This window comes from Malus domestica, chromosome 13, assembly GCF_042453785.1.
Source record: "Malus domestica chromosome 13, GDT2T_hap1".
NCBI lineage: Eukaryota > Viridiplantae > Streptophyta > Magnoliopsida > Rosales > Rosaceae > Malus > Malus domestica.
In genome coordinates this window covers 14807006-14877349 of record NC_091673.1, presented here as the reverse complement: position 1 = coordinate 14877349, position 70344 = coordinate 14807006, and the positions used below count along the sequence as shown (strand labels likewise).

General features: G+C 39.2%; 7 protein-coding genes and 1 long non-coding RNA gene across 9 annotated transcripts; 3 read left to right on the top strand and 5 right to left on the bottom strand.

The window, feature by feature from the left end:
* Positions 1-2214: 2214 nt before the first annotated feature.
* LOC139190811 (uncharacterized) lies at positions 2215-4311 on the top strand (the record flags this gene model as incomplete). The annotated part of the gene is made up of 2 exons (XM_070811298.1): positions 2215-2706; positions 3622-4311. Coding segments are annotated over 2 exons (1182 nt in total), but the record flags the coding sequence as incomplete, so codon positions are not given.
* Positions 4312-24906: 20595 nt separating this feature from the next.
* On the bottom strand, positions 24907-25566 carry LOC139190810 (GDSL esterase/lipase 3-like). The gene is made up of 2 exons (XM_070811297.1): positions 25536-25566; positions 24907-25445 (listed from the first exon to the last, which is right to left on the bottom strand). Exons 1-2 carry the CDS (start codon positions 25564-25566, stop codon positions 24907-24909), a joined length of 570 nt encoding a protein of 189 aa, XP_070667398.1.
* Positions 25567-30440: 4874 nt separating this feature from the next.
* On the top strand, positions 30441-38950 carry LOC103453061 (pentatricopeptide repeat-containing protein At5g19020, mitochondrial). The gene is made up of 2 exons (XM_070811296.1): positions 30441-31242; positions 33648-38950. The coding sequence occupies exons 1-2, from the start codon at positions 30572-30574 to the stop codon at positions 35917-35919; spliced, it is 2943 nt and encodes a 980-aa protein (XP_070667397.1). The 5' UTR covers positions 30441-30571; the 3' UTR covers positions 35920-38950.
* Positions 33732-42648, bottom strand: LOC103453182 (mediator of RNA polymerase II transcription subunit 33A-like). Its single transcript, XM_070810757.1, has 12 exons — positions 42276-42648; positions 41774-41884; positions 41160-41507; positions 40763-41064; positions 40602-40693; positions 40144-40504; positions 39860-40073; positions 38847-38961; positions 38592-38759; positions 37867-38512; positions 37408-37617; positions 33732-37226 (listed from the first exon to the last, which is right to left on the bottom strand). The coding sequence occupies exons 1-12, from the start codon at positions 42548-42550 to the stop codon at positions 36112-36114; spliced, it is 3957 nt and encodes a 1318-aa protein (XP_070666858.1). The 5' UTR covers positions 42551-42648; the 3' UTR covers positions 33732-36111.
* A 548-nt stretch (positions 42649-43196) lies between these two features.
* Positions 43197-51885, bottom strand: LOC103453060 (mediator of RNA polymerase II transcription subunit 33A-like). 2 transcript variants are annotated; one of them, XM_008392593.4, is made up of 12 exons: positions 51426-51885; positions 50063-50173; positions 49619-49966; positions 48967-49283; positions 48771-48862; positions 47703-48063; positions 46992-47202; positions 46307-46421; positions 45977-46138; positions 45161-45821; positions 44616-44822; positions 43197-44478 (listed from the first exon to the last, which is right to left on the bottom strand). In XM_008392593.4, the coding sequence occupies exons 1-12, from the start codon at positions 51698-51700 to the stop codon at positions 43361-43363; spliced, it is 3978 nt and encodes a 1325-aa protein (XP_008390815.3). In that variant the 5' UTR covers positions 51701-51885; the 3' UTR covers positions 43197-43360. The 2 variants fall into 2 exon arrangements, with proteins under 2 accessions (XP_008390815.3, XP_070666785.1); XM_070810684.1 differs by having other exon boundaries at positions 49619-49838; positions 51426-51785.
* Positions 51886-58578: 6693 nt separating this feature from the next.
* On the bottom strand, positions 58579-62778 carry LOC103453059 (ribonucleoside-diphosphate reductase small chain A-like). Its single transcript, XM_008392592.4, has 9 exons — positions 62429-62778; positions 61106-61266; positions 60888-60936; positions 60654-60780; positions 60037-60102; positions 59788-59904; positions 59396-59558; positions 59192-59262; positions 58579-59095 (listed from the first exon to the last, which is right to left on the bottom strand). The coding sequence occupies exons 1-9, from the start codon at positions 62595-62597 to the stop codon at positions 58981-58983; spliced, it is 1038 nt and encodes a 345-aa protein (XP_008390814.1). The 5' UTR covers positions 62598-62778; the 3' UTR covers positions 58579-58980.
* A 2208-nt stretch (positions 62779-64986) lies between these two features.
* LOC103414642 (endo-1,3;1,4-beta-D-glucanase-like) lies at positions 64987-67226 on the top strand. The gene is made up of 7 exons (XM_070810847.1): positions 64987-65184; positions 65293-65314; positions 65581-65707; positions 65827-65917; positions 66014-66103; positions 66186-66286; positions 66896-67226. The coding sequence occupies exons 1-7, from the start codon at positions 65034-65036 to the stop codon at positions 67037-67039; spliced, it is 726 nt and encodes a 241-aa protein (XP_070666948.1). The 5' UTR covers positions 64987-65033; the 3' UTR covers positions 67040-67226.
* A 1339-nt stretch (positions 67227-68565) lies between these two features.
* LOC139190663 (uncharacterized) lies at positions 68566-69581 on the bottom strand. The gene is made up of 4 exons (XR_011575004.1): positions 69559-69581; positions 69371-69430; positions 69035-69159; positions 68566-68943 (listed from the first exon to the last, which is right to left on the bottom strand). It is a non-coding gene; the product is annotated as an uncharacterized lncRNA (long non-coding RNA).
* Positions 69582-70344: the final 763 nt, after the last annotated feature.

Sequence of the window (70344 nt, the reverse complement as noted above, 5' to 3'; positions counted from 1 at the left end):
GCCTTGCATTTGAGCAACATTAGAAGGTTCCGAAGCGTTGGAAGACACAAAGAAAGGTGTTAGAATATTTTCTCATCCTTGTCGTGGGTTAGGGCTTAATTTCTCTTGGTTTTGGGCTTTTTAGAAGCCCTATCCACATTCCCACTAACCAGCCGCACCTTTCCCCTTCTAGAACACATATTTCCTTGCCTTGCAAGGCTTTCTAGAAGCCCTAACCCTAGCCCACTTAATTGCCGCACCCTAGGCCCTTTTCTCACCAAATTTCTGATTGTTTAACCTATTTTTCTGGTGGATTTGGGTTTCTAGAAACCCTAATCTGATTTGTTAGGGTTTTTAAGTGCCTATATATATATTTCTACACCTAGCCGCACAGATCACCTCTACACAATTCAGAAATTCATCCAACCCTACATTCCCATTCCTTGCCGCAGCCACCATCATCCTTATACCCTTAGCCGCCACTCCTCCATCCATTCCAGCCATTTCCCACACCTTGCCGCAACCCTTCTCCACAACCATACACCATCCATACACCTTGCCGCACCACCATACTATCCTAACTCCCTTCCAAACCCAAAATCACATCCAAAAATCCCCTAAACCCTCTCTGCCGCAGCAAGGAGAAGAAGAAAGAGGAGCTTGACGTGCAGAATTCAAAGTAGAATTGTTGGGCGTTTTAGGTGTAATCTTTCTTATGTCTTTGATGTTTCAATTCAATAAACTTTGTGTTGTGAGTATGAGAAACTAAACCCCCTTAGTTGGGGGGTAATTCGAAACCATGTACATGCTTGCAATATGATTTGATTACATTCAGTTGTTATTTCATAAGTTGTGGATTCAATTCGTTCATCTATTTGATTGATAATTTATTTGTGTATGTTGATTGAGATTGCACGCTTAGTTTTCATGCATGAATATGATGCTAGATTATGAGGGAGTTTCACCTAATAGTTACAATCTTATAATCACAAGTAGTGAAGGTCGCTTGAAAACGATCGCGTTGAATGAATTCTTAGCATAAGTTTCATGCAATTCATAGTAACAAATGCTTCGTCAATGCTTATGTTTTTCATAGAACGTAATGATTCGTGCTTGTATCTCTATTATGCAATTCATGTAGGGAACTTGTAGGGAATGTTTTGGGTTGTCGTATGCAATCATCCAACCTAATAACTTGTGGAAAAACTGAGGGTTAATTAGTGCAATTCACGGTTAATTTGGGGCGTTGAGTATTTATAATTTATTGGAAGAACAACTGAAAATCATTTCGTTTGCAAGTGTGACATGTGTGGAGAAGAACCTCCTAACTAGCCTTTTATCCATCCTTTTCATCCAAAAACGTTTTACAATCTGTTTAGTTTTAAGTTTCTGTTTTGTTTTCAATTTTCGTCCAAAACAAATCCCCCTTTATTTTGAAGTCTTAGATTAGTTAGAAAGTGTTTTGATTTGTGTTTCTAAGTGTTTTGATTCAAGTTTTCACCCAATTTCGTCCAAGTTCTTGTTAGGTTCTCAAAACTGCCCAGAAAGTGGTTTTTAGCCAGTTTTGAGTCATTAGGTTGCTGTTTTGAGTTTTAGGTTTGTTTAAGTGTTTTAACCTTTAGTTTTGCATTCTTTGAGTCTAGTTTAGTGTTTTAAACTTTGTTTTTGAGTTTTTAAGTCAGTTTCCAAGTGTTTAGCAATCCCTCCTAATCCCCGGTCTAGAACGATCCCTACTTACATCTTTGCTACAATTTGACAAAAAGAGGGTTTAATTTGTGTGCTTATCTATTTCGCATCAAATTTTTGGCGCCGTTGCCGGGGATTAGCAATTTTACTAATCCCTTGGATTGTTTTTGTTTCTTTTATTTCACTTTGTTTCTGACTTTGTTTAAGTTTCTGACCTCATTTTGTTTTTTGTTTCTTAGGTACTAATGTATGACTAGAAGCTCTCAACCGATTCGTGCGAACGTCTTGGATTTTGACGACGATTTTGAGAGGAAATTGAGAAGAGCTAGAAATCAGCAAGAACACCATCCACCCAATTTCGAATATGACCTTGAAGAAAACGTACAAGAAGATGAGGAGGCCACGGCAGGGATATTTGAAGAAGTCCAAGGCATGGCGGTGGACAACCGTACACTCAAAGAGCTTTCCGCCTCAGGTTTGGATAATGCCGCACCCTTGTGCATCCAATACCCCATGGCTGCCCAAGGTAAGACAGACGAGTTTGAATTAAAGTCAAGTTTGCTTCATCATATTCCTAAATACCATGGCTTGTCCATGGAAGATCCTAACAAACATTTGAAAGAATTTGAAGTAGTTTGCTCTAGTATGACTCCCATCAATGTTGACGGAAGTATCTTGAAGATGAAGGCTTTTCCATTCTCTTTGATGGATAAAGCCAATGATTGGTTATACGAGTTAGCTCCCGGCACTGTCACTTCTTGGGAGAGTATGAAGAGAGCATACTTGGAGAAGTTCTTTCCAACTTCTCGCATCATCCTCCTACGCAAAAAGATAAGCGGAATTCAGCAAGAAGAAGGTGAGTCTTTTCCTACATATTATGAACGATTTAAATCACTTGTTGCTTCTTGTCCACAGCATCAGATGAAGGAGGAGTTGCTTTTGCAATACTTCTACGAGGGTCTCCTACCTCTAGAACGTCAAATGCTTGATGCTTCGGCGGGGGGAGCATTGGTGGACAAAACACCCATGGCTGCCAAGGTCTTGATTGCTAATAGAGCGTTGAACGCTCAACAGTACGAGAGTGTAGGCCAAAGAGGACCCCCACGGTACCAAGTACATGAGGTAAGTTCAACTTCCGATCTTCACTCACAATTGGCTAATCTTACTTCTATTGTTTCACAGATGGCCGAGGGAATGAAGATGTAAGGACCTGTGATATGTGGCGTATGTTCTATCCAAGGACATGTCTCCGAAAAATGTCCTCAACTCATCGAGAATGGCGGATGGGAGAATGCGAATGCCATTGGGTTTCAAAGCCAAAATCAGTCAAGACATGATCCATACTCCAACACGTATAATCCGGGGTGGCGAGACCACCCAAATTTCAAGTGGAGGGATCCCCAACAACCTCAAAACCAAGGAGGCTTTAGGCAACAACCCCCGGGATTCTTTCCCAAAACCTACGGCCCACCCCAAAATCAAGCCAAATCCGGCCCAAGTGCCTCAGGTACGTCTCTTGACAATGATGCACTTCTTAAGATACTAATTAAGTTGTCTAATGGGCAGGAAGATCAAGCTAAGGCTATGCAAAACCAAGATAAAAGGGTGGATCAACTTGAGAAACAAATTGGGCAGATTGCCGAGTTTGTAGGTAAGTTTCGAGATCCCGGACAACTCCCTAGTTCCACCATTCCAAATCCAAAAGGAGGGTTTGAATCAGCCAAAGCAATCACCCTAAGAAGTGGTAAGGAAGTTGGGGCAGGTCCTACATCAAAAACAGGTCATAACGAGGATGAAATTTTGCAAATGGAAGAGGAGGAATCAAGGTTGCCCACGGCAAAGGTGGTTCCACCTTTGCCGCAAGCTCCTAGTATCCCAAATCTGCCCAATTCGTCCCACAAAGGTAAGAATGTGTCCAATTCAGTTCATACTAATGTTTTCCCTTCAAATGTGCCTTTTCCTAGTAGGTTCATGCAAACGAAGAAAGAAGAGGCAGAAAAGGATATCCTTGAAACCTTTAGGAAAGTTCAAGTTAACATACCTTTGTTAGATGCAATCAAGCAAGTTCCGAGGTATGCTAAGTTCTTGAAAGAGTTGTGTACCACTAGGAAGAGGATGTCGACTAAGGAAGTGGTAAAGGTAGGTGAGAATGTGTCCGCCATCTTGCAACGCAAACTACCTCCCAAATGCAAAGATCCAGGTAGCTTTACCATTCCTTGTGTCATTGGGAACACTAGATTTGAATCTGCCATGCTTGATTTAGGTGCTTCTATAAATGTTATGCCATATTCCATTTATGCATCTATGAACTTAGGAGCATTGAAAAATGATGGGGTAATAATACAATTGGCCGATAGATCTAACGCTTATCCAAAGGGAGTTTTGGAAGATGTTCTTGTGCAGGTTAATCATTTAGTTTTCCCGGCGGATTTCTATGTCCTCGAAATGGATGAATCGGACCATGCTCATTCGCTGCCCATTCTACTTGGAAGGCCATTCATGAAGACGGCCCGGACGAAGATTGACGTGTATAGTGGAACTTTGTCCATGGAATTCGATGGGGAAGTTGTTAATTTTAATCTTTCTGATTCCATTAAATACCCTAGTGAGGACCATTCATGCTTTTCTATTGATATAATTGACTCTTTGGCGCAGGGATATCTCGACGATTTGAATGACGATGCGCTTGAGAAAGTCATTACACGAGGCATGGAAATTACAACCAAGGGGGCAGATTCTAGTGTAACCCACGGCATACATGGACTAGGCCATGCCGTGCCCCCTAATGAGGAAATAATTGAAGTTGTGGCTGCCCTTGAGTCCTCACCTAAGCTTGATGGTAAGTATACTACCCGTGAGTCCATTCCCATTTCGACTAACAAATTGCTTCCATCCATAACTCAGGCACCTATCCTTGAACTCAAGCCTTTGCCAAGCCATTTGAAGTACATTTTCTTGGGAGAAAATGAAACACTACCTGCCATTATTTCCTCCTCCCTCACGGCACAAGAGGAGGAGAAATTGCTTCGAGTTTTGAAGGAGTTCAAATCTGCCCTAGGTTGGACATTGGCCGATATTAAAGGTATAAGCCCTACAACTTGTATGCATCACATATTTCTTGAGGAGTGGGCCAAACCAACTAGAGAGGCTCAACGCCGTCTTAACCCTCATATGATGGAAGTTGTGAAAAAGGAGATCATAAAGCTTCTAGATTGTGGGGTTATCTATCCAATCTCGGATAGTAAGTGGGTTTCGCCCGTTCAATGCGTACCAAAGAAATCCGGAGTGACGGTGGTAGCTAATGCCGAGAATGAGCTTGTCCCTCAACGTATTCAAACCGGTTGGAGGGTGTGCATTGACTATAGGAAGCTAAACACCACCACGAGGAATTACCACTTCCCATTGCCGTTCATTGACCAAATGCTTGAGAGGTTAGCGGGTTATGCTTTCTATTGTTTTCTTGATGGTTATTCTGGTTATAATCAAATTGTCATTTCACCCGAGGACCAAGAAAATACCACTTTTACATGCCCGTTTGGTACATTTGCATATCGTCGCATGCCTTTTGGTTTATGTAATGCACCTGCTACATTTCAAAGATGCATGATGAGCATATTTTCTGATTATGTAGAGAAGATAATTGAAGTGTTTATGGATGATTTTAGCGTCTTTGGTGATTCGTTTGATAGTTGCTTGCATAATCTAAGCTTGATCTTAAAACGTTGCGTTGAAACTAACCTTGTTCTTAATTGGGAAAAGTGTCATTTTATGGTTAAACAAGGCATCGTTTTAGGTCATATAATCTCTGAAAAGGGTATTGAGGTTGATAAGTCGAAAATAGATCTTGTACGTCACTTACCCTCTCCGACTTCGGTTAGAGAGGTTCGTTCGTTTCTTGGCCATGCAGGATTTTATCGTAGGTTCATCAAAGATTTCTCGAAGATAGCACAACCTCTTTGCCGACTCCTACAAAAAGAAGTGGCGTTTGAATTCACCAAGGAGTGCACGGCATCATTCAACCAACTCAAGGAGTTGTTGACCACGGCACCCATCATTGTTCCACCGGATTGGAGTCTACCTTTCGAGCTCATGTGTGATGCGTCCGACTATGCTTTAGGAGCTGTTTTAGGACAAAGAAAGGACAAGAGGCCGCATGTCATTTACTACGCCTCACGGACGTTGAACGATGCACAATTGAACTACTCCACTACGGAAAAAGAACTCATTGCCGTTGTCTTTGCTTTAGATAAATTTCGATCATATTTAATTGGAACTAAAGTAATTGTTTTCACTGATCATGCAGCTCTGAAGTACTTGCTCACCAAAAAGGAGGCCAAGCCACGGCTAATTCGATGGATATTGCTACTTCAAGAGTTCGACATAGAGATTCGGGACAAGAAGGGAAGTGAAAACGTGGTGGCTGACCACCTAAGCCGAATGGTGCATAATGAGGAGTCTTTGCCGATTTTGGAGACATTCCCCGATGAACAATTGCTGTCCATTAAGGTTAGTGCACCTTGGTATGCCGATATTGTTAATTTTTTGGTGTCAAAACGTATTCCAAGTGAGTTCACTAGGCACCAACGTGATAAACTTAGGCATGATGCACGGTTTTATGTGTGGGATGATCCGTACTTATGGAAATTTTGCCCCGATCAGATTATACGTCGTTGTGTGCACGATTCTGAATGTTATTCAATTTTGAGTTTTTGTCACACATATGCATGTGGAGGGCACTTTGGCACACAACGCACAGCCCTCAAGGTGTTACAATGTGGATTCTATTGGCCTAGTATTTTTAAAGATGCTAAAACTTTTTGCTTAACATGTGATAAATGCCAACGAATGGGTGGTATTAGTGCAAAGGACCAAATGCCACAGGTTTCTATCCTAAATGTTGAAATTTTTTATGTTTGGGGTATTGATTTTATGGGTCATTTTCCTTCGTCGTATGGTTTTACATATATTTTGCTTGCGGTTGATTATGTGTCGAAGTGGGTGGAAGCCAAGGCCACCCGGACTAATGATTCTAAGGTGGTTGCAGATTTTATTAGAACTAACATTTTTGCAAGGTTCGGAATGCCACGAGTGGTCATTAGTGACGGAGGGTCACACTTTTGCAATCGGACCATTGAAGCGTTACTGAGGAAATGCAGTGTCACCCATAAGGTTTCTACACCTTACCATCCTCAAACTAATGGGCAAGTCGAGGTTTCCAACCGTGAGATCAAGCAAATCCTAGAGAAGACCGTTGGGCCAATGAGGAAGGATTGGAGCTTACGGTTAGATGATGCACTTTGGGCGTATCGTACGGCGTACAAAACACCCATTGGGATGTCCCCCTTCCGACTTGTCTATGGCAAGGCGTGCCATCTTCCTGTTGAATTGGAGCACAAAGCACTTTGGGCCATCAAGAAGTTTAACATGAACCTCGAGGAAGCAGGAAGTCAAAGGAGATTGCAATTGAATGAGCTTGATGAGATACGGCGCGAGGCGTACGATAATGCAAGCATTTACAAGCAAAAGACCAAAGCTTTCCATGACAACATGATCCGTGGGAAATCATTCTCAATTGGGCAGAAAGTGCTATTGTTCAATTCCCGTTTACGTTTGTTTCTCGGTAAGTTACGTTCTAAGTGGATTGGACCGTTTGTTATTACTAACATATCTTCTTATGGTGCCATCCAGATTCAAAGTCTCAAAACAGGTCATGAATTCCAAGTGAACGGACACCGTTTGAAGCCATATTTTGAGAACTTTGTTGAACAAACCGTGGATGATATTTCTTTGGGTGCCGTGGGCACAAATGGAGAATGAATGGGCTTTTCGTCCGGCTGTACGACGTTAAAGAAAGCGCTACTTGGGAGGCAACCCATGCAATTCAACAAAGGAAGACCAATGAATTACTCCAATTCCAGATTTGCGTTCCTAAACTCTTCCCTTTGTTGTTTATTTCGAATCTGCCTATTTAGTTGTTTTAGTTGCTGTTTGTGTGTTTCTTTTTGTTTAGTGTGATTTTATGCTTGAAACATTGAGGACAATGTTGGATTTAAGTGTGGGGGGGTAACTAAGTGTTTTAGATGCAAATTCGTGGGAGTTTATCACCCTTAACTTGGAGACTTGTTCCTTGCTGTTTTTAAGTGTTTTTGAGCAGTTTTGATGTGTTTTAGTGTGTTTTGAAGTAAAAATCCGAAAATCACATAAAAATTTGAAAAATTTGTTTTAAAAACCCAAAAAGAGTTGTTTTTGTGTGTTTGTTTGTGTCTTAGGGTACCTTCAAACATAATGATGAGGATTTGGTTTGTAATCACATGGCTGTTAAAGAGAGTGATTAACATGGATGAAAGTTTGATTTACTCTTTGTTATGCTTAGTTGTGGTTATAACTTATGAATTCACATGCAATCATAAAAGAAAAAAAATCAGTTTTTGTAACATGCTTGAAGGAAGGAACTCAAACTAACGCTACAACCATGTGAGACTTGAGCATAAACGTTTATTTGGAGAGTTAAAATCTGTGCATTCTTTGTTTTCTAAGTCGTTGCATGATCTCATTATTCTTTGCTTGGTTACTACTTAGAAGGCGTTTCATCATTTAGTTCCAAATGCTAGAACTCATGCCCATTTCATTCAAAGCATGTTATTGATGTGCATAACACACATTCAAGATGAAGTTGTGTAGTGACCACCACCTTAGCCAAACTGCCGTGTATCCCATATCATTTTATGTTTAAGTTTAACCCCGTTGAGCCTTGTTTAGCCTTTGTTGTTTGTTAACCCACATTATCCTCACCTAGCCTAGATTAGGACCATCCATACCTTGTTCTTAAAGCATAGTAAAGCATGATTCAAATTGAATTCCTTTTGATTTATGTTGGCAGAAAACAAGTGTGGGGGAATTTTTCTTTTGTGATTTTGTGTGCCATAGGCACGTGTGGAAAGAAAAGAAAAAAAAAAGAACAAAAAAATTCGTGGAAAAAGAAAAAAATGAAGAAAAAAATATGAGAAGTATGAAAAAAAAAAAAAGTTGAAAAGTTGAGACAAAGACTTCCAAAGTATTGTTTGTTGAAGTAAGGGTCCAAAACAATGAATTCGGCCCTAAGGAGTTGTTCAAGTCTCCCCCTTGTGTGTTAAAGTTAACTTCTGCACTCTAAGTGAATTCTAAGTCTCAATTTCATTGCTTTGCTTACTATCGCTTGAAGAACGTTTGTTTTCCCTATCCTTTCTTTGTTAACCAATACCCCAAGCCCCGTTACAACCCTTAACTTCTATCTTGAGTGTTGTGTATTTCAATTTGTGGAGTCTGAATTTGGTATGAGCATATGGTGTCACTGGTTCTCGCATCTAAGTAGTAGCATTCCATTCATGAGATCATATCTAAACATGCTTCTTAACTCTAGAAATTGTGTTCTTTGTGATACATATACGTGAGCATTCGTTTTCATATCTACATCAATCTTCTCACATATGACTAGTGTAGGGTGTGTAGTTAGAAAATCTGAGTGAAAATAGAGTGTATATCTTGTAAGGAATTGAGGGAATTCTCTAAGGCATGTTACTACATTCAAAGCATTGTTTTAATTGATTACTTGTGAACTAGTGAGTTGTGGCTTTAATTAAGTATGTGCTTGTGTAAAGATGACTCAAATCTGTGGGGATAACAATCTTTAACATGTCATGTGCATTGGAAATCCCTGAGGCAAACGTTGGAAGGTTTAGGTTTTGTTTTGGTTAGTTTGTTTCGTTTTGTTTTCTTTCTTTTGTTTGTTTTGCTCGAGGACTAGCAAAAGCTAAGTGTGGGGGAATTTGATAGGAGCATATTTATGCGCCTTAGTTAGCTAGTTCTTATGCATTTTCGTTATGTTTTCTTTGTTAAAGTAGTCTTTTAAGCTACTTTCATGTGTTTTTAGGTTTAAAGGATATATTACATGAAATGATGCAATTTGGAGCTTTTGGAGCAAAAAAGTGAGCTTGGATTGAAAAGGACATGCTTGGAACACAAGGTTGGGATGAAATGGAAGAGTTGAAGATTTGAGGTTTCCTACTTGAAGTAGGAAAGCTAAGCCTAAAAGTTTCCATTTTGGGTTGATTTTTCCTAAACCGGAATGGCCTTGCGTTTGAGCAACATTAGAAGGTTTCGAAGCGTTGGAAGACACAAAGAAAGGTGTTAGAATATTTTCTCATCCTTGCCGTGGGTTAGGGCTTAATTTCTCTTGGTTTTGGGCTTTTTAGAAGCCCTATCCACATTCCCACTAACCAGCCACACCTTTCCCCTTCTAGAACACATATTTCCTTGCCTTGCAAGGCTTTCTAGAAGCCCTAACCCTAGCCCACTTAATTGCCGCACCCTAGGCCCTTTTCTCACCAAATTTCTGATTGTTTAACCTATTTTTCTGGTGGATTTGGGTTTCTAGAAACCCTAATCTGATTTGTTAGGGTTTTTAAGTGCCTATATATATATTTCTACACCTAGCCGCACAGATCACCTCTACACAATTCAGAAATTCATCCAACCCTACATTCCCATTCCTTGCCGCAGCCACCATCATCCTTATACCCTTAGCCGCCACTCCTCCATCCATTCCAGCCATTTCCCACACCTTGCCGCAACCCTTCTCCACAACCATACACCATCCATACACCTTGCCGCACCACCATACTATCCTAACTCCCTTCCAAACCCAAAATCACATCCAAAAATCCCCTAAACCCTCTCTGCCGCAGCAAGGAGAAGAAGAAAGAGGAGCTTGACGTGCAGAATTCAAAGTAGAATTGTTGGGCGTTTTAGGTGTAATCTTTCTTATGTCTTTGATGTTTCAATTCAATAAACTTTGTGTTGTGAGTATGAGAAACTAAACCCCCTTAGTTGGGGGGTAATTCGAAACCATGTACATGCTTGCAATATGATTTGATTACATTCAGTTGTTATTTCATAAGTTGTGGATTCAATTCGTTCATCTATTTGATTGATAATTTATTTGTGTATGTTGATTGAGATTGCACGCTTAGTTTTCATGCATGAATATGATGCTAGATTATGAGGGAGTTTCACCTAATAGTTACAATCTTATAATCACAAGTAGTGAAGGTCGCTTGAAAACGATCGCGTTGAATGAATTCTTAGCATAAGTTTCATGCAATTCATAGTAACAAATGCTTCGTCAATGCTTATGTTTTTCATAGAACGTAATGATTCGTGCTTGTATCTCTATTATGCAATTCATGTAGGGAACTTGTAGGGAATGTTTTGGGTTGTCGTATGCAATCATCCAACCTAATAACTTGTGGAAAAACTGAGGGTTAATTAGTGCAATTCACGGTTAATTTGGGGCGTTGAGTATTTATAATTTATTGGAAGAACAACTGAAAATCATTTCGTTTGCAAGTGTGACATGTGTGGAGAAGAACCTCCTAACTAGCCTTTTATCCATCCTTTTCATCCAAAAACGTTTTACAATCTGTTTAGTTTTAAGTTTCTGTTTTGTTTTCAATTTTCGTCCAAAACAAATCCCCCTTTATTTTGAAGTCTTAGATTAGTTAGAAAGTGTTTTGATTTGTGTTTCTAAGTGTTTTGATTCAAGTTTTCACCCAATTTCGTCCAAGTTCTTGTTAGGTTCTCAAAACTGCCCAGAAAGTGGTTTTTAGCCAGTTTTGAGTCATTAGGTTGCTGTTTTGAGTTTTAGGTTTGTTTAAGTGTTTTAACCTTTAGTTTTGCATTCTTTGAGTCTAGTTTAGTGTTTTAAACTTTGTTTTTGAGTTTTTAAGTCAGTTTCCAAGTGTTTAGCAATCCCTCCTAATCCCCGGTCTAGAACGATCCCTACTTACATCTTTGCTACAATTTGACAAAAAAAGGGTTTAATTTGTGTGCTTATCTATTTCGCATCATAAATGCACAAGAACAAGCTCACTAAGTCGCATAAATATGTTCCAATCACTCATTTCTCTATCTGCCATGTGGCACTCCCCTATCTCTTTCCTCCCTTCCCTCTCTCTTTCCTCCCCCGAGTCAACACTCACTCTCACTCTCACAAAAATCTCTATCTCTTAATCTTCTCCATTTCCCAGTGATCCACACCCACGCACTCAACCAAACACCCTGGTGATGACGACTTAACACCACCACTACCACCACCACCATCGTGGACCTTCTCTCCCTCTTCCTTGTCTCTGTGAAGCTTGGCAAAACCAAGAACCTAGACCCGACGAACCCCCGTGGGTTTCGAGGAAGATTTTGGCCACCCCACAACTAATCAAAGGTACCAAATCTCTCCTTATCATCTCTAGCATCATTTTGGTACATAGATCATAGCCTAGGTTTTAGTGTCGACGTCGACCGGAGCTCGGGAGGCTCCGGCTTTCTTCCCCAGCGAGAAAACGGGCTTTCAAGCCCAAACCCGAAGAGCCAAGGCCTTTGGGCCGAGAAACCTAGGGCCTTCAGTCCATTGTGTTAAAAGCCCAACCCTTTAACCCGTTAAACCCAAACCCATTTAATTATTTGTTTATTGTATTTATTTTCTGAAACCCAAAGGCCCTTGGGCCGGGCTTTCAAGCCCAAGCCCATTAGAAACCCTTAACCCAATTAACCATACGCCGGACCCATGGACCCCAGGCCTTTGGGCCATAAGAACCTCGACCTTCGAGCCATAAGAACCCCGACCTTGGGTCCATTAACCCTAAGCCCAAGAGGCCCAAACCCTTAAGCCCAAGAACCCAAGCCCAAACCCTATCCAACCCAGCAACCCAACCACGTGTGAGCCTGCACGTGGTTGACGCATGGGTGCCTGCGAATTTTCCGACGACCCACGGCGGCCAGTGGCCATCAGAGCCGCCACCTTGCAGCGGTCCGTGATGACAGTTGAGGATACCCGAGGTCTCCCTTTATGTTCTTCGACATCCTGAATCCGTTTATGATGTCTATTTTCCGAAATTCAATCGTTTGAGTATAGTTTTGTTAATTGGACTAAGGCTAGAAAAAATTCCCAAACCATATCAAAAAAATCCCTAACCAAAAATCCTGAAAATTTTGGTACCCATCCCAAACCGATCCCGAACCATTCAATACAGGAATCGGTATCACATTTTTCTTTGTTCGGGAATCCCAAACCAATAATATATATATATATATATTATTTAATCAACCACCGTTCCTCTGGCCAATAACTATCTTTCTTCACCATCTTTTCCTTTTTTTATTCTTTCTTTGTCTGCCATTTTCATTCTTCACATACTTCACCATTTCTTTCCTTATTTTTATTTCTTGATAACATTATCTATTCGCACTCCCACAGAGGCACAGACAGCCATCATCTCTTTCCCTCCACCGACTCCCTCAAATGCATAAGCAAGCCCAATGCCTCCAAATGCTTTTTCAATCTTCAAAAGCAGCCATACCTGCAGCATGCTCTTCCCAAAACACCATACCCATTGCAGCCTTCATCTGAGGAACCCAATCGTTCATCCAAGACATTAGATCTATCGCTGCAAACCATAGTAGGCCATTGTGGTGGTTTCGTTCGACAAGACATGGAAAAGCTCACACATCGACGAGGATCGGTACTTGATTCTGTTCGATGCACTTCGTCTTTATCTTTCTGTTGTATCACTTCTCTCTTATGCAATTTTTTTTGCATACATCTATGGTTCTTGAGTTCCTATTGCAGCAATCTGAGAAAGGGTTTGATAGTGGTGTACAACTACATGAATGGAACAAAAAGACTCTACGTTGCTTATGTATGATAACCATTCAATTGTTCGAATGTCCAATGCAATAAAAAAGTATATGCATGTTTTGGTGCCATCAAATAACCAAATGTTGATGTCCAAATTGTGTTTCTAGTTCAAGCTCTAAATACAGTTGTGGTACTCTCACCTTATACCGTGACATAAATTTCTTGGCAAAACCCTCCGACTCCCGAAGGCAGCAAAGACAAGCCCAGGAGTGAGAAGGATGAAGATGGGGGTGGGGAGATCGACAAATCTAGGATGAGGTGTGGCCGTGTGGGCTAGTAGGGAAGGTGGGAGGTTGATGAATACTGAACCATACCAAAATCTCGAAAAAAAATTTAGGAATCCCAAAAGTTCGGTTTGGTTTTGGTTTCTGAAACTCTATTCCGAAAAAAATCGGTTTGGAAATTAGGATCCCATTTTCGATTTGGGATCCCATATCGAACCAGCCTTAAATTGGACCCTTTATGTGCTTAGGTGAAATTATTAGCGGCGGTTCCGTCATTCCTATTTTGTACGGCTCTTCGACGACGGAGTATTTGCAAGTGGACCCCTTCTAAAATGCATGTTTTAATAGTAGAAATGCATACATGAAAAACATGATTTAATGGTTACGTTTTATGAATAAAATATATTTACACTTGATGTTTATCATGCTTATGGAGAATATATTGGAATACCATATTTTATCGAACTTATGTTCTTTGTAATATGTATGATGGATGACTATATACTGCTTATGAACATGTTTTTACACTTCTTTATAGTATATATGATGGATGACTATATGCTATGAAGATGCCTTTGAGATATATATACTTATGTTGGAAGAATATATATTCAATGTTTTTGTGCGTATTTAGTGGTCACTGTTTTGGCTTCGACCGAGGGAGATATATGTATATGGCTTTGGACCGAGGGAGATATATATAGATGGCTTCGAGCCGAGGGAGATATATGTAGATGGCTTCGGGCCAAGAGATATATGCACTGCCTTCGGGCTGAGAAATATAGTACCTACGGGCGATATGATACCACTAGTTAGATCACTATACAATATATGTTTAATGAAGGTTTTATGGCATGCTAGGGTTTTTGGAAAAAACCTGTTGATGCACAAAATCAGTGAGGACTTTGGTACAACAGAAAGTGTCAGGTTTGTGACCTTCACTTGGTTGCTTCGATCACTAGTGAAGATAAGTATGTAAATGAATAGGGATAGGGAAGCAAACACAAGATGTACGTGGTTCACCCAGATTGGCTACGTCCACGGAGTAGAGGAGTTCTCATTGATTGTGAAGGGTTTACACAAATACAAAGGTTCAAGCTCTCCTTTTGTGAGTTCTAGTGAATAGTTTAGTACAAAATGACATTAGAGATTATTGTGGGAGAATGATCCCTATTTATAGAAGAGAGTTTCTAGTTTTGTTCTGACATTGACACGTGTCGTGTTGTGATTGGCTTCTGATGTTGACACGTGTCGCGCTGTGATTAGCTTTTGATGTCGACACTGTCGCATTGTGATTGGCCTCCTGGTTGAAGGGAAGCTCTTCTGGGTCCTTGACGGTATAACGTTGACCGGTGCTCAATAGTTTCGGGATTGGTCAAGTATGGTACAAACAGTGCTCCCCTAAGTTCCCGAGTGATGGAAGCTCCTCGGTTGGGGACTTGCAAGATCCAAGCCACTGAGTAATCACGAAACTTCTAAGTACCGAAGTGCGGTATCATTTTCACGTGCCTTATCTGTCTCATATGTAGATGTGGCATCTTCTCTGGAAATACTTTTCCTCCATCCAGGGGTGGTATCTTTAACCGATGAAGATGCACAAGGTAATGTATCAATTTCACTTGAAGCTTACTTGTAGTTTCTGGCTTGGTCAAGTGCGATACAAACCCTATAGTAAGAGTCCCCCAAGTCGCCGAGCTAGGAGATTTGTCGAATGAGGTAACAGACAATGTAAGCAATCAGACTTCCAAGCAAGCAACCTGGATCGGAGGTTCGACCTCGGCTTCCTATTGATTGTTCTCCTTCTCCTTGTGTCGTAAATAGCACCAAGGATAAGGAGAAGCAAATGGAGAAGAGATGATATGAAATACTTTTGCTTTTGAAGAAGTAACTTTCCACAAGCTTATTCTTGAACTAGGCTGGAGGGTTTTCTGGTTCCCTCCAGAGTATAAGGCCGACTCAAGAATTTGAGGGTCAAAACAAGTCCATCAAATCTAGAGTACGTTCGACCTTGATGATATGGGATACTTTTGCTGTTGACATAATAGTGAATGTGGTATGGAAAGGTGTCGTGCTGTAGTGATCTGTTTCAGCTCACCGTTGAACCTTCTGCTTCAATCTTTTGCATGGCAGAAGTGATGTGCAACCTTTGCATTTAAATGGTCCTTCAGAACATTCATTCATAGTGACTTATCCACGCTTGGCAGCTTCAGTGTAAAGAGCCAATATATGATCAACTGTCATGAGGTATTTGCCGGTGGAATTCATGACCTTGACAATAGTTGAGGATGAGTACTCGAGAGCAATGCTAAGTAAGCAACCAGGCAAAGGTCTCAAGCAGTCAGTTCCAGATTGGAGGTTTGATTTCAAGTTCCGACTGACTGCTCTCTTTCTCCTTGTCCTGCAGGTGTGGACAAGGACAAAGACAAGGACAGGGAGAAAGCATGATATAGGATACTCTTGCTTTCGACCCTGATGATATGAGATACTCTTGTTCTTGGCGTGGCTTATTTGCTGAGGTATTATCGGGGGGAAATAAAGCTGAGTATTTAGAGAGGTTATGTTGAGGGTGCCTTCTCGAATGCGAGAAAGGGTTGAGCATTTTTGCAGGTTTGCATGTTCGTGGAGGAGGGAGGTCGACGTATATAGGGATTTCCCAATAGTAAGTAGTAATGCTATTCCTTTACCCTTCTTGGTCACAGCAATGTAGTGGGAGCTGCCAGCTTCACGTGTTTTAACTTTGTCAGAGCACTTTGAAAAAGTGGTATGTGGTATCTGGAAAGCTGATGTTGCATGTGAAGATTACAGAAAAGCTTTATCTAAGGAAATATGGCTCTCAAAGTTCTGAGAGCTGTGCCTCTTCGGTTTTCGAACAAGCAATCCCGTCGGGGATCTGGCTCTCGAGATTTGGAAAGCGGTGCTGCTTCGATTTTTTAGAAAGTAATTATGTTGGGAGTCTTTTCTCGAATGTGAGTAAAGGTTGGACGTTCTTGCCAGCCTGTCTTGCCACGGAACAAGGAGGTCGACACACATAGGGACTTTCCAGTTGTCAAGCAGTGGTGATGTTCCTTTACCCTTGTGGGTAATAGTAGGGTAGTTGGAACTTTGAAATTCTCGCGCCTAAACTTTGTTAGAGATCTTTGGCAAAGTTATATGTGGTACCCGAGGAGTTGATGGTGCATGTGGAGAGTGATGATTGAACAGCAAGATTCGCGTGCTTTCTATTTCACCAGAAATCTTCGACAGATTGTCCGTAATTTCCGCAAAGCTGAGTGTGCATGTGATAGGTGCTGACGAGGCTGAAAAAGCAGGTGCTTCTTCGATTTATGAGATTGGCCTTCGTGGTCTCTGAGTAGCCCATCTTTTGAGAAATGAAGCGCCTCTTCGATTTTTGAGATCGACCATCGTGGTCTCTGAGCAGCCCAGCTTTTGAGAAAGCAAACGCCTCTTCGATTTCTGAAGCTCCGTCGAGTGCAGATTTTTATAGAGGCTGGCATTAAGTTCCACAACACACTTGAATCTCCACCAGTAGAAGCTCCATTCTTGCACTTCTAAGATCTTGATTTGTCTGACCTCTTCTCTCTTCAACACCTTTGAAAATGTCTGGCCCCTCCGACCGTCGTTTTGACTTGAACCTTGGAGAAGAGGCAGCCACGCCTTCTCCAGACAACATATGGCGCCCATCCTTCATATCCTCTACTGGTCCTCTTACCGTTGGGGATTCTGTGATGAAGAATGATATGACCGCTGCGGTGGTGGCCAGGAACCTTCTCACTCCCAGAGATAATAGACTACTTTCCAAACGGTCTGATGAGTTGGCTATTAAGGATTCTCTGGCTCTTAGTGTTCAGTGTGCAGCTTCTGTGTCTAATATGGCCCAACGCTTATTTGCTAGAACCCGCCAAGTTGAATCATTGGCTGCTGAAGTGATAAGTCTCAAACAGGAGATTAGAGGGCTCAAGCATGAGAATAAACAGTTGCACAGGCTCGCGCATGACTATGCTACAAACATGAAGATGAAACTTGACCAGATGCAGGAATCTGATGGTCAGGCTTTACTTGATCATAAAAGGTTTGTGGGTTTGTTCCAAAGGCATTTATTGCCTTCGTCTTCTGGGACTGTACCGCATAATGAAGTTCCAAATGATCAACCTCCAATGCCTCCTCCTTCTGGGGTTCTGTCCAGTACTGAGGCTCCCTTTTGTTTGTTTATTTTGACTCATGTATATGTACATATTTATGGCTTATCGGAAATATTAATAAATAAGCTTTGCTTCATTTCAACATATTGTGTTAAATACACCAAAGCCTTCTTCAGAAAGTTCTTTGAATTTTTTTTTCTTTTGTTGAAACTTGTATTGTTGAAGCTTTGTGAGTGAAGCATGTAGTTTGAGGTAGTGTTCCCTTAATTTCCCGAGTGAGGAAAACTTCTTGGTTGGAGACTTGAAAAATCCAAGTTACTGAGTGGTTGTGAGACTTCCGAGTATCAAGGTGCAGTAGCATATGGTGGGAGTCCCCCAAGTCTTCAGGCGAGGAGAGTTGCCGAATGAGGTGTCTTGTTTGTTACTAATTTGTCAAAGTAACGAAGCCTTGTTTTGATGTCACACCTTCGTATATGCCTTATCTAAAAATATTTCCAACTTTTATGTGTTTGATGCTGCATGCTACTGACTAGACAAGATCAAGTGCAATTAGTAGCTTTTCTCTCTTTTTGATGAGTACCTGTGTCCTACCCAGCTCCATTTTTTGTGTTATTCTTCTTTTTCATCTTTTCTTTGGTGTATGGGAGCTTTTTTTTTGGTGGAATTGCTTTTCGTTTCCACTAATCAGCCTGAGTCGATGCAATATAACACCATTCTCTATAGCTCAGATCGCAAAGTCGTCTTCATGAAAGTTGTTCCTTATCTTGTGAACTACAACATATCCAAATTTGAGATCCATCGGAGTAGTACAACTCCAGAAATTCAGGTATGATGAGTAACTGTTCATCAATTTTCTGTTAACCCGTCAGACTTGTTGTGAGCTTCGAAACTCCATTTTTCTTGTTCAGCTCAACATACTTTCTTCATCGAAGTTGTTCCTCACCTTGTCAGCTACAACATATCCAAATTTGAGATCCATCGGAGCAGTACAAATCCAGAAATTCAGGTATGATGAGTAACTGTTTATCATTTTTCTGTCAACCTGTCAGGCTTGTTGTGAGCTTCGAAACTCCATTTTTTCTTGTTCAGCTCAACATACTTTCTTCATTGAAGTTGTTCCTCACCTTGTCAGCTACAACATATCCAAATTTGAGATCCATCGGAGCAGTACAAATCCAGAAATTCAGGTATGATGAGTAACTGTTCATCATTTTTATGTCAACCTGTCAGACTTGTTTTGAGCTTCGAAACTCCATTTTCTCTTGCTCAGATCAACATACTTTCTTCATTGAAGTTGTTCCTCACCTTGTCAGCTACAACATATCCAAATTTGAGATCCATCGGAGCAGTACAAATCCAGAAATTCAGGTATGATGAGTAACTGTTCATCATTTTTATGTCAACCTGTCAGACTTGTTTTGAGTTTCGAAACTCCATTTTCTCTTGTTCAGATCAACATACTTTCTTCCTCGAAGTTGTTCCTTATCATCTCTTTCATGACATATCAAAAATTCAGAATGAACTAACGGTTAAATATTTCCAGATCTTCGAAACATCACAGCAGCTTTTAAATTTGCGGGAATCCGACTGTCGTGTTTGGAGCCTCAACACTTTAATTTCCGTCGCTCAAACAGAAACGATTCCTTCTTGAAAGTTGTTCATCTGCTCAAGAACTATAGGGTTTCCAAAATTCAGCTCCACTGGAGAAGAGCAAAGGTTGCAGAAATTTGATAGATGAAAGGAGGCGGAAGAGGAAGAGAGGGAAAGAGGTTGCTTGGGTTGGATTTCTAGTTAAACTTGGGATTTTGGCTTGTTGTTTGATTTATTATAATATGTTTGGAAACATATACATAATTGCTTGTTTGTTTATGACAGGGATGTTGTGGGTGTAGAACAAAACAAATGTTTGCGTTGACCCGTGTTTTTGTACAGGTTCAAGGGAATCTTGGTTTTGTGAACAAAATTTGTTTATTTGTCACAAGGTTTTGTGTTTGGAAAATAGTTTAATAGGTAAGGTTTATTGACTATAGATTTTTGCTTGGGTATATAGCGTGACTAGTTGAAGCTATTTTTAGTATACAAAACTTGAATTAGCTTCGCACTATCTTGATGAAAAGTGTGCGAAGCTTTTATATGTTTTGGTGTTGAAATTTTGTATTGTAGGTGAAGCATTGGGGTTGAAGCTTTATAGGTGAAGCTTTGGTGTTGAAGCTTTATAGGTGAAGCTTTATAGGTGAAGCTTTGATATTGAAGCTTTATAGGTGAAGCTTTGTGTTTGAAGCTTTATAGGTGAAGCTTTGGGGTTGAACCTTGATAGGTGAAGCTTTGGTGTTGAAGCTTTGGGGTTGAAGCTTTATAGGTGAAGCTTTGGTGTTGAAGCTTTATAGGTGAAGCTTTGGTGTTGAAGCTTTATAGGTGAAGCTTTGGTGTTGAAGCTTTATAGGTGAAGCTTTTGTTGGCACCATAAATTGATTTTGCTTCACATTATCTTGATGAAGATAGTGCGAAGCTTTTGAGATTGATATTTGTCCTCCATTGATGAAGCTTTTGTTGGCACCATAAATTGATTTTGCTTCACACTATCTTGATGAAGATAGTGCGAAGCTTTTGAGATTGATATTTGTCCTCCATTGATGAAGCTACTGTGTTCCTCCTTCGGATTTTTTTTTTTTTTGAAGGGGGGAACTGAAACATTTGAAATTTGAAACTCCCTAGTGTTAGAAGTTTAAAGATTTTCCATGTGGGGCTTTCTCACGGTTTGAATTTGAATTTTGAATATCAATAGCCATGTTGAACTATATAGAAGAAGGATAAGTTTCCATTCTTTACCTTACCTTCATTTGCTCATCTTGTAGTGATTTTTGAAGACATAGTGCTCTTTACTTGGGAGGGATTCTGGCATTGCTTTGCTGCACCATCTTCAGGTTCGTAGTCTTCTCCACTAGATCGGATGTTTTCATTCTTGTTGAATTGTTTGAGTGTTCATGTATTTTGTTAAGAACATAATGAACTGGTTGAGCTTTTCTGCATGCCCTATGAGCTTCCTTATGTTTTGATCCTTCATGTAGTGATAGAGTTTGTTTCTGTTTGTTGTAGATGTCGGAGTCTGGAAGTCTTAGTGATGAGGGCTCCCCTAGCTCTAGCTCTAGGTTTGAGCCTGCCATGTCAGGGTCTTCATGGCCTTTGTAAGAGTCTAGTATGAAAGAAACGTTGGATGATCCTCACAATTGTCAAACCTTAGCCAATATTGGTTCTTCCTCCATGCTAGTGGGTGAGGGGGTTGTTTGTGACGCCATACCGATATTTCGTTCTGATCCTCACAATTGTCAAACCTTAGCCAATATTGGTTCTTCCTCCATGCTAGTGGGTGAGGGGGTTGTTTGTGACGCCATACCCATATTTCGCTCTGAGTTCACAGCGGACCATTTAGAAAATAACTTGTTAGATAGCGAAAATCCGCTTGAGGCCCTAAGGCGATCATGTAGTATCCCCCGTAGTGTAGGAATACGTTTGGTGCGTTGTGAAGAATTGCCTTCTGAGCCGCCCACGGGTCATGTTATGTTCTATACCCAGACATTAGTGACCTTGGGGGTAAATTTACCTTTGCATCCGTGGTTGCAACGGATGCTGTCTTTTATTGGTTATGCACCGGGGCAACTCAACCCTGGTTTCTGGGATACCTTGATCGGGTTTTATATTATTTGGATGGAGTGTGGATTAGGTGAGCCTTCTTTCCATCAGTAGCGCTACTGTTATAAGATGCGCCCGGTGAAAGCATGTACTGGTTATGTCGAATGTGCATGTCAGAGTGAAAGAGAACGTGTTGTCTTTGATAAGAGAAAGGTGTACTGCACATGGAAGAAACGTTGGTGCTTTCTTTATAATGATTGGGAGCATGCTAAGGGTGTCACGCCTGAGCGACGTGTTCCTACTCACTTCCAGACTGTAGGTTGTAATGTATCCATTTTCTCATTATTTGCTATTGTTGTGATTTTCTCTTGCTTCTAAGATTTTTCTTTATGCAGTGACACGAGCACCATCAAACTCTCCGGACAGGAGCTAGCTGATGTAGAGAAAGTGCTGAGGGTGCCCAAAGAAGATAGACACTTGGGTAAGCTACGACCCTTGTTTCGAAAGTACGGTTTCCAGCCCTTAGTTTCCGAGTGCCAGAGACGAGCGAGTAAGTTGTATCCTCCTTCTAGTGCCAAATGTTGATGCACAAAACCGGAGTGGTCTTGGAACAACGTAAGTCCGACCGTGAATCTGCAAGAAAGTAAATAACACAAGATGTATCGTGGTTCACCCCAAGGTTTGGGCTACGTCCACACTGATATTGGATTTCTCTGAGATGTTGAAGAGGGAGAGAGAGAGAGAGCTTCCTTATGTGAGGATGAGCTTCTCTGAATATGAGAGGGGATGTGAGGCCTTTGAGGCTTAGGGTTTGTGAGGGTGAGGAGGCCCTTTTATAGAATAAGGGCTCCTTCTTTTTTTACATATTTGCCCCTTCCTTTATTACATAATTACATTTGAGTCCCCCGAGTATTTATACGAGGTATAAATACGAAGGCCTTAAGTATGGTATAAACAGTAGTCCCCCAAGTCTTCAGTCAAGAGAGTCTTTTGGCTGGAAACTTGAAATTCAGTCCATGTGTGGGCCAAAGTAACTAGATGTCGTCTTGAACTGGTACTTGATATGAGGCGGTGCTCAAAGTGAAATGATGCTCAACTATAAGTAGCACATGTTGCGAGACTGCTCGGCTTGTGGCTTATGTTGCCTTCGTTGGCTAGGCTTGTGGTGCTTGAAGGTGAGGGGGTCCCTTTTATAGAATAAGGGCTCGCTCCTCAATACATAAATGATGGGCTAGAGTTTGATGCTCTCTAATGTTAGTGAGGGAGTCCCTTTTATAGAATAAGGGCTCGCTCCTCAATACATAAGTGATGGGTTAGGAGTGATGCTCGCGGCGAGGCGGTTGCGTAGCCGGCGGCGTTGCTCTCTAATGAAGGTGAGGGAGTCCCTTTTATAGAATAAGGGTTCGTTCCTCAGTACATGAATAATGGGCTAAGTCCCCCAAGTATTTTTCATGAGGCCCAGTTGAGGCCCAATATATGGTACATAATGTAGTCCCCCAAGTCTTCGGTCAATAGAATATGTTGGCTAGAGACTTCAAATTGAATCCATGTATGGGCCGAAGTGGCGGTTGTTCGGAGGCAGTATTTGTATACCCTGCACTGAAGCTTTGTAGGTAAAGCTTTGTAAGTGAAGCTTTGAAGCTAGAGCTCTGTAAATGAAGCTTTTTGAAGCTAGAGCTTTGTAAATGAAGCTTTTGAAGCTAGAGCTTTTGTAAATGAAGCTTTTGAAGCTAGAGCTCTGTAAATGAAGCTTTTGAAGCTAGAGCTCTGTAAATGAGGCTTTTGAAGCTAGAGCTTTTGTAAATGAAGCTTTTGAAGCTAGAGCTCTGTAAATGAGGCTTTTGAAGAGCTTTTGTAAATGAAGCTTTCGAAACTGGAGCTTTTGTAAATGAAGCTTTTGAAGCTAGAGCTCTGTAAATGAAGCTTTTAGAGCTGATTGACATGAGTGATGCTCATGAATGTTTATGTTGATTGTCGTGAGTGATGCTCATGGATGTTGTCATGAGTGATGCTCATGAATGTTAACATGAGTGCTGCTCATGAATGTTGACATGAATGATGGTCATGAATGTTTATGTATGATTGTCATGAGTGATGCTCATGAATGTTTATGTATGAATGACATGAGTAATGCTCATGTATAATTTGGAGTACTGGGCGTACTTTTAATCACCTGGTTGATGGCATAAATGAGAGTACGGGTTGTACATTTCATCACCTGGTTGGTGGCATGAATGGCTAGTTGCCAAACGATATTAGAGTACGGGTTGTACATTTCATCACCTGGTTGGTGGCATGAATGGCTAGTTACCAAATGATATTAGAGTACGGGTTGTACATTTCATCACCTGGTTAGTGGTAATAGCGGCAGGTTGCCGAATAATTTTGGAGTACTGGGCGTACTTTTGGTCACCTGGTTGGTGATAATAGAGGCAGGTTGTCGAATAATTTTGGAGTACTGGCGTACTTTTGATCACCTGGTTGGTGGTAATAGCAGTGGGTTGCTGAATAATTTTGGAGTACTGGGCGTACTTTTGATCGCCTGGTTAAAGCTATTTTGGGCTTATGGGCCTTCGCCCTCCACACAACATTCCAACCCATTTATTTTGGGCTTTGCCGTTTTTTTTCTAATTACCCTCTGATGGGGTTTATACAAATGTCTCTGAAAGATAAGAAAAATAAATCACATCATACATTTGCTAAGAAAAGTAAATCACATCATTCTGGTGGGGTGTTTATTCCTTGCTTTTGCTTTCTCTTTTGCTTTCTGCTTTTGCTTTCTCTTTTACTTTCTGCTTTTGCTTTCTCTTTTCCCTTTTGGCAGATGGCAGACAACACTTCCGTATTGGTTGAGGAAGTGCGCAGGCAATTATCAGCTATCATAGTTGGGTTTCTTGGGTCATCCTCGGGAATATTTCTTTCAACCTTGTCGACAAGATCTGCACCGACATAAGCAACTTTGGTATATATGCCTCATCTTTTTTCTTTTTATGCTGTTTGAACACAAGCTGGTGTATTCCAACTGTCAAAAAGGAGCAACGAAGAGGGCATCCCACCTGTGATGAGATACACGCTGTAAGGCGCATCACACCTTTCTCATCTTTAACTGGTATGCCAACAGTTTCAATCAATCTGTTATCCTCCAACTTTATCAATACCTTGACGATACCATCAGCAACAGTGACACTTTGGTAAATAGGTGACCTACCAATAATCCATCCAACTTCCTCAAGCTCATTTCTGAATGCCAGAGGCACTTGATTGAAATCCTGAATATCTTTAATCTTTCTTTTGTAAATAAGATGATGGAGCTGCTTCCCTCTGTAACCTTACTGACTGAAGTCGATAGCTAGCTGTTGGAGCTCCGGTTCAAACAAGCCGATGAGGACTTGGGGGTCGGTGCTTTTGGGGGCGGTGGTGGACAAGTTCATGCTCGCCGCTGCCATAGCGGGAGTGCAGGCAGTGCGTGCGAGAGGAACGGCGCAAACGCGCTGAATTAGCGACGTTGACGAGGCTGTCATCATTGTGTTGTGCTGGGTTTTTTCTTTGGCGCGAGATGAAGAAGATGAAGCAGAGGAAGAAAGAGCGAGAGTGTGCAGAGGTAGACGGTGCTGATGTCGCCAGCGCCGATGCGTCGGTTCGGAGCTCTCCTACATAGCACAGTGATGCATACTTTAATAACTGCAGTTATGTTGCCGATCATCAGGCCAACAAATTCCTCACGGGATGAGGATCTCAGCATGCTGGAATCTGTATTGAATGGGAAAAGGTAATCATTGCTTCTGATGTTGGACAAGTAGACAGCTCGAGACAGTAGAGATTTGGCTTCTTCATCCCCTAGTTTCTGCCTCAACGACTTCCCAACGTTCTTGAAATATGATAGTTGACAATGAAGATCTCTCCCCAAGCCTTGGCGAGTTTCAATCAAAGCACTAGCTCCGGTAGGATGACCCTTTTTGTAGATTTCACCATATGGCCAGTAGTTTCCCTGAAAAACAGTGCTGAAGTAGTTGTTGTTTCCAGCATCAAATATGGAATCCCCAAATACGAAATGGGGTACTACATGTGTATCCTTATTTGGAAGGCCGCATTAGCCATGGCTAGCTTGGGTTGTGATATCCAGAAGGCTTGTAAACAAGGTAAATTCACAGATTTGAATATACAAGCTTGAACTGGCCATCTTTCTCTCTCTCCGTAGATTGAATGGGTGTGTCTCTGAGTGTGGGTGTTGGGTTGTTGGTTCTTGGGTTTCTGCAGATTCACGGTGGAGGTGAAAAAAATGAAAGAGAACCGACATAGCTTTTCGTGTCGATTCCCACAGACGGCGCCAAATGTTGATGCACAAAACCGGAGTGGTCTTGGAACAACGTAAGTCCGACCGTGAATCTGCAAGAAAGTAAATAACACAAGATGTATCGTGGTTCACCCCAAGGTTTGGGCTACGTCCACACTGATATTGGATTTCTCTGAGATGTTGAAGAGGGAGAGAGAGAGAGAGCTTCCTTATGTGAGGATGAGCTTCTCTGAATATGAGAGGGGATGTGAGGCCTTTGAGGCTTAGGGTTTGTGAGGGTGAGGATGCCCTTTTATAGAATAAGGGCTCCTTCTTTTTTTACATATTTGCCCCTTCTTTTATTACATAATTACATTTGAGTCCCCCGAGTATTTGTACGAGGTATAAATACGAAGGCCCTAAGTATGGTATAAACAAAACCTATTACTTATTATGCTATTGAGTTTCCATAAAACTTTGGGGGTTAGTATGTTGATAACTATTTCAGTATTTTATATATATATCAACTTGGTCCACTCATGTTTATTGTGCGCCCCCTCAGGACATAGGAACGAGGCTTACTATCCGAGCTACGAGGCATTCCCTTACCAGTGATATCGTGCCTTCATCTCTGCTTTGACATCATTGTAATAGCACCTTCCGTTGTATTCTGAATTAGATGTATACTCTGAACATGTCATGTACTATCACTATGTTTACCATTGTTGTCAGTTGAATATTAGTATATTATTTTATGTAGTTCGAACGAAATTTATATGCATGGTTTACATGTTCTCAGCATATGCATTCATTAAATGGCTTGCGTCACCCTCGGGTGTCGGCCATCACACGGCCATCCCAATGTCCTTTATCGGGATCGGGGTGTGTCATTGGCGGAAAAAAAAAAGAAAAAAAAAATCTCAAGATGTTTAAAAGGTTTTGCATAGAGCGAGAGTTTACACATGACAGTTTTGTGTGTTGATTTGAAGAGCTTTTCACATTGTTTGCAGCTTTGTATTTACAGCCGAGTCTCCTTGATCGCCAATCCAATAGAGACATTTTCCGAATATACTCCAAAAATAAAAATAAAAATAACTGATATTATCTTTTGACATATTTTGGCAAAAGCCTCCCTAGTCTCCTTATGCCCATAGACTTTTACAAGAGGACTTTGAAATCTCAAATATCCTTTCACACGGCATGCATTGTGACCCCATCATCAATTCTTATCACGAATGAGGATCCTCTTCCGATCCTCTTTGTGAGGATTTCGAGAATTTTCTAATCATATATGTTTATCGTATATCGTGTGGTAAAAAATTATTGTAAATTTTTTTATTTAAAATTAAATATAAACACTACCTGACGAAAACTAATACACGATGTACGATGAACGGATGTGATTGGAGGATTTCCTAAATTCTCACAAAGAGAATCCGGAGAAGATCTTCATTCTCTTGTCACTTCAAACCCATCTGACAACATCCATCACCATGCAAAAATGCCTAGCATACCTAGGTTTCTTATCTCATCATTAACCAAGACCATTATTTTCCTTCAAGTAATCATCAAATCCCACCGAAAGGGATCCTCTTCGGATCCCTTCCACCAAATTCACCAAATCCACCAATTCGGACCCTTGAAATTTGATCCAACGGCTAAAAACAAAGGCCCTCTTTAAAAATTATAATAACTTTAGTCGTTGGATCAAATTTCAAGGGCCCTGATTGATGGATCCGGAGATGATCCCTTTCCAAATCCCACGTGCTCCTCTTCTACTCCAAGTTGTTTCAATCTACATGCCCACTGCCAACAAACCCAGTTAATTTGAACTTTGTTGTTATTGCTTCCCATTGGAGATAACTTGAATCCCATTTATCCCGTATGAAGAAAATGTGAAGATAAATCATATTAAAAGATAATTATTATGATAAAAAAGCATAATAATATCTTCACTTGTCCATCTGACGGTGTGGAGCTATGCTCATTCTATGACCTTGATTGCATGGGCTGATAGTGTAATTTTAGGTACAAACAGGATGCCAAAACTGATGGGTGCTCAAGCGTGGCCAAGACAGCTTAGGGCATAGGCTGTGATACCACAGACGTACATTCCGACCTTGCCGGGTTCTTTAGGTCTAAAGATTTCCTTTTGTTGAGTCATGAAATTGTTAACCATAACAACCCATCATTGTTTCTGCCATTGTACTCCGTCTCATCGACTGATCACTCACTGTCTTCTTCCACTAATCTGTACTGAGGAAACGGCGTGACACACGGGGTCACTGGCAGATCCCACTGACAGGAGTATAGTGGATCGAACTAGATCCTTTTTTTTAAAGAGCTATCCCCGAATAAGTTAGTCACAATCTTTCTTCTTCTTGTACTTGTGGCAAAAAGAGTGGAAGGCAATAAAGACACTTATACAACATTTTTGGGTTTTTTTTTTTTTTTTTACTGTAAAAGTGGCTCAAAAGAAGAATCACGCCTCCAGTCGATTATGCTTCATGTTTGACTAGATAAGCCACAAGGCCTCTCCTTCTTCAGGCCCAGGTCAACTATTTGGGGTCCACCGCCTTGGCATATTCCTTGTTCTACCGAGATGAAACTAAAAGGTGTAAGGAATATTGGATTACTTATTATTAACCGTAAAGCTTTTCACAAGTAGCTCCAAAAAGTAAATAAAAAAAAATCAGAATTAATAGTATACGAAACCGTGTTTTACACGGCTGAATGGAGGGTAACTCTGCTAACGAAAGCTGGCGTAAGTACTTCCAAAGAGGGAATGGAACCGCTCACATCTCTTTCGGAGCGTGTTTTGTGTGTGTAGTGTGCGTTCAGAGTCCTAAAGCCTAATGAAGTAGTTGTTCCTTGCTAGAGGAGGAAAGTCAATTAACTTTTGTGTGTGTGGTGTGCGTTCAGGGTCCTAAAGAAACTGAATATTTTGATTCAGACCAAATAAATTCAATAAATATCTGTCTTTCGACAAAAAATAAAAAAATTGAAATATTTGGACTCGACCAAATATGAACAACTAAGTATTCTGATTGAATGGATCAAATCTTTTTCGTATGTTAATTTTTTTGGTGCAAAATTTGTAGGCTGTTTTGATTCGACATGAATTTGTTTCATCTAAATCCAATTTTAATTTTCTTTAGGTTTTTTCAAGTAACCTCGAAGGTACGAGGGCGGCTTTATTGTTTAATATTTTTTATATATAAAGATATGATGTATTTGAAATTTGAAGTGGCTATGAGAATGAAATTATACTAACTACATACAACAAACTAATGCATGTGAGTCAACTAAAATTCTAATACCATATAATATATATGAATAATTTTTTTCGTTATTTTTGTGGTGCCAAATCACTTTTTATGTGACTTTTGTAGTGAAAATTTGTTAATTAAACTCTCGTGATAAGCTCCGTTAACAATTGAGGTTCAAATCACTTTGGTTTTTTTTTTTGTTATATATACACATGTGAGTCTCACGTGAAAATATAACCATAATTTCAAATCAAATTAGGCAGGTAACGGCATCTGTTTGTTTGATTTGGGGGATGGTATGCCGTGGAAATATGAAGGACCTCTTTTCTTCTCCTCCATCAGCTGCGATGGATCCGCGAGAACAAAATCAAGACTTTAGTGGCTGCATTATTGACGAGCACGATGTGAGACTGATGCGTTCCGTGTTTGTTGACTCTAAAATTTATTAAGCCTACGCAGCTAGTAGACCAAGTAACTAAGAGCTAACTACATCCTTTTAGTGAATGCAGGTGTGCCAACTCGCCATCAATAAAGTTCGACTTTCAATGTGTCTCACACTTAAGTAACCTAGTAACATCTCACTTCGTCGGGAATGTTGATGAGATGACCTCCTTATCCTCATCCTCGTCAACCAGCCGAATTTGAAGTAGTGCTACTACCCCAAACTAAAGAGGCTCATCGGTCGCCTAAATGATTTCTCAGAATATCATAAGTTTGCGAGATTTGCGCAGGATATTTTTGTATTGAGTTAAAAACTCTTTTCACTCTGTGGACTCACTTTTATTTATTGAAATGGATTTCGTGATAACCATAACCAAAGTTTGATTCTTGAAGTATTTTCCCATGTCTGCAAATTTCTGCATAGTAATCCAACTCTCACCAGTACGTGCTAATCCCATGTAATTCGCACAGAACCCTCTCTCCGGACCAGTCATTTCAAGTCTTATCCAACATGCCATGTATTTACAACCTTTAACCCTTTATTCAAACTATCCTTATCAAATCACCAATTTTTGCATAAAATCCAGCATGTGCCTTAGAGCTCTGTCTATTTAACAATATTGATTATAAGGACGGATAACGTAATGTTGGTCAAACAGTGTCACAACCCACTCCTTTTTTTTGTTATGGTTTCGGTTTTTACTAGAGATGAACTTCTCTTAATTTAACTAGAGAGTATCACTGGATCTGATTATCTTTCCTTACTTCTGGTAAATTCTTTGATTTCTTTCTTATTTTTGTTTCAGTTAAGCAAACATGTTAGAAAGATTAGTCAATCATTAACATCCATGATTCGTAACTTGTCTTGTTTTAATTAGGTAAGCACTCCATAAACTCTTTCTTAAAACAAAAATTTTAAACTAATTACCCAGGATTGATACTTAGGAAATTAATTATAAAAAATTAGAATGTACTTTTCACATGGTTGACGTAACAAGGTTTAAAGGTTCACGCCATACTCGCTCCAGGAGGCGCGTGGGTGGAGTGATCTCTCCTTCACCATCAAGCCTTCTTCTCCCCCATCACCTCCATTAATGCCCCAAAATAAATAAATAAATAAATATTATTTATAAAATTAAATAAATGTTAAATAAATAAATTTGAAAAATGACAGAAACCCCCGTCCTCCGTGTTTCTCTAACATGCGCCATTTTCTGTTCGCCACCACCACCATCATGCCCTCCTCATCCTCCTCCTTCTCAGCCGCTGCCACGTCATCCTCCTCCTTCTCCCCAACCCCCAAACCCAAATCCTCAAACCCTAACTCTAACTCAAACCCTAATTGCACCCTCCTCTGCAAGCACTCGCCCTCGGCGACCCTCGACCTCCTTATCCTCATCCTCGTCCTCTTCTCCGGGACCTTCCTCATCACCTCCTACTTCGCCTACATCTTCAACTCCCTCTCGCTTCTCCTCTCTCACTCCACCCTCCACCTCCTCCTCCACCACATTCCCGTCCCCTACGTCGTCGGCTTCGTCACCTTCTTCGCCGCCGCGCTGTTCGTAGTCGAGTTCTGCTGCGGCATTCGATCGAGGAAGTGCGATAGGCCTGGGTGCAAGGGCTTAAAGAAGGCTATGGAATTCGATTTGCAATTGCAATCGGAGGAGTGTGTCAAGTCCGGGTCTAAAGATATCGATAGGCTGCCGTGGAAGGGCGGCAGCGAGGGCAATCCCGATTACGAGTGTCTCAGGACTGAGCTGAGGCGGATGGCGCCGACCAATGGCCGTGCCGTTCTGCTGTTTCGGGCTCGATGCGGATGCCCGGTGGCCAAGCTCGAAGGCTGGGGTCCCAAGAGAAAACGTCGGCATAAGAAGTGAGTTTCCTTCTCCTTTCTTGCCTGCATTTTCTTGATTACTTGATTAGATGGAAATTAATTGCATTGAGTAAGTGTTGTTTGTATTGATCTGGGCAAGTTTCAATATTCTGTGCAACTTATTGGATGCTATGAATTGAACAATTGGACTTCAATGGGGTTGCTTAACTTTACGAAAATTTTCAAGTAATTGTTGCTGGGTACTGGAAGGTTTATTGAATAATTTGAATTGCTAAAGGCTGAAGAGGTAGAGCTTAGATCACATGAACTTCCATTAGACTTAGATTTGAGTCCGAGATTGAGATCTCTTACATAAACTCTTTAAGCAATCAGATGATCCGTCTGGAAGAGTAGAAGTATAGGTGATGGCATATTGTAGAAGGTGCGAGCACCTAGGCTTTTGGTAAGTGAGACCCTTTTGTGTTGGAAAATTAAAAAATTTCTTTTGGTTTGACCTTTCTTCGTTTGCCCACCCACCTAAAAAATTATGTCCGCGTAATGTGTCTTTTCATTTTGTATCCGTGGTTAGATCTGTTAGGTAGCTGTGCCGTATTGCATCTGGCATTTTTGAACAATGTAGGCTAGAATAATGTTTTGTTTGCTCAGTGGAGCCTGAGTAATCTGGAATTTAATGGTAATACTGTATATATGTTGTCAGTTGGACAAACATCTTAGGTAGTGCACCAAGAGACTTATGATTGGGTTCAGATTGATCTGTGTAAATAGCATGTACATTTGTTAATCATATGGGAGATCCCTAATAGAGATAAGCAGGCTGGGCAAGTACGCGTATCGTATGGACATGGCCTGTTTCAAAAAATTTGACACGATAAAGCCCTAACAAAGTAAACAACAAGAACTATAATAAATAACTGAAACAATCCAGCTGATGAGGCCCTGGACAAGTGTAAAAAAATATGGCACGATTAAGGCACCACACTAATATGATGCATGAGCATGGCACAATTATGTTGTTCCCAAGTACCAAAGGAAGCATAGATGGCTTGATTTTAATGACGACCCATTTTACACATCTACTCCAGAAGTATTAGGGAGAGAATTTGTTTGGGTCCATAGTTTTTGAGGTAAAAAAGTTAAGGGTCTCTAAGTTTCATAACCTAGACATCAATCCCAATGGTATGCATGATAGATTACTATAGGATTTCTGTGGAAATCTTTTAATCAGAATAAGAAAAGAGGCTGGATGAACATCAATACAACGGTAGCAGTGAGTATAATCTGAAGTACTAAACGCATGAATGCTACGGTATAATTTGTGGTGTAGGTCATGAATGATTATTTCACGAGTAACTGAGAATGGTTACTGAAAAGTGTTACCATGGTTGACAATGTGGAATAGATCATGATTTGATATGAGTTTTGCTTCACAAAGTAAGTATATGCATAAACTTGAGTCCTCGACATAAACTGATAGAATGCTATAATGATGCTGGGGCATATACCCAGTAATTTTAGCACCGTACCTAGGGGTTGGTCCAGTTTAACATCATTCCTTTTGGGCTGCATTTCTGGTTCAGATAGATCTGGCAGTTACATATGACTCTGCTGATTTGGTTTTAAGTTTTGCTGTGGAACGTCTTTCTTATAAATAGAAAAAGAAAAGAAAATGTGTATCTTGATTTGGCTTTAGTTATTTGCAGCTTGTCTTACCTTGTTAGAAGACAATGCCCTCGGTAAGTTTCAAATGTACTTTGTTGGGTGCACTATTATGTACAGTACTTTGTAGGTTAACTTATTGTTTTGTAGGCTGGCAAGTTTTGTGTCGTAACAATTGTATGGCTCTGTTAAACCTGAAAGTGGCATTGAGCAATTACTTGCAACCATGCAAGCTATCTAGTATCTACTGCTGCATCTGCATTGTATACGGTTGAGGACGATTATTTATATAAGTCTCTTTGGTCTTGCAGGGCTCTGGCCAGTACGGCTCTTAATGGAGGAGATCATCGCTGATTATTCAGGATGCTTTCGCCATCGGAGTTCCCATTACATGTTCGATTACCTGTTAAATTATAGATGTTCGTTTTTTATTCCTTGTATTCTGGACTTCACTCTCAATCAAAACAATTCTTTTACATTAGTCATATACTCCGGCGGCGCACTTTTATTTCTGAAACCACCTTTGTCTAGACAAGCACCTTCTCGAGCGGTGGCCCCTCGGAAGGGCATAACGAATTGAATGAGACTAAATATAGCAATTGTCGATTGGATATTGTGTTTGCAAAGCTATATTACCTCTACCAAATGGGGGAATTAATGGACCGCTATGGATATATGGATGAAGGCCTTTGTTCTCAAAATTGATTGCATCAATTCACCCGTGTTATAAGACATGTATAGTAAAAAAAATATCACTAAGTTCTTCACAAATCACGAGATTAATATCAAATTATAGCTGACTTAGTATGTGCATGGTTGTTCCCGCTTTATCGGGTGAACTATTTAAAGTTAGCTTGGGTCTTAGGTCACTTCCTTTTCGAATGTTTTTGCTTTCATTTTATATTTACACCGTGGCAAGTTCTCTCCTTGAATTCACTTCCCTCTCAACGCGTCTCATGCTCTCGTCAGATGCTCCAATCTCAGAGACCGAAATCGTTCCCTGGACTTCCAGTCCTTCGCGTTTCATGTCTCAAATGGCTCTCTACCGCCGCCGCCGCATCCCAAAACCCAGAGGACAATCTCCGTACCTTCTTCACCGGCAGAATCAACCAAACCCAAACCGACTACGAGCTCGCATTGGTTTCAGCTTTAAAGTCCTGCTCTTCCCTCGCGGCCTCCTTCCAAGGCCAGCAAATCCACTCCCTTGTTCTGAAGTCCGGACTGGACTCCAACAATTTCATCAAGAACAGCTTGATTAACACGTACGCCAAATGCGGCTTCATTGCCGATGCCGAGTCGCTGTTCGATTCTTGCTCTAAGTTGGATCCGGTGTCTTGCAATATTATGGTTGCTGGCTATGTGAAATCTGGTCGTTTGGAGAGTGCACGCCAGGTGTTTGAAAAAATGCCTGAGAAGGGATGTGTCTCATATACTACTATGATAATGGGTCTTGCCCAGAATCAGTGTTGGACCGAAGCCATTGAGGTTTTCAGGGATATGAGGTCAGCGGGGGTGATCCCGAATGAGGTGACAATGGCGACTGTGATCTCAACTTACTCGCATTTGGGCAGTATTTGGAATAGTCGAATGCTTCATGCTCTGGTGATTAAGTTGCAGCTTGAGGGGTTTGTTCTTGTCTCCACGAATTTGCTGCACATGTATTGGGGTTGTTCGAGTGTATGCGATGCAAGAAGTGTGTTTAGTGAGATGCCTGAGAGGAATATAGTTTCGTGGAATGTCATGTTGAATGGGTATGCAAAAGCTGGACTTATCGATTTGGCTAGAGAGTTGTTTGACAATATTCATGCAAAGGATGTGGTCTCATGGGGTACAATGATTGACGGGTATGTGCAAGTGGAGTGGTTGAGTGAAGCTTTGATGATGTATCAGGCAATGCTGCGTACTGGGCTAGGGCCGAATGATGTTATGCTTGTAGATTTGATTTCGGCTTGTGGGCGCTCTGAGGCGGTACATGAAGGTCAGCAACTTCATGGGACAATTGTAAAGGAAGGTTTTGACTGCTATGACTTTATACAGGCAACGATCATCAATTTTTATGCAGGCTGTGGCGACATGAACCTTGCTCGTCGTCAGTTTCAAAAGGGCATCAAGGAGCATGTTGCATCTTCGAATGCCCTGATTGCAGGATACATAAGAAATGGAATGATCAACCAGGCAATTTCATTGTTTAATGAGATGCCTGAAAAAGATGTTTTTTCATGGAGTTCCATGATTTCTGGTTATGCACAGAGTGATCAACCTGAATTAGCTCTAGAACTCCTTCAAAGAATGGTAGCTACTGGGATCCAACCGAATGAAATTACGATGGTGAGTGTGTTATCTGGAATTGCTACATTAGGCACATTGAAAGAGGCAAGATGGGCACATGAATACATAATTGAAAACTCCATTCCTCTCAATGACAATCTAAGTGCAGCACTCATTGATATGTATGCCAAATGTGGGAGTATCAATACCGCCTTAGAGGTGTTCTATCAAATCCGAGATAAAACCTCAACAATCTCACCATGGAATGCCATCGTATGTGGGTTGGCCATGCACGGACATGCAAAGTTATCCCTTGAAATGTTTTCAGACTTGCAAAAGCGTAATATCAAACTCAATTCAATCACATTCATCGGCGTCCTAAGTGCATGTTGCCATGCTGGCTTCGTGGAGACTGGGGAGAGGTACTTTAAGAGCATGAAGAATGTTTACAACGTAGAACCAAATATCAAGCATTATGGTTGTATGGTGGATCTCCTTGGAAGAGCTGGCCGAGTAGGAGATGCTGAGAAAATGATAAGGAGCATGCCCATGAAGGCTGATGTAGTCATATGGGGCACACTTTTGGCGGCATGTAGAACACATGGAAATCTGGAAATAGGAGAAATGGCTGCAAAGAGTTTGACAAGGTTGCAACCATCTCATGGCCCAGTTAGAGTTCTCCTATCCAATTTATATGCAGATGCAGGGAAGTGGGAAAAAGCCTTTTCAGAGCGGCGAGCAATGCAGAGCCTAAAACTGGAGAGATCTCCAGGGCACAGTGATGTTGTATGATAAGGGTGCTGGGGTTTTAAAATATTCAAAGTTTCCGTCAATTTGAAGATGTGGGCTGCTATACAATCGTTCTGGAGAGAAAGCTTTCAACTTGTACCATAAAGAATTGAAATAATTTGACATTCAAATGTAACTACAATTTTCAAGCTGAATTTCAGAAGGGAAGAATAAAGGTAAACGGAAAGCAATAAATTACGGCTCGCTTTCAATTATCATTTCTGCAGCTGCACCCATGAAATCAACACCGCCAATCCCCAGCAAATCTAGAGCAAGCTCCTCCTCATTCCACTGTCTCAGCCGCTTACTGATTCTCTTCAAGGCATCTACGTCAACGTCCAGCATCCAAGTCGGCATGCAAACCACCATGAGGCTCATGAATCCCAAGACATACGCGCGCCAGGTGATCTGGTCACAGCCAAGAGATATCTGACCATCTAGTGCACTTGCAAGAAATTCCATGTGGGTTCCAAGAATCTTTGGACGCCGCTTGGATCCCCAGGATGATGAGTCAATACCCCATACAAAGCCTCCACACAGCGATGCAAAGTAAGCAAGCACATAACCCCTTAACCATGCATCTCCGTTTGATTCTCCATCTTGTCTGAAACTGTGGATAGATACAAACCATGAAGGCAGAAATTCTTTAAACAATGACTGAACCAGATCTAAGCCTCCTGATAACCATACTAAAGAAGCCGCAAGTGAAGCCATAAGTTTACCCCGAGTGAGGTTTGAAGCCATGTGATATTGTCCTTTTATCATTGCATTCTTTGCTGCCTTCAGTCTCTTGCATCTCTCGGTAGGAACCTGTCCTCCTGTTATCTCACTCACGGAATACATCATGAGGGAAACAATCTCTTTATTCAAGAAGACAATGTCCGATAAATATGGATAAACATGTAGATAGAGGATCCCAGGGGCAACAGGAGAAACCCTTCCATGGATGTGAGATCCAATTCCATGGGCAAGAAGAGCTCCAATACCTCCATTGTATGAGAGAGGAGAGGACTGCAGGCCAAGTGTCGCAGTGAAGCAGCTCTTAAGAACCTGGATCAGAGCATTGGGGTGTTGGAGGAAGACAGCACGAGATGCAGAGAAGACAAAGTGGTTGCCCCAACGCTTTGCTTTCTGGGTCCAGAGTGAAAAAACAATCGGCATGCAGGGCCAGGGGCAACCAGCTGCAATGGAGGCCATGGCCACGGTGCATAAATCGAGGTATCGTTTTGAATCTCTGTCAGTTTTATACGTTATAGTAAGGCTTACTAAGGCAGCCAGGGGCAACGGTAATGTAGCTTGACAGTTTCCTTCTGTGACAACAAACCGTTATCCATGTTAGAAATATGTACAGTGTCTGCATATTACATATCTTAACCATATACATCCAACAATTGAGAAAAATGTCTCTAGTTAATGCCCCTATTAGAGAATTATGTTCATGAATCACAATATTCATCACATACATTTACGTAATGTTGAAAAATAAGAAACCTGAATGAGCAGTGCTTGGGACGTCAACAGAAGTGGCAGCTACAATTATTTTGATCTTCTCCACAATATTTGGCAGATTTGCATCAGGACAGGGCCAATCTGTTCCGTTCATATAAGCTGGTTTCCAAACACCCCTTCGTATTTCAGCTGATAAGTAGCTCACAATGGTTCCCAAAGATGCAGGAAGAAAATCAACCAAGACTTTAAGCCCTAAGACAACAGAGCATCTAGGATTTTAGTAGTACACATATGTAAAGCCAAGTAATTGCAGTGACTCGAAAAACACGTCAGATTGGTTCTGAAGTACAGTTTGCCACGTAGGTTTCCTGGACGGCAGATAATGCTAGCGGACACACACACACACACACACAAAAAGATACTTAAGACTACTTTTGAGTAGGTTCCTTTCATTGAAGATGAATCCAATTATAGGTAATTATAAACGGGTACTTTACTTACCCGTTGCCAGTTTTCGGGGAGTGAGTCTCCCATGGTTACAAGCTGTTAAAGCAGCATCGGCTACAAACGGAACAGCTGCCAGAATATCCCAAGCTGCAGAGTTTCTTAAATAAGTATCTTCGTCTGCTTCTTTAGACGGACTACCACTAACAGAAGCATTAGAATCTCTTCCTTGTTCTTTGTCTTTGAACATCATGTTTAAAAGCTCATCAACATGGCGATGAATGGGGTTTCCATGGGTGAGTCCAGGGGGGGTGGAAGCTATGCAAGCATTATGCTGCATGTACCAGGCTTTTAATTTCGGGAATGAATCAATGAAGATGGGCTGTGCAGATGATGAGCTTGAAACTGCTGCAAGTCTCCTTTTCTCAGGATCCTGGCGGACCTTTTCAGAGGATACTAGGTGGGAGTTTCGTACTAACAGAAAGTATTCGGGAGTAAGGTTGGATTGAACAGTTGGAACGTATCCTAGTTGGTCGGAAAAGCAATGATTAAACCTCCACAGTTTCAAAATAAGAGTGAATCCATTAGAAAATACAGCATGAGCAGAGGTTTCTGTCCCTGGTGTGCTACTCCAAGTTTCATTAGGTACACATGACCCGAAAGTCTCACAGATCGCCATCACTGAGCATGCTAGTTGTGGAACCTGGCAACAGCATTACAAAACCGAACGACATCAATTTTCGCCTAAATAACAGCATTTAGGTTAATGAAAGTAAAAGTACCATGCCAAGGAGTGAGAAAATCTTGATGCAGTCGATGGACGATATCCCCACAACAAGGGCATTCAGAAACGGAGCATAACCGATCAGATGGCTGCCGCTGCCGCTGCCGGAATAATTTGCAGGACATGGAGGAGACAACAGCCTGATAATAAAATGGGCAGTGTGTTCCTGCATGAAATGCGGACCTTAATGCATGATGATGGAGAAGATCTGAAGAATGAAAGAGAGAAGGTAAGGGACAAGAATGTAATTTACTTGTATATTCCAACCCTGATTCAGGGAGGCCCCACAAAGAATGGTAACTGCTGATATTTTCTCAGAATCTGATCCGTTGATGGCTATCTCATATATTTTCTCCAGTTCTGTTAAACTTCCACCAAAACCATGAGCTTACATTCAATTGCTTACCAAAGGCGTTGGGGTTTGCACAAAAAAGAGCACATGATGTGGGATAACATATATTGTTTTTATTAACTGTTGTACACGAGATTTGAACTTATAATCTGAAGATCAACATTAACATGAGTGATCATATTAAAATTGATGGTGTCACTAAGGCAGAACTACAACAGTTTTTAAACAAGCTCCTGCAAAAGAAAAGACAATTTGGGGGTGGTTTGATAACCATTTCGTTTTCAGTTTTTACATTTTTTTTAACCGAAGTCTTGTTTTATAACTATTTTTAGTTTTTAGTTATCAAAAGTATAAAAACTGAAAACCAAAAAGTAAAAACTCAAAAAAGTAGTTTTCAGTTTCATTTTTTTGAAAACTAAAAGTAGTTCTTAAACAAGATTTCAGTTTTCAAAAAGTGAAAATTGAAAACGGAATGATTATCAAACGGTTAGTTAGTTTTTGGCTTGTTTGGAAGTGTTTTTAGAGAAAAATGATTCTCGCACAACCTTTTTCTTTCCCTTCACACATATCACACCCATGTTTATTTACAGTCTTTGAATTGAATAAATCAAAGAGAATCAAAAGACAAAAATAAACAGGATGTGCAGAAGGAAAAAATGAAAGTGCAGAAATCACCTCAATTTTTAGAATGGCTTAGAGCAGTTCTAGATGACCAAAAACACTTTGACTACAATTGGCTGAAAAAAGTGGTGTCTTGTGAAAAAGCTTCATAGAGAAGCACATTTTGTTTTTTCAAGAAGCCCTTATATTTTTATTAACTCTCAATGCCCTAATAAAAGCACTTTTAATGAATGCGCTTATGAGTAGAAGTGTTTCTTATAAAGCATTGCCAAAAGATAAGTGCTTGTATATACCTTGGTGCAGGAATTGAAATCAATTCCTTTGTCAACAATGGAGTAAGTTCTGCCCCCTGCATCAATGAGGACCACCCAGGAACTTTATCAGCAGGTATATTAGAAGGCATTCCATTGATGCCTCCTTTCACATAGCCCGGCCAGAAATATGCCGACGTGTCTATTAGATTTCTTGCTATGCAAGCCTCAACTATCAGATGTCGCATGTTTCCTGCTGAAACAGGAACATGGATTTAGAGAGAATTGCATTTATAATCTGAATCTGTAACTATGGTTTTACTTACAGCAATCCGTTGAGCTGTCGTTCGTGCTGATGCAATCCAAGTGTGCACTTTCAACCCTCGTCCCTGAGATGAAGAACATTGCTTTCGCAGCAGCCCTGTTTGCTGCAGAAACAACTGAACGAGGGGGAGCCAGCAGTCCTATGAAATTTCCCAGCATTTGTAAGCTGGAAACTAAATCATCGCGCGACTTCCCTGTCACCTTTTGTCGTCTCGAGTGATTGGCAAAGCTGTATTCTGTCGTGTCCACTTTCGCGCTTTCATCTTCTTCGATAAGGCCAGCAACCACAAGAGTGGTGATAGAGAGCAACATGCATAAGCGGGACTCTAAGTGAGGAAAAGGGGACTCAAGAGGCTCCCTTTCCTGAAAAAAGGAGCAGCAATTAACGCGATTGCCCAAAATGATAATGTATGATTAACTTGTGTTCCAAGGAAACAACAGAAGTTTAGCAATTTCGAACCCTTTGGACTAGACGAAGTGCTGCAATCCATAGGCCTAAGAAGGTGTCATGCCAAGTTGCACAGTTGATGGCTTGAAGGACCTTCATCAAACCTGAGCAAGAAAGAAAATGTTATATCCTCAGACATTGCTAACGGTCGATATAAGAAGTGATCTGCTTACCGGTGATAACCTCAATGGAACTTGTGGCATTGATCTGTGTAGCATTCAGGGCATCTTCTAGCACCAGATCAAGGGGAAGCCATATGGTTGAGCGACCGGTTCCATGGCATATTCCATCCGAAGAATCCATAATCGAATGGCACTTATGCACCGAGCGCAATTTGGATTTTTGCGAGCTCATGCAAATGTTTGAAGCCAACTTCAGAAGTTCCTCAGGACTAGTAAGTTTGGTATTTTTCAACGCCGATGATTTTTCGGCAAGCACTTGCAATCGCTTAACAAAAGCTTCCCAGTGTTGAAGCCTGAGAATGTGGCAGAAAATTATCAAGCATTAATCTCCCATACTAAAAACCTTGCCTGGGGGTAAAACGATTACTTCCATTGCAAGGAAACATACATGTTTCGTTTCGCCAAGTTAAGAATCTTGGAAGTCAATAGATTTTGCAGAAACTCCGCGATTAACTCAATGGCCATCACAGTGTTACGACTCTGCAATCTCTCATATTGTTCATTCCGCTCCTCATGATGATTTTCGAGACCGTCTATGTCCATGTCTTGGGGTTTAGTTGGCCATATGGACTTCTTTTCCGGAGCAAGTTCCAGTAACCCCTCATCGTCTAACGATGAATCGAGCAACTGCCACACGGTTGAGAAGATGAACGCAACCACAGTAGTCCCAGCTTCGGTTGTTTGCAACCCAAATGTCTGGGACAAATTAAGAATAGTATCTATTGATATCATAACCCTGTATGAAGAAGATAAGTTATATATTGCAATGCCAAAAAAAAAAAGGTACAACAAAATTTCATAAAAAAACATTTACATTATACACTAAGTGCCTGTTTGGAACTGATTTTGGGAGGGCTAGAATCATTTATGATAGTAGCACATGAGAAGTGCTTTTGTCACTTCCAAAATCACTCCCAAATGGGCTCTCAATCGGCTTTCTTTTAAGACAATGTAAACGGCTTTTTTTTTTCATCAATACAAGTGATGAAATTAGAAACTCACTGTTGATAACTAGGCCCTTTAATTTGAGATTTCAGTGAAAAAGCATGTCTCTTGAGGAGCTCCATGTAAAGCCTATATGCTATTGGCTGGACACGTCGATTCGGAATAACCCTATGGAAAGAAAATAAGCAACTATAAAGTTTATTTATGTTACTGGAATACTCTGTGCAGAATATTAGTCCTTTATAAATAACGAATTTATATCGATATTGTTGATAATTTGTCAACATCTTATCAATACGTTTTATTGTTGACATGCTATCACAATAATATCGCATAGGGTGCAACATGGGTTTTATTTGTACATGAAAGTGCAACACATGAACAGTTTTCATTCAACAAAGAACAACTACTAAGTCTAATCTTACGAGAATTCTATGTGCATAACGTACATTGTTTAAGGATGAATTTGTATTGACATTGTCGATAATGTGCCAATGTCATGTCATTATGTTTTGATATATCGACCATTCAATCCTTAAATCAAAACAGAAACACGGACCTGGAAGAAAGCAAAGCAAGAACAAGCATGGAGGGCACCATGTTGAAAACCAAGGCCTTCTCAAGAAACTTCCACATAATCGGCACGTTGTTTTCCCAACAAATATGCGAAACCAAAACGTCGGCGAGCTCTATAGATGGCAGGGACACCCCGGCAGAGGCCAAATTCGACGAGACTTCAATCGACCAAAGAAGAGGATCACTACCCTTTTCTTGAGCCTCCTTGGTCTGCATTATCACAACATCCCAGAGGCTGCTCAGTTCGGGATCCGCCATTTCTCGATCACAATGGTCAGTGTTTCGGGTGTTTCCGGCGACAGAGAGATATTTCGGGTGGTGGAGAATCAGAAGAATGTTGAGGGATTGTCTTTTGGATTTGCTCCACATTCTGCGACTCTGCATGATGTGCATGTGTGTTTTTTTTCGGTCTTGAAACTGAAGCGGTCAAACATGGAGAAAGTCAAACTGGCTGTAAGATTGCCACTTGGATTCTATATTGTTGAGGAAAAAAGTTGGGAATTTAGAACAATTTTGTAGGGATCATTAAACTGAGTTATGCTGATTCATTTTTCTTCTCTTTAGGATAACTAAAATGTTATGCAGATCTCTTAACATGTCGGTACATTTTATTTATTACAAATTTAAAATGTTATTAACACATTGTCGATGATATACTGAGAATAGATGCATGTTCTTTAGCCGGATTATACGACTCGTATTGGGTTTAAAAGGTAAGGTATTCATAATTTATTGCACAAAAGAAAAAGAAATATATTATAAAAAAAAATTGAAAGAGTAACTAATTAGGCGCACAAAACCGACAAATTTGCTACAAACTGTCTAATCTATGTATTATTGATCGGATCCGATGAACTACTTGAGAAAAGAAAGAAATTAGAACTTGCACGAAGATGGACAGTATGTATAAAGAAGCAGTTTGCTCTCTTAATTTTTCAGGGAACAAAATTACGTAACTTTTTGCTACAAAATGTTGCACATGTTTCCGGCGACAAATCTAATCTACAACCATTTTGTACATTTACATCCGACATCCTAAAACCTTAAACCTGCGTTGGGGAATGTACTTTACATCTCATTTTCGACTATGAGTTCAGCGGCCGCTCCCATTGTACCGACGCCTCCGATCCCCAGCAAGGCCAGAGCAAGCTCTTCCTCGTTCCACTGCCTCAGACCATTACTCAGTCTCTTCAACACGTCTACATCAACCTCGAGCACCCAATGTGGTGTGCAACCGACCATTAGGGTTACAAAACCCGACACATAGGCACGCCATGTTGCAGAATCACAACCAAGTGATATCTTCCCATCAAGTGCACTTGCAAGAAACTCCATGTGGATATGTAGGATTTTAGGACGCCGTTTTGATGCTGATGATGACGAGTCAATGCCCCAAGCAAAAGCTCCACAGAGCACTGCAAAGTATGCAAGCGCATAGCCGCAAAGCATGGGAACCATTCCTTCTGACCCTTGTTCCTGCTCGGAGCCATGTGTAGATATAAACCAAGAAGGCAAGGTTTCAGTGATCAATGACTGAACCAGACACAAGCCTCCTGTTAACCATACTAAAGATGCCCCAAGTGAAGCTGCTTGTTTCACCTTAGACATTGCTCCATCAAGTGAAACCTGTTGATATCTCATTGGGTTTCTTGTTGTCTTCGACTTCTCCAATCTCTCTTTAGGACGAGCACTGCATGCTATCTCTCTTACAGAATGCATCAAGATAGTAACAATCTCTTCTGTCATGAAGACTATATCTGTAATTGATCGGTACACACGTAGGTAAAGAATCCCTGGTGCAACGGGGGAAATCCCACCACAGAAATGGGATCCAAATCCATGGCCAAGAAGTGCTCCAACACCACCATTACTCGAAATAGGAGTGGCATTCAGTCCAAGTGTGGCAGTAAAGCAGCTTTTAAGAAGCTGAACCATTGAATCACTGTTCTGGAGGAAAACAGTCCGAGATGCAGAAAAGACAAGGAAGTCGCTCCATCGCTTGGCCTTTTGAGTCCAAAGAGATGCGACAATTGGCATACAAGGCCACGGGCAACCAGCTGCAAGGCACTCCAAGGTGGGGCCAGCCAAACTGAGGAAGCGTTCTGATGCTCGGTCAATCTTGTAAGTAATAGTAAGACTCACAAACGCAGCTAGGGGCATTGGAAGTGTAGCTGGAGAGCTTCCACCTGTAATAGTTTAGTCTCAGTCAAAATACTAGAGGTGAAAAAACAATATGGGGAAAATGGAAAGAAAAGAAAATCTGTCCCAGAACATGTAATAGCTTTATATTCCTTCTCGTTACAAGTTCGTGATAGGGGAAAACCTGCTGCAAGGCTAGGGACATGAACACCAGTAGCAGCTAGGATTTTCTTAATCTGTTCCTCAACATAGGATAGATTCACAGCCGGACTGGGCCAATCTGTTCCATTCATAAAAACTGGTTTCCAAATACCCCGAGTTACTTCAGCAGAAAAGTAGCTCACAATGGTTGCCAAAGATGCAGGAAGAAAATCTGCTAAATCCTTAAGCCCTGAAATAGAGAAAATTCCAGTTATCTAATATATTTCGCCATGGTGTAATGACTTCTTTCTCTCTTAAAATTGAGGGCGACGTGTAGTAATTATAAAAATAAAAAATAAATTTCGTTCAATTACATCTACAAGTCAAATTTATGACCTCGGGAAAATCTAAAATACCCAGTCAGATGAAATCCAATGATACAGTTACTAAATATTAACTCAATCAAACATTCAGGATTTAGTTTTAAGAAAAATCAAATTCAAAAACTATTTCATACATTTTCCTGGGTATCGCTGTATGTAAGTAACAAACCATTAACAGAAAATGAGATGAGAACACAAGGCTAACCTGTAGCAAGTTCACGAGGTGAAAGTTTTCCATGAGCACAGGCTGTTAGAGCAGCATCAACCACAAAGGGAATAGCTTCCAGGATATCCCAGGCAGGTAATTTAGGTCTCAGAGAGTTGTCTTCATTTCCGGGTCCCGAAGAACTACTACTTGGAGAATTAACGGAAGATATAGACTGGCTTCCTCTGTTAATCTTTGTGAACATCATGTTAAGAAGCCCATCAACAATCTGATGGACAGGGGTTCCGTGAACAAGACCAGAGAGGGTTGAGGCTATACAAGCTTGATGCTGTCTATACCAAACTTTTAGTTTTGGAAATGAGTCCACAAATACAGGTTCTGGAGATGATGAACTTGCAACAGCAGAGAGTCTCCTCTTATTTCGATCCTGGTGAGGACTTCCAGAAGATACTAGGTAAGAGTTTCTTACAGATAGGAGGTACTCAGGTGTAAGTCGGGATGCAACCGTGGGTACATCTCCCACCCCATGCTCAAGAGGAGGATGATTAAACCTCCACAGCTTCAAAAGGAGAGTAAATGCATTCGAAAACACAGCATGAGCAGAGATTTGTTCTCCTGTTGATAGAGTCCAGGAGACATTGGGAACACATGAACCGAACACCTCACAAATAGGCATCAATGAACATGCTAGTTGTGGGACCTGGTAAGAAAATTAAATGACAGTAGTTTATGAGGCTCTTGTAACTAATTAGCTGTAAGTAAAGGGTGTGTTCAATCACTGAATCTAAGATGTGACAAACCCTAACAAGATTATACTGTATCCGTCACATTTAGTTAAGTAAAACATATACATACCAAGCCATGTAAAGAGAAAATCTGAACGCAGTCTACAGATGCTATTCCAACAATGAGGACATTCAGCATCGGTGCATAACCTATTAAATGGCTGTCATCCCCAGAATAGTCAGCCGGAACCGGAGGGGACAGTAATCTAATGATAAAATGAGCAGTATGTTCCTGCATAACAGGTGAACCATAAGTTAATTAGAAAGCCAAGTGATTGGTAGAAAATGACAAGAACTTTTAGTATTCAAACAGGCAAGTGCAAAAAAGTAACTGCATTGTGCTATTGTGGGCAAAGAAATCAGAATATGTATCAAGTCTTAACAAAATTGTTTTCTTCACCTGTATATTCCATCCTCTAATTAGTGAGGCGCCACACAAAACGGTAGCAGCAGAAATCTTCTCGCCGTTGGATCCATTGACTGCAACCTCAAATACTTTCTCGAGTTCTGCTAAGCTTCCATCAAATCCATGAGCTTAATTCAGTAGCTTTACCTTTGGATAAATTTACAAAAAAGAGCATCTGATATACCTGGCTTCAGGAAAGAAAAAGGAGTAACTGAAGACCAGGCCATCATCAAAGAAGCTTAAAAAGGTAATATAAAAGGTCATCTATCTATACAGAGTTCCCCTTTAATATTTTGCACACTACCCCGCCACTTGGACATTGGAATCATAACGCTAGTGGCCAAAGGTATCCATGTACGACATCGATTAGATTATTAGATTCTTAAAACTCCTGTGAACCAAATGTAAACCCGTGTAAAACCTCCATCCTAAGTAGTGCATTTATGCATGAACTCAAAAACCGAAAACTTAGAAATCACCTATTGATGGGCCTTCAGAAAGTGGTAATCCGATTTAAGGAATCCATAGTTACCAGGGAGAAAAAACTACCTATCCACTTATATTTGACACATGTAGTATAGGAACAGCGGTTTCAAGCCAGAAAAGCAGCAAGGAACTAATTTAATTACAACATGAATTACTAAATGTAACATAATTAAGAGGTTAAATGTTAGTATACCTTGAAGCAGGACTGGAAACCAAAGAATTAGCCATTGCTGGAGTAAGCATAGCCCCCAACATAAATGATGACCAATCAAGCCCTTGAGTTGGCACGCCCTGAGGTAACTGGTTGATGCGCCCATTAACATAACCTGGCCAGGAATATGCAGAGGTATCCAGTAGACTTCTAGCAATACAGGCCTCAACTATCAAATGACGCATGTTTCCAGCTGTAAACAAATACATAAACCTAAGATTAGAATGCCTAACATTAACCGGTATACATTTGACTCCAGAAAACAATACACAGTATCAACCTTGAAGTTGCTTATGGCACTGACCATTATAGACAAACCAAAAAGAACTATACTAAAACCTCGAAACAGGAAGAACATAGGAGAATAAAATAAGGCTGAAAGAATAAAGAAAAACTCGACAAGGAAAATAATACAAGATCGCAATAACCATGGACAGCAATGTGCGACACAGTTCTAAGGGTTTTTATGTTGAACAGTAGACATTTGAAAAATGAACAAGTATATTATTTTAGTGAACTGAATCGCCATGCTCCAAACATCCATTTATTTCAAATTTGTGCCACTTCTAACTCTTCTTTCATGTTGAAGCAACTCATTGACATTGAATTAGAGCTAGATCATATTACTCACAGAAGCTGACAGGCATGTTCATATTACTCACAGAAGTTGATAGGCATGTTCATATTACTCACAGAAGTTGATAGGCATGTCTTTCATACTGATGCACTCAAAGTATCTGCTCCCAGCACTGACACCTGAAAGGATCAGTATTGCTTTTGCAGCAGCCTGATTGGCAGCTGAAACAACAGACTGCGGCGGAGTCAGCAAACCCTGATAATCACCCAGTGTCTGTAGGCTGGAGACTAAATCATTGCGGCGCTGTCCTAGAACCTCTTTTTCTTTCCAGCGATTGATTGAGCCACATTCATTTTTGTTGGTTGGTGCAATTTCCTCCTCCTCAATCAGATCAGCAACCACAAGTGTTGTGATACTCAATAGCATGCATAAGCGGGTGTCGAGGCGAGGCACAGGCCCCTCTATGGGATACCTTTCCTACACGGAATAAAAGAAACATAAAAAAGAAGGCATAACTAATATATTTAAAAAGTAAGTAAATCTGGTGCCAACTCTTATACCAAAACATTATCGATGGCATGCATCATAACAGTAAGAGCTTAAGTTTTTCAAGATATGGGAAACCAATGCATTTCTAATGGTGTTATAGCAGAGCTGCAGAAGATTCTGTGTTAAAATCCCTACAACTGGAATCTCCCAATTTATGTTAAATTTCATAGGTTGGACTTTCTAACGATGAAATGTGACCCGCATGTGAGAGAAGTTTTGAATATAAATATAGTCGTGACTCACGTATTAAGAGAGTAAACAACTTAAGCTTTTAGGACCAAGGATAAAATACAACAATTTTTTCCTTTCAGTTACAATAAATCAACAAATTATATCATTGAGCAACAACTTTGATGCACTCGGGGTTACCAAATAGACAATCAACCGGCACGATTGTCTAACTCATAAAGTTTTAGAACTTTGTAAGAAATTTTGCCACTCACCAATCAAAGTTGACAGAAGTACCGAAATTAAGTTGCTTAAACTTCCATGACATATGGGTGCGGTCATGTTAAACTTATATGAAATATGGCTAGTAGGATGTTTATAGGGAGTATTAAGATTCTGTTCAGGAAACATGCTAACCATTCAGACAGAAGAGGACAAATTTTTAAGTTATTCAAAACAGAACGAACCCTCTGTACAAGACGAAGAGCTGCTATCCAAAGGCCTAAAAAGGTATCATGCCAGCTTGTGCTATTTATTGCTCGAAGGGTTTTAACCAAACCTACAAAACAAAACCTTGCTTTTTCATTCTCACAGAACTGGTTTCATAAGAACAAATAGTAATTTAATACTACTTTAAGAACAAGGGATAAAATTTGTGTTTACCAGTAATTACTTCAACAGCACTTGTTGCGTCAACTTGATATCCATCCATGGCATCTTCTAATACAAGATCAAGAGGAAGCCACAAAGCAGAACGACTAGCCCCGTGACACAGACCAGCAGAAGTGAGAGATCTATAAGCCATCACTGCATGATACTTCAGCAAAGAAGTTGTTTTACATTCTCGAGGCAAGACCATGCGACCATCTGAAGTCAAGTTTATAAGAGCCTCTGCTGTAAGAGTTTTCGAATTTCTTAATGCTAATGAGTTTGATGCAAGCATCTGTAATCGTTGAGTAAAACTTGTCCAATGTACAGGCCTGAAAATGTAGGTCGGCATGTTAAGCAATCTCTTGCAGTGAAGGCAAAGATCAAGAAGGAAACTGACCAAGGTACTGGTGAAAGGAATAGTTAGTCTTTAATTTTCAGACTTGGTGGCAAATGAAATGAAAAAAAAAAAAACACAATGCATACAACGAATTTCCAACGTAAATAGAAGGAAATCTGTTGAAAGAACATTCAAAAAAATTCATACGGATATAATTTGAGTACTAAGGCCATCCAATGCTTGAGAAAATTAAATATTAAAGTCGTACAAAATAAAGGGAACTAGGACGAAATATAGATGCAATTGATAAAGGGAACAAGAACTTACAAGTTTCGGTGAGCCAAGTCAAGAATTCTTGATGTTGCATTATTTTGAAGAAATTGCCCAATTATCTCAATGGCCATGACAGTATTTGCTTCCAGCAGTATCTCATTGTGTTCACTCCTCTTCGCATAATAACTACCCTCACAATCTATCTCCATTTCTTGAGGTTCAATTGCCCATTTGGACTTCTTTTCGAGTGTACAGTTCAGAAATCCTTCATCATCTAATGATGCATCAACCAATTGCCATACAATTGAAAATAAAAACTCAACCACAAGAATCCCAGGGTCACTTGCTGGAAAACCAAAATTCCAGGAAAGATGAAGAACAGATTCTATAGATTTCATGATTCTGTATGAAGAATATAGGTACAAATTCCAGATACAATGTAAGCACCATTGTCAGCACAATGTAAGCAAACAATATTCTGCACTAAAGATAGCTTACATTTGATAATTTGGCCCGTTTATCTGAGATTTAAGGGTAAAAATGTGTCTCTTAAGGAGTTCCATGTAGAGTCTATATGCCACTGGCTGGGAACGTCGACTTGGAATGACCCTGTAGAAAGAATGATAGACAACAATACGACCATTATGAGAGTTTCCACTTTCCTACAACACAAGGGAGCAAGCAGTTTCTCACAAGTGAAACCATGCAACGGCAACTTAAGAAAAAGTGAACATAATTAGATCTGGAGAAAGAAACAAACAGAACCCAACTATCCAAATCCTGTACCAGCACATCAGTGGCAAGCAAGGCAACCTAAGATCAGTAATCAGCATGCCACTTGATACTTCAAAATAAATATTTTTGCAAATACGTAATAATCAATGCCACACTCACTCATCAATGTAACACATTGTTGATCCATGAATTTAATTGAGTTCGCAAGCAAATGAAGATTAAATTAAGATGATCACATGTCTAGCCACTCTTTGCTCGGTTGAAAGAAATATAGGAATAAAGACGCCAAAAGTATATTTAACGCATCTAAGGAATGAAAACTCCACCCTACTAATGTCATCACAATAACTTGGCTCACTCATTATCCCTTCTTTTTGGCTTCTAGGAAACATTAGAAAGAATGCCTAACAACATTGATCGTACTGAATAATCGAGACAGGGAAAACCGAGATGGAAATTATAGAAGAATCAACTTTTATAAGAAAAACATAAAGTACAAGGACAAACATGTGAACCCATTCCATGATTTGAAATGCGGGGGAATGCTAAAGAAAAGTCTGAAATTTAAAAAATGTCCAGAAAATAAAGAGGAGTATTTGTGCAACACATTAATTTCTCCTCCTAGTCAACCGAAACACAAGAATATGCTACAATTCACCAAACATATCCTCCTTGTCCTAAACAACACCAACATATTTAAGATTCTGGTATTACTCCATTTTATAAGCAACCAAACAAAACAGTACAGAAAACAAAGCATTAAACACAGAAAACCCATTAAAACACAGATAGCAATGAATCAAACAGCAGGAGGGCAAAACAAAAGATGAAACCTTTAAACTATTTCACACCCTTAATCTGATCCCAACTGAAAAATGTCTCAAAAAGAACCTCATTTAAAATCCAAAAAAACCGCAGACCTCGACTTATAGTCAAGTTGGCTAGGGCAGAGCGCTTCCCACCGTGAATCCAAGGTTCGAATTCTCCTTCCGTAAAGATGAATTTAGTGTAGATTATCTTTATCGTTTATCAAAAAATAATTACAAAAATCCGAACCCACCCAAAAAAGCTAAAACGCAGAAACCAAAAATCTTCAAACAGAAAATCTGAGAGCAAAAGCACAAACCTTTGTGAAAGCAGAGCAAGAACAAGCATGGGGGGCACAATCTTCAACATCAGAGCCTTCTCCAGAAACTTCCACGCGATGGGCACGTTGTTTTCCCAGCAAATGTGAGAAACCAACACGTTGGCGAGCTCCACCGAGGGCAAAGAAACTCCCATGGAGTTCAAGTTGGAGGACAACTGTATGACCCAGAGCTGAGGATCACTACCCTTTTGCTGTGCCCCTTTGGTCAGCTCCACCACACTGCCCCAGAGACTGCCTCGGAAAGAACCCTCCATTTCTGAGTCAGATTTTGGTTATGGTTTTGGAATTTGGAGTAGGTTGGTGAGAATGTATAGAGAGAGAGAGAGAGAGAGAGAGAGAGCAGATCAACAACTGCAGAGTAGTGAGAATGTATAGAAAGAGAGGGGAGAGAGAGAGAGAGCAGATCAACAACTGCAGAGGTGACACCGATGAGTGAGACAGGAGGGGAGAGAATTGTTTCATTGTTTTATGCTCTGTTTTTGTTTTTTTTTTTATAAGTTGTGAAATTTTGTGTATAAATTGCCTAAAATTGGTGTTAGAAATAGAAATGTCTAATTGTGTGAGGGGTAGTATTGGGATTTAGGTTTTTCTTCTGCCTATACATGGCAATGGCATGTGGGGACAAATGAATGGTGGTTTCGTTAATTCAATCAGATTCTCTTCAACATCTCTATTATGATGTTGTATCCTTTTTGTATTGCACGATGGTAATGCTCACCATTTAAATTTGTATATTTTCACATCATAGTTTTTAAAATTTCATTTAAAGATAATAAATAAAATGATGAGTATTGTGACTATTGTCATTAATTGAAGATGGTAAACAAAAATGCATTCTTTTGTGTTTACTTTTCTATCTAGTTGACCATTCGACAAGAAAAACCAAACTTGTATCATTTGGACATTCACTAGAAGTCACAATTTAATATGAAAGTCACTATCAATATATTATCATTTTTACATTCGCGTAAATCGAATTTAAGATTTTTTTCACGAACTAAAAACTGAATGTCATTAGACGTCATGTGCAGACATTCTATTTAAGATTATCAAGTACCTACAGAAGTTAGAACCAAAATCGTGTCCCCACCAATGTACCAAGGTACAAGTTATCGGATCCAACTCCACAAGCACAAGAATTGCTCAACTTTCAGTTGCAAGTAACCAAGGGTAAATATGTAACCTTACACTGACCTTTCTCACGTGTGAGCCGAACCCTGGCCCACAAATGATAGCCAATCCAAAAGGTCCAATGATAACCAATCCATAAGGTGAAAAACCATAGTGGTTTGCGGTAGGTGGTTGATAAGGCCACTAGAGAGAGAGAGAGTAGGGTTGGTCCACCTCCAAGCAAATTAGTTAGGACTTATGAGGCTTATTAGGCATGGGAACGGAGAAGGTGGTCCTCCTATTCCCCCACTTTTTCCACTGGGAACCAGTTTGTGAAGAAGTTCTTGGTTATGTTATCACAATCCCTCCTACCCATGTTGATGTTATGTCTTGGTAGGTAAGCAATAGTGTTATTGCATGCCTTCCTTTGGGCATCTTATATATCAACTACTGTAAACTTTAGATGTTTGGGTCATTAATCTTGAAAAGTCTCAACTAATGTGGTTCAACCTCCCACAACAATCTTAGCAAAAATAATTCTTCATGAGAGAGATGGGATTGTGTGTGGAAAACGGGGTGTACTTGTTTGTGACATTGAAGTTTATTTTACTCGTTGCAACTGATTTAGCTGAAAGATTTTTTCAGTTATGAATATTATGAAGAATTCACATAGTATATAATGAGAGATCGATGATTGGATAATAGCTTCGTTGTGTGCATTAAGAAATATATTTGCATTTGTTTATAGAACTATTACAAACTTTGTTATATATATGGAAATTAATATTATAAATTTTGTGTTTGTTCTAATAAGAAGTTTACAAATTTGAGTCTTTGCTTATAGAATTTTGTTAACCACACAAGTTACAGTTGCCTCTGCAAAAAGAAGTTTTTCAAAATTAAATTGATCAAATCTTATCTTGCATCAACTTTGTCACAAGACAGATTATGTAAACTTAATTAGTACATATGCATCTAAAACACAAGACATGTAATATTTAAGTAATGTTTGTTATATTTTTTTCTTTTGATATTAATTGTTAATAACATTTGATGTAGAAATAGACTTTTTAATGCATTTAGCGAACTCTTTTTTTATACATAACATATAAAGAGTCGAAAATCAAAGAACTCTAAAACCCCAATTTAAAGGCTCGCTTTCAAATTCTCAGGGCCGGCCATGAATCAATGCATAATATGTTATTCATTTTTTTTATATAGATAAGCTCACATGAATCCGATTCTTAAGTCTTAATTAACTTTAATTAGGAAGCATTGTTGTCATCTTTTTGAAAGACCATACACATTTATACACTTGTGCTCCTCTCTCTCTCTCTCTCAAAAGATGGTTGCCAGTTACCACCAAAAAGAATGCGGCCAAGGCCAGCAAAAGAATGAAACCTTAAAATTAAAAAAAACCATCACTTTCACCTTCTCACTAAATTGATGGGGTACCAAATAATTCTAGGAAATTCGGGTAATGGTATAAAATAATATGAAAGGGAGGAAAAGGTAGTCGAGCTTTGGTACCCAATCTTAGTGCCCATGGTCACGTCAAGCTGACACCAAATTCAGACGCACAAATATAGACATTTTACCTGCTCTGGGGACAGGCGAAGGGAAAGGGCCCGAGGGCCGGTGGATAGGCCTCCAGCATTGGCAGCCCGAGTGAAGGTGGGAGCTCGAGGGCCGGTGGATAGGCCTCCAGCATTGGGCAGTCCGAGTGAAGGTGGGAGCCCGAGGACCAGGCTCGTGGAGAATTGCCAGCCTTGCAGCCCGAGGTGTGTGTGACGTTAGCCTGACGCCAGGCCTGGCGTCGGTGCTTTTTTTATTTTTTTTGTGTTAGGCGCGTGCCCTTCACTCGTGAGTGGGGGCGCATCAGCCGACAAGTTTACAGGGCACAGGGCCCGCGCGCCAGGAAATGCAGGTGACCGTTGGGAAGCCATGTGACTTCCCACGGTCCGTTCGATCTCAACGGCTCTTTAATATGAGCCGTCCGATTTGAAACGGTAATAAAAATAAATAAAAAACTTATTTAATATCAACCGTTCGATCTGAGATCAACGGTTGATATTAATCTATTTTATAAATTAAAAAAAAAAGAAAAAATAGTTTTAAAATTAAGAAAAGTTACCGTTGTGACACATGGCACAATCTGGAGTGTTGGAATTTAATTTTTTTAAATCTAATGGCAGAGATTAATTATTTGAATAAAAAAATAAAAAAATTGTAAAAAATAAAAAAAAAACTGAAAATTAAAAAAAAATGTTTTTACTTTTCTATAAATACCCTCTCATTATCATCTACCTTACACCACAATTTCATATGTTCTCAACTACTTTCAATCACATTCCTATCTTTCTCTCAAAGTTTCAATCCAATTTTTTTCAACAAAATGACTACTGATGCAAGTACGAATTGGACGTCTCTTGAAGATGTTGCATTGTGTACTGGCTGGGTTGAAGTTACTCATAGTTCGCGTACGGGTAATGAGATGCAGTTGCGAGAAATGTGGAGTTTTATTCATACCAATTATCTTAAGAAAATGGGTGGGAGTAGAACCAAAGAATCGATGTCTAGTTGTTGGAAATTACTTAGCCAATCGTTTACTATTTGGAGAGACGCCTTGGCACAAGCTAGTAGTAATCTTCGAAGTGAGGAAAATTACACGGATCAGATAACAATATATTATTTGTTTGTTTGTACTATACCCAAATTTACATTATAATTATTTGTTTGTATCATTTATTTGTTACCTACTTTAATTATAATTATTTGTTTGTATTATTTATTTGTTACCTACTTTAATTATAATTATAATTATTTGTTTGTATTATTTATTTGTTACCTAGTTTGATTATAATTATTTCTTCTCCCCCATTGTGTAGCTAATTCAAGCACAAGCTTGGTATGGTGCCAAAACCAAAAATAAATCATTCAACCGGTGGGAATCTTGGAATATTGTCAAAGATTGTCCTAAATTCAGAGTTGTGCATGTCGGTCCAGAAGTTGTCATAAACAGCACCCCGCTATACTATACACCTGATAATGGCTCGCATGAAGATGATGCAGAAGAAGTACCCGAAACGCCTATCCCTGAACAAGCGTTGGGTTTGACCCGTTATCTAATTAGGCCTCAAGATAAGAAGGCTTCAAAGAGAAAAATAAGTGCTTCCAACCATGATTATGCAAATTATATGGAAGAACTTACTTGCCATAGTGAATTGACTTTGACGTGGGAAATGGCGAAATTTGAGGCTGATAAGGCTAGAGAGGAAGCAAAAGCTGCAATTGTTAAGAGAGAATTTCAAGCTAATCAAAGAGAAAGAGAGCTACTTAGGCAAGAAAGGGAACTGGTTAGAGAAGAAAGAATGACTCAACGAGATCGTGAGATTATGAACACGCCTTTATAAGGGAAGTCTCCAAATTCTAAATATTTTTTGAAGTCGGAGAAAGAGGATGTGGTGTGTAGGAGGCGTGCAAGAGAAGCGAGAGCAAGATGAGATTGTCATAACACCACAAATTGGTTAAGTGATGATGAATATAGTACTTTCTGTAATCGGAGCCCATAGTTTTCCAATCACCTTGGGTTGTAATTTATTATTTATTGAATTGAGTATTTTATGTTGTTTCCAATTTATTGAATTTAGTACTTTATTTAAAGTGAGAGTAAATTTATTTAATATGGTAATATATTTATACTATAAGAGAGTCTTTATTCAAATGACATAAACACACCAAATAAAAAACTCACGAAATGAACTAAAATAAAACACACCAAATAAAATTACATAAACACACCAAATAATAAAAAACTCACTAAATGAACTAAAATAAAACACACCAAATAAAATTACATAAACATACCAAATAATAAAAAACACACTAAATGAACTTAATTATCTTCAGCTTATTTCAATGCTCACTGGTGCTCTATCAAGTCATTTTGCTGGGCATTGTGCATGTCTGGCCTTTGAAATGCAGTATATCGTTGAATAACCCTTTCATTGTAACGTCCATCCCTTTCTAATGGCTCATGTTGCACGGGCTCATCGGTGGCGTCATGAGCACAATATATACGTGTTCTTGAATTGTTCATCGTGTCTGGCTCATATTCATCAACAACTTCATAATCGTACTCATCTTCCACAATCATGTTGTGAAGAATGATGCACGTCATCATAATGGATCGAAGCGACTCTACATCAAACAATCTGGCAGCACCCCTGACGATCGCCTAGCGAGCTTGGAGGATACCGAAACAACATAAAGAAGAAGACGACATGCTTGAAGAAGAAGACATTGTAAGTAGACAATCTTCCTCTTCTTGATCGATTTCCCACATCATGCTTGAAGAAAAAGACATTGTAAGTAGAAACTATGAATAATGATACAGATTTTGATTTGGTGAAGAAAGAAGCAGAAACTATGAATAATGATAGAGATATTGAGAAAATTGGTGTGAGATTTAAAAGGATGAATGATGGATTATATGGAGGATTCTGAAATGATTAGATTGTAGATAGTGCCACGTGGCATGCCGTCATTCGTTAAAAATCTGATCGAAATCTATCCTAAAAGATTCTGAAAAGATAACGACACGTTGCACGACGACATTGGATAAAAATCTTATCAAAATCCATCACCAATAATTATCTTTTTTTATAATGACACGTGGCGCAAAGAGAACGATTTAAAATCTGATCGAAATCTATCCTCAAAGATTCTGAAAAAGATAACGACATGTGGCACGATGACATTGGATAGAAATCATATCTAAATCTATGACTAATAATAGTCGTTTTGGGTAAATGACACGTGGCGCAACGAGAACGATTTAAAATATCTTATCAGAAATTACAAATAAATTTATTTAGTATTATTTTGTAAAAAAAAAAATTAATAATATTTTATTACCTATTGCCAGGGCTATTCAAGTGCACGGTGGAGATGCAAAAGACAGTTACTGTTCATTAAGGCAGTTACTGTTCACATGGTGGATTGAATAGTCGATTGCCTGGGAGGAGGACTCTAAGGGTGGAGTTGCTCTTACATGAAATGAATTTATTGTTATTGTACTTTTTTATTCAATAATATAATATTATGTGTAGATTTTTATTTATATGATATTATATTATTAAATTGAAACGTCATATGATGATAAGTATAAGAAGATTGCATGATAATGACGGCTTTCAAATCGAGTGACAAAATTTGAGGGGATTTACGATTTATGACTAAAGTATTGAGGATCTTATAATTTTGGGCAAGTTGTTCTACGAATCACATTATCAACACCTTTATTCAAGTTTTTCTCTTGTCGTGTGGAGAGTCTTCGGTGTACATTCAATCATATATCTCATTGTCTCAATTTGTTTAATTTCCGTGACATTTGACTTGGTCAAGCAATGTGAGAAATAGAAAAAAAATCTCCCGTGATATGGAAGACAAAGAAATAAGAGCACATGAACAACCAAATCATCCGATGGGATAGAGAGAAGGAATGCTACCCTCATATTTTTACTTTTTCTATCTCATACATCCCACGACGAGTGAGACCATATAGGCAGGTATTCTCCATGAAGGTCAAGTCGTGACATGGAGATGGCTCCAAAAGGACTAATTGGGAGCACTATTATCTTTGTTGTTTAGGTAGCTGATAATCAACATCCCCACGAAAAGCCCCTAATGAGGAAATATGCTTTTGGATATTAGTTGATTGCTTGCCTTTAAATTAAAGGGAGCGTGACTTCATCAGTCAATATCACAAAGCTTAAAAAAAATACAAACTGCATCAACAGCTGAAAGTCACTCACGTGCACGTCTGCTATTCTCCCGCACAAAATCTTAAACTAAATTGGCGAAATGGTTGGTATACGCAGAGACTGAGAGACAAGTATAGGCATGATTCATGAAAAATTGGCAAAAGGGTGCACAGAAAGCTAATAATCGCAGCACCAATGAAAGCAAACACACGATGATATATTGATATAATGCACACTCCAAATTATGATAACAAAAATAAAATAAAATAAAAAATATATTTATAGATACAAAATTCTTCATTGATAAGGACAACCACCAAGGTTAACATAGAATGAATAACAGCAGACTTGAAACTATATGGGAAATACTAGGATCAGTCGCACGTCAGCTTGTGACTGGTTTCTGCCGTTGGATGTATGCAATCCCACCTTGGAAAGTGCATGCGTCAATGGTCAGAAATCACCTACCCACGCATGGGCGACTGAAGATAGCACTTCTCGTTGGTACATATAATCACGCATGGCGTGGGCGACTATGACTACCTAGAAATACAATGTACAAATTGCTACCGCAAAGAATAGTAAAAGAAAATTAGTTCCAGTTCCAGGTACTCAGTTCAATGCTGGAGGAAGCTGCAGGTTGCAACAAATTTGATGAACTAGAAGTCGGCGTCCAGCTTGAAGATGAAATTTCTGCCACCATCTTGGAGGCCCGACATAACAGATGCTTTTTGATAGTCACCAACCCTTCTCTCGAAAAAGTTCGTCTTTCCTCTGCAGAATCAAGCAAATGAGGTCAAGATCATTATCCGTCAACCAGTTTCAAGAATCGACTAAAGCAGGCAAAACCACATTCTCAGAAATACTCACTGCAAAGAAATAAACTCCATCCAGTCAAAAGGATTGTCCACATTGTACTTCCTCTGGCACCCTAATGCAACCTGGAACAAAGAAAACATTCTACATTTAATGTTGATACTAATGCCGATAAGAGTTATAGATATTAAACACAACTCCCCTATCCCCTGGGAATCAAAGAAAAAAAACAAGAGGAACAAATCATCAGAGAGATACCAAGAGTCGATCAGCAACAAATTTTATGTACTGGCTCATAAGATCTGAGTTCATGCCAATCAATGCGCATGGGAGGGCCTCACAAACAAATTCAGTCTCAATCTCAACAGCTTCATGTATAATTCCATGAACTTTTTCCCAATTTAGTTGCTTCCGCAACAAACTACAAGAACAAAACAAATAAGTTTCCGTCATTCACATACTGAGGAAAAGAAAATAATTTTAAAATCTCTCTTTTTTGCCCAAGTTTCTCCAATTCCCGGATTCTGCGAGGACTAAAAATAATAAACCATTGGGTTCTAAGAATGAGGAACCACACCGAATAACTATTATCATGTGCCTAGCAAAGCATGAAGCTCAATATTGGGAACCAGAAAGAAAATAGATATTACCCGTACAAAAGGCAAGCAAAATCACAGTGAAGACCCTCATCTCTAGATATAAGCTCGTTTGAGAATGTCAACCCGGGCATTAGTCCCCTCTTTTTAAGCCAGAATATGGCACAGAAGCTGAGAATGAACAATAAAGTAAAAAACAAGAGAGAAAAGGGTGACGAAAACAAAAGAAAAGATCATACAAGCCTTATAACGAAAAGTATTAAACATGTAAACTTGAGCATATATAATGCAAGCCCAAATTACCTTCCCGAGAAGAAGATTCCTTCAACACATGCAAAAGCAACAAGTCTCTCCGCAAATGAATTGGAACTGCGCATCATGCAGAACAAGCAATTGGTTTAAGGAACATCTGCCTTGCTTCTAATCAAACAAAGATCATGTACAAACTACACATGAAGCTTGATGATAACAAACAGACAGGGTACAGAAAGACACTTCTAAATTAGCAGAGTGCAGCAGATGGTACTCAGTTTAAATCTTGATACAGAAAGTACAGAGGAAGCTCTTCGTTTTGTTAGAAACTAAATAATACACGGTTAAATTATGTATATACCAACAGTAGCCACATATGATATCACACACAAGGAAGTTCAAATTGGTGCACATGTCATATTCCGGAGTTTGCTATAAATGGCCATCCTACACGTATCAGGACAAATACAATCCATTCTCTACTCAACAAAATCTTAACATTTGATTTTTGAAAGGACCTTCTAGGTAAACACGTCAAGTACCAGAGTTTTACTGTACACGATCACATACATCATTCACAAACAACTCCAACTATACAAAAATAATATCTCCAACACTGGAAATTATAAAGCACTTCAAACCCAAAGATGTGTCATCTCTGCTTATACCTGTGTATCCAATCCAAAGCCCACTTAGCCTTCCTAGACACACAAGGAATGCTTTCAATTGCATTGAACAATCTGTGCTTCTCCGTGGAATCCTTGATGTATGTCTCCAAAAGCAAGCTGTACATCTCTGATGGTAGACAGTATTTAAAAAATAAACAAAACGAAATCTCCTTAGACAGGTGGCCACATACATTACAAATAGAAGAACCAAGGCAACTATGTTTAAAATTCTACCTGAATGTATATTCTCCATTGCAAGTTGAAATCCATAGAATGCCCGAGCCTGTGAAGGATGAGAAGCCTTGATGTTAGTAAGTCAACTAGGAGGAAACAAAATGTAATATTTGTCTAATTAATTGGAAAACCATCAACAGTTCAAAAATTATGGGATGAAATTGGGGGAGACGTGAAACACTCTTATCCATAAAGAACAGACCATAAAAAGAAATCACCTCAGGAATTTGAACATCAGTTAAGAATCTTGCAGCCAAATTCTCCAAAACTATCCCATCAGATGCAGCAAAAAATGCAAGGACATGGCTTATAAAGTGTCTTTCAGAGTCGGACAAAGCATCCCACTGTTGTACATCCTGGGAGAGGTCAACCTCCTCAGCTGTAAGCCAATTAACATGTCATTAGCACGTACTGTGTGGAAAAAACAAAACTACTCAACAGTGTAACATAAGGCATCAAGTGACTGAAATGCAGACCTTATGCAGACATTCTAAGCAATAATTTAACCACAGCTGCCAAAGACTAGATCTGCCTAGCGCAAGGCGAAAAGATCATATGTTCGAGATTCTAAACGCAGGGTTCTTACATGCCAGTGCTATTTACCACAAATACAACAAGCCAAGTAAATCACAGGCAATACTACCTACTTATACATTGCAGTTGAAATTCGCAGCCCCCCCCCCCCAAAAAGAGTTTATGCTCGAACATGTTCCCATTTTGTTGGATTTCCATAAGTCTTTACAATCTTGTTTATGTATGACTCCATAAACAACCAATGTATAATGAACTAAGAGAAAGAGAAGAAAGATAAATAAATAATTTATTTCCTATCGCACAAGAAAATCCCAAATATGTTCCCCTTCAGAGAAACAAAGCAGACCCCATAAGTACAATCATAAACTAATGTACGGACCCAGTAAAGGAAAAGGACACCCACATTAACCATATCCAAGCAATAAGTCAAACAACTGCCAAAACGTTGCAACCAAAACAAAAGTATTAGAAAATCCCATCTCAAATTTCATTTACAAATACAAAGCCAAATTAAAAACACTAACATCGTACAGATACAAATACAAAAATGTATGAAATTTTGGAAAATAAAGAGACACCCCACTTCAAAACACACACAGATAAGCAATTTCCAAAAAAAAAAAAAAAAAAAAAAAAAACCAAAGTCGCATGAAACATGAGAATCTTTGTTGTTTATTACAAGGAGGGAAATTTGAATAAGTTTTCAGTCCAAAAACTGAATTTTGAAACCAAAACAAAAGCATTAAACTCCCACTTCATATCTCTTTAAATTCCAATATAAACAGAGTGAAAAACACTAATATTACAAAGATAAAATAACAAATAAAAGCCCAAATTCTAGATTATAAATATGAAAGAACCAAGCTTTCACAGTACAAATTCCACGAAATTAATGAAATTTAAGAAAGTAACAGAAACCCACTTCAGAACACATTCACATAAGCAAGAAAAAACACCAAATATTCACAAGAAACACGAGAATCGAACAGGAAACATGAACAAGTTACCAGTCCAGAAACTGGCCTCGGCCTTCTTGTACATCTCCCACACCTGCTTGTAACGAACAGGAAACATACAAAACCTCTGCGTCTGCTCCATTAATATCGGCTCCTCCTCCTGCTCTGTTACTTGTTCTTCTCCATTTCCCCTCTCCGTCCCATTTTCCAGAGAACCCATTTTTTTGCAGTTACTGGGTTTTGCTGGGGGTTGGAGAGAAACCCTACAAAAACCCTGCGGATGAAAAAATCAGTGACGTGGTTGGATTTTGATGGGATAGCGCATCAGAAAAGGCCGGTCGCAGATAGATTTTTATTTTTTTATGTAATTTATTTTTGTTTGTTTTCGTGCACGGTAACATATTTGGATTCCAACTGTGACTGGCACGGAAATTGTGTAAAACGGCGACGTATTGGAACACGGGTTGGGCCACGGGCTTTTGCTTTATGAGAACTGGGCTCCCTAAAAAACGACCCAACTTTGCCCCGTTTTTTTATTTTATTTTATTTTTGTCTGAATGAAACCACAAAAAATAAACCGTTGTCTCACTTCAAGATGTTTGGATACGGTTGATTTTCGTATGAATTTTGGACTCAAAATGGAGGTATTTCGAAAAAGTTCTAATTGTTACATTTGTGTAAGTTCAAAGTGACACTATTGAATTCTTAGTTTTTTTTTTTTTTTAATACATACAATAATATCTACATTACGGTGAGGAGAGAGTTTTTTATTTTTTTAATTTTAAAAAAAATCAGTTTTTTTTTTTTTTGAGAAATTCAATATTTATTTATAATAAAGTAAATAAATTAAGAAATTATTTAGTAATTACAGGTCTTTAGTTTACAGAAAAAAAAATAAAAAAAATAAAAAACTAAGAGACAGTTTTCGAATTGATGTGCTTTAAAAAAACACCGTTTTGATAAAATGTTCTTAAAATTTTAGTGGAAATTTTCTTTTGCAACTTTTAGTGTTCAAAATATACAAGTTTTAAAAAATCAAAGCTTTAAGTAGTTCACCACTCAAAGTTACATTGCATCCATTGTGCTGCTCGAGTTATATTGATTTTAAGACTAAAAATTATGCTCCACTAATACATGAACTCTCCCTCCTTTTAGTCGTCCCACCCCAATATAGGAGGTTTCATCCTTTTATATAGGACCTCACCCTCAGTCTTGAGTTTTACCAAGTTGGCATTTAATGTGCCACTTATGTAGACTAGCATACTGACATATTTTTACTTATCAACTAGATATTCGGCAGTGAAGTAACATGTGTCCAGTCGAGATGGCGTGCCTTTTCTGAGTGATGCGGGCCGAGCAGGACGCTCAGCCTTGGGTTATCCAACCTCGTCTTTCTAAGCGCCGTCCTAAACACCTTTATGTTTCATCCTAGGTCTTTGACTATGGGCCGCCACATGCCCTAATTAACATTTGGGTAGACTTGTTCCTAGAAACTTATGCTATAAAGCTGTCAGCCTGCCCACGTGCCCCTGACAGTTGAAAAGCTCTTCATATATCCTAGTCAGGATGAGCTCATAGCGGTTGACTTTTTGCTCTGGAATATTCTCTTCTAAACCTCTTGGGCCTTGGGCTTCTCAATTCTCCCTTGAGCTTTTTCATGACTTCTTTCCGGCATATGCTCTCATGTGAGCTTAAAAGTGTTCAACATTAATAATAACGTCACTATGACATTTGACTCCAATTCATGGAAACTTACACTCAAACTTTTTAGGATAGCGATTTTCATCAACTGCTTTTGTCTTCACGCACAAGCTTATTTCATTTTTTAGCCACCCACTAGGATTGATAAATAAAAAAAGGGAATTAAATAGAGCGTGTTGAATAATTGAAGGAAAAAAATAAAGTATGCTGGAATCATTTTTCGTCTGCGTCAGAATATTATTTTTCTTTTCTGATTAACAGTGATACTATAAGTACACTGTCATATGAAAATATTTGATTCTCTTTCATAGGCCAACCCGCCATTTTTTAATAATTTTAGAAAGTAGCAAAGGATCTTTATGTGGAGAAATTTTTAATTGTAACGGGAATACAAGTAATACATTACGTGTTCTTATGTAAGTTGTGAGAAATTTTATTTTTTAAGTTATTAACTTTTTAACACATATATCTCATCATTTATATAGCAACACGTGATGTATTATCTTATAACGATCATATTGAAAAATCTCTCCTTTCTGTGACATAGGAGCTGACGTTTGTCACCTCCCACCCCCCTCAGGTGAGAAATTTTATTTTTTAAGTTATTAACTTTTTAACACATATATCTCACCATTTATATAGCAACACGTGATGTACCATTCCGTGACGGTCATATTGAAAAATCTCTCATTTCTGTGACATAGGAAGTGACGTTTGTCACCTGGCCCCCCCTCATGTGGGAAATTTTATTTTTCAAGTTATTAACATTTTAACACACATATCTCACAATTTATATAGCAACATGTGATGTGATGATCCTCTTCCCCCTCCCCCCCCCCCACACACAAAAAAAAAAAAAAAAAAAAAAACACAAAAATCCCAGTTGATACATAGTCAACTTTCTGCTGCGCACTGTCTGGAAACACTAGTCCGAATAACATCCCAAACCCCAAAAATGGCAGCTAACAGTGAATGCTTCAACAACCCGCCGCCACTGAGCTCAACCTCCGGACCTGGGACTCTCCTACAACTTGGGGGCCTTACGACCTACGTCGCTGGCCCATCTGAATCCAAGCTTGCAATCCTTCTAATCTCCGATATTTGGGGTATCAACCTTTTTTCATTAACTTGTTTTTAAGCTACAATTTTGAAATTTATGGAAGTATATTGTTTGTAACAATGTTGGTTCGTTTGTTTGTGTTATGATTTTGCAGGCTATGAAAACCTAAATCTGAGGTATGATTGATTCTTTTCCCCAATTATTTCTTTTGCTTCATTAACCAATTATGTCTTGTATGTTTTGATAGGGCAAATCTCTATCAACACTCCGTTTCATGAAACAATCTTTCACATTTGCTCTATTGCTTATATGTGAAATACGTGTTTCATGAAACGGGTACCTGAAGTTTTTCTTAGGAAGTAGATTTTTCTATTAACTACTTAATTACTTGTTACATGAAATGAAAGTGTTCACATGTGTATATATATATTTTCCTGAGAAGGAAAATAGCGGATAAAGTTGCTGCAGCTGGATTTTTGGCGGTAGTTCCTGATTTCTTTTACGGCGACCCTGTTAATCCCGCTAACCCGCAGTTCGATGCAGATATATGGTTCAAAATTCATAGCACGGTAAGTCTAAATTGTCACACCATTTTACAATTAGACATTTCTTGCTCTGAAAGTAAAGCAGAAATAGAACACTTGAAAGGATTTTATGTATCACTTATATGTCTTTTGGAATGCTTTAGGAGAAAGGGTGCGAAGATGCAAAACCGTTGATTGCTGCTCTGAAGAGTCAAGGCGTTTCCGCCATCGGAGCTGCAGGCTTTTGCTGGGGAGGTAGTTAAAATTTTCAACGTTCGGATGAACTACTTGTTGATAGAGAACAGGAAGTGGTTAATCTGATAAAATGTGCGTTGCAACCATTTGATTCAGGGAATGTGGCGGTGAAACTAGGGAAAACCGATGAGATTCAGGCCGCTGTAATACTGCATCCTGGTCGATTAACAGATGAGGAAATCGATCGTAAGTTTTGTGTCCCTGCTGTTTAATCTGATCACAACTATTTGTAACAGATTGATTAAGGTTTAAGGACATGTTTATGCAGAGGTTAAGGTTCCTACTGCAATATTGGGAGCTGAGACTGACAAGCATTCACCCGCTGAACAAATGAAACACTTTGGGGATATTTTATCAACTAAATCTGAGGTAGTGATCTCTCAAATAAAAAAAAAAACACCACATTAAATCTCAACTTATTTGTTTTAAAGATGTCATCTTTTTTCCGTAGATATAAAGAAAATTTATAGTATGGATCTCAAAATTATGATCAATTCGTAGCTTTGTCTACTCTAAAAGTCAATTAAAATTGGCATCTAAATTTGACAAAACATTGAGCATTGGTTTTTGACGTAAACTCCCTAATAATTTCAAAATCAAGTAAAATTGGTATCTAAATTTGACAAAACTTTGAGCATTGGTCTTTGACGTCAACTTCCTAATAGTTTCCATCGAATCATATGAGATCCTTTTAATGAGTAAATCGGGAACATCACAATTATCCATTAATAGTATGTCCTTGATTTTGATGAAAATTCTCATAGACTTTGGCGTTAATAACCAATGCTTCATTTTTTTGTGAAATGCATATACCAATTTCAATAGATTTTTTATTTAAGAACCAAAAGCTACATTTCGGTCATAGTTTAAGAACCAATGGTCTTGTTCACTCTAAGTATAATCATAATCACACTGGTTTGGTTTTTCAAATTGTGCTTTTTGTATTAAAATTCACTCCATGATATGCAATGTTTGCAGCTGTTTGATAGCTTTGTGAAAATATATCCTGGAGCGGCTCATGGATGGACAACAAAGTACAATTCTGAGGATGAATTGGCAGTCAAGAGAGCTGAGGAGGCTCATTTGGACATGTTAAATTGGCTTACCAAATATGTCAAGTGAAAAGTTGGTTGGTTGCACCAAAACAAGAATAATTGACAGGCTTACTTTTTTGGTATACAACTTGGAACTCAAATTCGATTTTACTTTTTTTCTAGAACAAAATATCGTCATTTTACACCTTGAAACTCGAGTTCTGCTCCACTTTTATGAGATTATGTCAATTTTAACATAGCAAATTTTTTGATTATATGGGGTCGATCAAAGCAAAAGAGAGAAGGGCATTTTGGGTTGTAGAACATAAGAGATTTGGATCCTCTCCTGAGCAGAGGGTCCGAATTCTTCTGGTCCAATAACACAGGTCGTTGGATTTCGATCAAATAACTACAATTATTATAACTTTTAAATGGATCATCTATTTGTAACCGTTGGATCAAAATCCAATGATCCGTGTTATTGGATCAGAAGGATTCGGACCCTGCTCAGGAGAGGATCCAAATCCGAACATAAGTGTCGAATTCCTCTTTCGTTATACTGAGTTTCTGTTAGGTTACAGTGGAAGATTATGCCAAGCATAATTAGACCTGGGTTTCTCTTTGTTTCTAGTGTTTGCCATATTTAGACCCTAGCCTACTGATCCCACCTTTTGGCATGTAGCAGTAAAAAGTGCTCCCAGGATGCCACGTCATGAACTTCCTAAACTACCCTGATCCCACATCAGCACATTCCGCCTATTTTTTACGAGAGTAAATTGTAGCTATGGTCCCTGAACTTTACTCAAATTGGAGTAATGGTCCTTCAACTAAAAATCCATTACCATTGGTCCTTCAACTTATTAAAACGTGCAGCTATGGTCCCTTAACTAAAAATCCATTACCTTTGGTCCCTTAATTTTAATTCAACTGGAGAAATGGTCCCTTAACTTTATCCCAATTGTAGCTATGGTCCTTCAAACATAACTCGTTTTGACAAATTTTTTTACGTAGTTGACGAAAATGACCATAATTACACACTTTGATGAGTTGAGGGACCCTAATTAAATAAATGGTTATTCCAACATAACATATTTTGACAAAATTTTGAAGAAATTAATGAAAAGGACTATAGCTATACATTTTGATAAGTTGAGGGACCAATGGTAATGGATTTTTAGTTGAGGGACTATTGTTCCAATTTGAGTAAAGTTCAGGGACCATTGCTACAATTTACTCTTTTTACGAAGTTGACAGGACTCCAACAAAGTGAAGTAAAAATCAAGTTTTCGATAAGTAGCAAAAATAAAGTTCCAGGGTGCAAAACAGCTACATTTTTATTCCATGGGAAAGTGAGATTGAACTTGAATTCTAAGAGACATTATACAAAAAATAAGCCTATAATGATTGTGTGAAATATGAAATTTGGAAACATGTTTTTTATTTGGATTACTAGATGTTTAGAGGCCATTTGATACCCATTTTGTTTTTAATTTCTAACTAGCAAACATGTCTGCGCTCTACTGCGGGTTTTCAAATCGTAACCCACAACTTAACACACCCGTTTTTAAATTATTCAGAAATCAATCAAAGCAATTGAATTCACATGGTAAAATAAGTTTTTCAATTTCATTTATATTCTATTAGATTTAGAATGTACCATACAAATCGAATTTTCTAAGTCCTAACTATTACAATTTACATGATTGTTTTTTTTGGTATGGATTTGAGAATACGATTGTTTAATTGTTCCTAAGGTGTAGTAGTAGTACTTGGTGATGTGACAAAAATGTACCTGCACAAAGATTCAAAATTGAATCTTGATTTCTTGTACCATAAGTAAAAATGGAAATAGTGCAAGACAATATATAAAATAACTATTTGAGAATTACATATTTGAGGCACAATTGAACTTGATTTAGAAGATTGGCTGTGCATAAACTTGGGATTTGCTATCCTCCTGTGAACTCCGCCATTGGTCATCTCAGTAATATCCTGTCGTTTTTAAAAATCAAATTAATAAATTAGAAGGCTGTAAAACTTGATTATCTATGTTGATATATACGACAACATCTATTAAGAATACCATGATTTTTCATCTTCTGTACAACGGATTGACGGAGCTCTTGGCATTGTTTTGTCTTTCTCTCATTTTCTATCAGCGGGAACGTTGCTTTGCTCTGCTGGATGTGTCGGATCCCGTACAACAAACTGATGGAAAATAATTGTAAATGCCAAACTACAAATTGATAGCTGGTAAGAAAATAATGAAATTAAATCTTAAACTTTTCATCACACCTAAATTGTAATTAAATAAAGCAAATACATAATATCATATCACAACCACATAAGCAAGAATTTTAAAATGTCACAACATTTAAATACTATGCATAATTTTTATTAGAAAAAGTATAAAACTAACATTTCACAGCAGCTATTAATCACTCCCAAAAGAAGATGCTCAAAATCTGGACAACAGGATCTATCCAAAGTAACAGAAGAAAAAACTGATGGAAAATATGTATAAATTTGCTTCAATAAAGTCAAATTTAAACAAATGTGTAAATTGAAACTCTGATTTCAATCCGTCAAAATTTTCAAATTGCTTACCTTGATTATAGGGGACTATGGAGAATTGGTGTTTTAGTAAGTCATTGACTAAATTTATTCAAAGCAACAACGATTATCGATAATTGCTCGGAAGTTTGAGAACTATTTAGCCCAAATGGAGAAAAGGAAAAAAAAAATCAAAAAGTTCAAAAAAGGAAAACAAAGCTCATCCAATCAAGACATTGTTGAGAGTTGTCTCAAATAAGTGAGGAATAAAGTAGTTTGCTATGTGCATATAGTTGTCCTCGTGTGATGAGCGTGTAACCGTTTGACTTCATACGAAGACAATCCGCTCTGATACTATGATGAAATTGAGATTCCATCATAAAACAAATTGGCAATATGAGGAGTAGCCCAAGATCATATAAGCACATAATAAACTTTATTCCTTACCGATGTGGGACAACTCTTAACAGAGATAGTCTTCCAAATCGAATATTTTCAGTAGATTCTTTTTACTGCTCCTATCCTCCTTTTTTTAAAAACAATTTTCAGAAGAATAAAAATACATAAATTTCGACAAAAATTGCATAAATTACTAAACTTTGGGATTGAGGGCGAATTTGGAATAGCGTTCCCATTTCGCACCCAAAGCATATTCCTTGTTCTCTCCACTTTCTTCCGGAATTTACAAGTACACAAAAATCACGCAGAAAAACCTCAACTTTTTCAATGCAGAAGAAGCACCGAAGATCAAACGGAACCCAATTAATATTTCACCACAGAAGCTCGATTGTTGCAGTCCCAGGTTCTTAATCTTGTGATTTTCCTTTTCTTTTTTCTAGG

Coding starts and splice junctions, on each gene's coding strand:
- LOC103453061 (XM_070811296.1), top strand. CDS start 30,572: ATGCGCCATTTTCTGTTCGCCACCACCACCATCATGCCCTCCTCATCC. Junction 31,243..33,647: donor AGAAAACGTCGGCATAAGAA/GTGAGTTTCCTT, acceptor AGATTAATATCA/AATTATAGCTGACTTAGTAT.
- LOC103414642 (XM_070810847.1), top strand. CDS start 65,034: ATGGCAGCTAACAGTGAATGCTTCAACAACCCGCCGCCACTGAGCTCA. Junction 65,185..65,292: donor TCTAATCTCCGATATTTGGG/GTATCAACCTTT, acceptor ATGATTTTGCAG/GCTATGAAAACCTAAATCTG. Junction 65,918..66,013: donor TGCAGGCTTTTGCTGGGGAG/GTAGTTAAAATT, acceptor CATTTGATTCAG/GGAATGTGGCGGTGAAACTA.
- LOC103453182 (XM_070810757.1), bottom strand. CDS start 42,550: ATGGCGGATCCCGAACTGAGCAGCCTCTGGGATGTTGTGATAATGCAG. Junction 38,760..38,846: donor ATCAGGGTTGGAATATACAA/GTAAATTACATT, acceptor CATTTCATGCAG/GAACACACTGCCCATTTTAT. Junction 37,227..37,407: donor CCCAAGCACTGCTCATTCAG/GTTTCTTATTTT, acceptor TTGTTGTCACAG/AAGGAAACTGTCAAGCTACA.
- LOC103453060 (XM_008392593.4), bottom strand. CDS start 51,700: ATGGAGGGTTCTTTCCGAGGCAGTCTCTGGGGCAGTGTGGTGGAGCTG. Junction 49,284..49,618: donor GACTTGGCTCACCGAAACTT/GTAAGTTCTTGT, acceptor CTACATTTTCAG/GCCTGTACATTGGACAAGTT. Junction 47,203..47,702: donor AGACATGCCTATCAACTTCT/GTGAGTAATATG, acceptor ATTTGTTTACAG/CTGGAAACATGCGTCATTTG.
- LOC139190810 (XM_070811297.1), bottom strand. CDS start 25,566: ATGGCCAGTTCAAGCTTGTATATTCAAATCT. Junction 25,446..25,535: donor AAGCTTGTATATTCAAATCT/GTGAATTTACCT, acceptor ATACACATGTAG/TACCCCATTTCGTATTTGGG.
- LOC103453059 (XM_008392592.4), bottom strand. CDS start 62,597: ATGGGTTCTCTGGAAAATGGGACGGAGAGGGGAAATGGAGAAGAACAA. Junction 61,267..62,428: donor CGAGGCCAGTTTCTGGACTG/GTAACTTGTTCA, acceptor ATTGGCTTACAG/CTGAGGAGGTTGACCTCTCC. Junction 59,905..60,036: donor GGAATCTTCTTCTCGGGAAG/GTAATTTGGGCT, acceptor GTTCATTCTCAG/CTTCTGTGCCATATTCTGGC.